General features: G+C 46.9%; 1 protein-coding gene and 1 non-coding gene across 2 annotated transcripts; both read right to left on the reverse strand.

Annotated features, from left to right (window-relative positions):
• Window positions 1-27,514: 27,514 nt before the first annotated feature.
• On the reverse strand, window positions 27,515-30,689 carry LOC133628522 (large ribosomal subunit protein uL14). Its single transcript, XM_062016802.1, has 5 exons — window positions 30,486-30,689; window positions 30,126-30,209; window positions 29,510-29,638; window positions 27,834-27,947; window positions 27,515-27,646 (listed from the first exon to the last, which is right to left on the reverse strand). Exons 1-5 carry the CDS (start codon window positions 30,496-30,498, stop codon window positions 27,564-27,566), a joined length of 423 nt encoding a protein of 140 aa, XP_061872786.1. The 5' UTR covers window positions 30,499-30,689; the 3' UTR covers window positions 27,515-27,563.
• LOC133628685 (small nucleolar RNA SNORA21) lies at window positions 29,223-29,354 on the reverse strand. The gene has a single exon (XR_009820794.1). It is a non-coding gene; the product is annotated as a small nucleolar RNA SNORA21 (small nucleolar RNA).
• Window positions 30,690-71,907: the final 41,218 nt, after the last annotated feature.

Consider the following 71,907-nt stretch of genomic DNA (forward strand, 5'->3'; position numbering starts at 1 on the left):
TCTACTTCCCATCAGCAGTGATGTCCAGCCACCTCCCGAGAAGCAGGGCTTCGGTACGCCTAGCGATTGCTTTGGGAAGGCCAGAAATGAATCTTGCCTCCCCTTCCTGCTCCTCTCCCCCATTATCTGATTCAATTCTTTCTGGACTGCTGTGTCGCCACAAAACTTGCCTTTCAAGACCCAAGACAGTATTTCGGGCAGTGGCATGGTTTGCAGGGTATGTTTCCAACCAACCCGTAGTTGCTTCCACCATGATGAGTATATAATGCTTGCCTTGGTGTGTTCGTGGTAGCGGTCCAACATAGTCAGGCCTCACCATATTGAAAATCCAGCCATCGGCTATCGTCCATTCTCCCACGTGTGGTGGTTTGACCCTGGCTGGATGCCAGGTGTCCACCTCACCACTCCATCACGCCCCTCCTCAGCAAGCCAGGGAGGGGAGAAAATGAGACTCTTGTGGGTTGAGATAAAAGCAGTTTAATAAAGAAATAGCAAAGCTGCATGCACGAGAAGTGAAGCAAAAGCACATAAAAATGTTATTCTCTACTTCCCATCAGCAGCAATGTCTGACCACCTCCCGAGAAGCAGGGCTTCGGTAGACATAATGGTTGCTTTTGGAAGGCCAGAAATGAATCTTGCCTCCCCTTCCTGCTCCTCTCCCCCAGTTTATATTACTGAGCTGACGTTATATGGTATGGAATATCTCCTTGGTCAGCCTGGGTCAGCTGTCCTGGCCATGGTCCCTCCCAAGATCATGCCCACCCACAGCTATTGGTGAAGGTGGGGGAAGGAATGCTGGAGGGACAGCCCTGATGCTGTGCGAGCAGTAGTCATAATATTGATATCAACAGTAAGCACAGCACTGCAAGAGCTGCTATGGAAAATCACTACCATCCCAGACCCACTACACTGTCTCTTCCACATTTTCTCCTAGAACTTAATAATGGCACTCAATTTATGGGAAAACCTGACATGTTTAATTCCTCCCACTGTGTTACTTACCCTCATTTCTTCAAGGTGCTTATAATGGATTCTAACAATAATACTTGGAATGTTCTAATTACCATGTTTGTATTATTTTCCCTTGTTTTCACCTCGGCTTGGATTGTAATTTTCTTTTTGAGAGTTGTGAGGAGAGGTATACAGAATATGGGCAGGTGTCCAGGGAGCTTCTTACCTGTAAAGATTTGGAGAACACATGAACCCATTCCTAACTCAGCTGTGCCAGAACCAGTTGCTGTTCCAACTTCAGCAGTGGATGTTGCAGTTGCAGCTGTGAACACTCATACCTACACTGCTGACACTGTTGCTGTTACCACTGTGGACACTCATACCCAGACTGTGAATATTGTTGTTGTGTCCACTCAGACTGCTGCTACAACTGTAGATGCTCAAACCCAGACTGTTGCTGTTACAACTGCGGCCACTCAAACTGAGACAACTGATACAATTGCTGTTGAATCAGAGTATCAATTTGTGCCAGTATCAGTTGCCCCTATACAGAAAAAGAAATACACAAAAAAAACCAGTTCGCAGCACTAAGGATGACGATGAACAAGGGATATCACAGAGGGAAGAAGAGTTGGAGCCTGAGATAATCAGCTGGTCCTTGTCCCTGAGTGAACTGCGAGATGTGCGGAAAGACTACAGCCGTCGCCCAGGTGAGCACATTATCACCTGGATGCTCCGATGCTGGGAAAATGGAGCCTACAGTTTGGACTTAGAGGGCAAGGAAGCCAGGCAATTGGGCTCCTTGTCCCGGGATGGGGGCACTGATAAGGCTATGGGAAGACCGTCACAAACCCTCAGCCTCTGGAGGCGACTTTTGTTGGGTGTGAAGGAGAGATACCCCTTCAAGGAAGATATTACAAGCCCCCCAAGCAAGTGGACCACCATGGAGAAAGGCATTCAATATTTGAGGGAGATAGCTGTGCTGGAGATTATTTATAATGACTATGCACCCACAGACCCAGATGAAGTTCAATGCATACGAGTTATGTGGCGAAAGTTCCTACAAAGTGCACCACCAAACTATGCCAGTTCGTTGGCAGTTGTCTCCTGGAAAGAAGATGAGAGGCAAACGGTGGAGCAACTAGCTGCTCAACTTCGGCAATATGAAGAAAATGTGTCTTGTCCCCTACAGGCTGTTGTGTCAGCTGTAGAGAAAATGTCACAGAAGATTGACCAATTCGTGTCTCGCTCTCCACCTGCCAGTACTCCAGCTGTTAAGAATAAGCGTCCCCGTGCTCAAGAGCAGGAATGTAAGGAGTATACACCCCAGGATGTTTCACAGTCCCATCCACAGGACCAAGGAGAGAATATGAGCAAGTGGGATAGGCCACCTTCCCCATCTACTCCAAGATCACCCACTCCCAGAGCACAGGCACAGGAGTTGCGGAAAGGAAGGGTTAAAAGAAGTAACTCTCCTTGGAGGAATGCCGCTCCAGTTTCCAGTGAGCAACCCCCTAGACAAGATAGGAGGGCTAATTTCAATTTTGATTCCCCGGGTTTGAGCATCTACAGTTGTAGCAGCAGTCTGAGTGGACACAACACCTCTGGTGTTTCCTGGGAAACAGTAAATGATGACTGCGATGACCAGTATTAGGGGGGCTCTGCCTCCAGCCAGGTGGAGGAAAGGGATAATCGGGTTTATTGGACTGTGTGGATTCGTTGGCCTGGCACATCAGATCCACAAGAATACAAGGCTTTAGTGGACAACGGTACACAATGTACTCTTATGCCATCAAATTTTAAAGGGACAGAATCCATTTGTATTTCTGGAGTGACAGGGGGATCTCAACAGCTATCTATATTAGAAGCTGAAGTGAGTCTGACTGGCACAAATTGGCACAAGCATCCCATTGTGACAGGCCCCAAAGCTCCATGCATCTTAGGTATAGATTATCTTAAGAGAGGGTACTTTAAGGACCCAAAAGGATACAGGTGGGCCTTTGGTGTGGCTGCAGTGGAGGCAGAAGAGACTGAACAATTATCCAGCATGCCTGGCCTTTCAGAGGACCCTTCTGTTGTGGGGTTGCTGAAGGTTGAGGAGCAACAGGTACCAATTGCGACAACAACAGTGCACCGTCGGCAATACCGCACCAACAGAGACTCTGTGATTCCCATTCATAAGTTGATTCACCAATTGAAGAGCCAAGGGGTGATCAGCAAAACTCACTCACCCTTTAACAGCCCTATATGGCTGGTACAAAAGTCTACTGGAGAGTGGAGACTGACAGTAGACTATCGTGGCCTGAATGAAGTCACGCCACCACTGAGCGCGGCTGTGCCAGGCACGTTGGAACTCCAATACGAATTGCAGTCCAAGGCAACCAAATGGTATGCCACCATTGATATTGCCAATGTAGTCTTCTCAATCCCTTTAGCAAAAGAGTGCAGGCCTCAGTTTGCTTTCACTTGGAGAGGGGTGCAGTATACTTGGAATCGGCTGCCCCAGGGTTAGAAACACAGCCCCACCATTTGCCATGGACTGATCCAGGCCACACTGGAGGAGGGTGAGGCCCCAGAACGTCTGTAATACATTGATGACATTGGGGTGTGGGGTGACTCAGCAGTGGAAGTCCTTGATAAAGGAAAGAAAATAATTCAAATTCTTCTAAAGACTGGCTTTGCCATTAAACACAGTAAAGTTAAAGGACCTGCACAGGAGATCCAGTTTTTAGGAGTAAAATGGCAGGATGGACGTCGTCATATTCCAATAGAGGTGATAAACAAGATTGCAGCCATGTCTCCACCAATTAACAAAAAGGAAACAAAGCTTTCCTAGGTGTTGTGGGTTTTTGGAGAATGCATATTCCAAATTATAGTATGATTGTGAGCCCTCTCTACCGTGTGACATGGAAGAAGAATGATTTTGAATGGGGTCCTGAGCAGCAACAAAGTTTTGAACAAATTAAACAGGAGATCGTTCATGCGATGGCGCTTGGGCCAGTCCAGACAGGACCAGATGTTAAAAATGTGCTCTACACTGCAGCTGGGGAGAATGGCCCTACTTGGAGTCTTTGGCAGAGAGCACCTGGGGAGGGTCGAGGCCGACCCCTCGGGTTCTGGAGTCGGGGATACAGAGGATCCGAGGCCCGATATACTCCAACCGAGAAGGAGATACTGGCAGCATATGAAGGAGTTCAAGCTGCCTCAGAAGTGATTGGCACAGAAACGCAACGCTTCCTAGCACCCCAACTGCCAGTGCTGGGCTGGATGTTCAAGGGGAAGGCATTCCCTATGCATCATGCAACTGATGCTACATGGAGTAAGTGGATCGCACTGATCACACAACAAGCCTAGGGAAGCCTAGTCGCCCTGGGATTCTGGAGGTGATCACAAACTGGCCAGAGTGCGAAGATGCTGAAATATCACCAGAGAAGGTGACACATGTTGATGAGGCCCCATTGTATGATGAACTGTCAGAAGATGAGAAGCGGTATGCCCTGTTTACCGATGGGTCCTGGTACCTTGTGGGAAGGCATCGGAGATGGAAGGCAGCTGTATGGAGTCCCCTACGCAAAATTTCAGAAACTGTAGAAGGAGAGGGTGAATTCAGTCAGTTTGCAGAGGTAAAAGCCATCCAGTTGGCTTTAGACATTGCTGAACAGGAAAAATGGCCAAGGATCTACCTCTACACTGACTCGTGGATGGTGGCAAATGCTCTATGGGAGTGGTTACAGCAATCGAGGCAAAACAACTGGCAATGACGAGGCAAACCCATCTGGGCTGCCCCAGTATGGCAGGACACTGCTGCTTGAGTGGAGAAGCTAGTTGTGAAGGTGCGCCATGTAGATACCCACATACCTAAGAACAGGGCCACAGAAGAACATCTGCATAACCAGCAAGTTGACAAGGCTGCTAAGATTTCTCAGATAGATCTGGATTGGCAACATAAGGGGGAGTTATTTTTAGCTCAATGGGCCCATGATACCTCAGGTCATCAAGGCAGAGATGCTACCTATAAATGGGCTCGCGATCGAGGGGTGGACCTAACCTTGGACACTATTGCACAGGTTATCCATGAGTGTGAGACGTGCTACAATTAAACAAGCCAAACAGTGGAAGCCCATATGGTATGGAGGATGATGGCAGAAATATAAATACAGAGAGGCCTGGCAGATTGATTACATCACACTGCCACAGACTCGCCAAGGCAAACGCCATGTGCTCACAATGGTGGAGGCAAGCACAGAATGGTTGGAAACATATCCTGTGGTTCATGCCACCGCCCGGAACACTATTCAGGGCCTTGAAAGGAAAGTCCTCTGGCAACACGGCACCCCAGAAAGAATCGAGTCAGACAATGGGACACACTTCAGAAACAACCTCATAGATGCCTGGCCTAAAGAGCATGGCATTGAATGGGTTTATCATATTCCCTATCACGCACCAGCCTCAGGAAAAGTTGAGAGATACAATGGGTTATTGAAAACCACACTGAAAGCAATGGCAGGTGGAACTTTCAAGCATTGGGATACACACTTGGAAAAGGCCACCTGGTTAGTCAACTCTAGAGGATCTGTCAATCGAGCTGGCCCTGCCCAATCAGAACCCTTACATATTGTAGAAGGGAACAAAGTTCCTGTGGTACATATAAAAGACATGTTAGGGAAGGCAGTCTAGGTGTGTCTTGCCTCAGATAAAGGCAAACCCATCTGTGGGATTATTTTTGCTCAGGGACCTGGGTGTACTTGGTGGGAGATGTGCAAGGATGGGAAGACCCAATGTGTGCCTCAAGGGAATTTGATTCTAGGTGAGAATAACCCGTGAATTAAATTGTATAATGATAGCTGTTGAATGTCATGATTCCTATAGTTGCTCTATGTTATGTATGTGTAGATCATTATAATGTGTAAACCTAGACATGACGTGTAGATGGTATAGAATAAGGGGTGGAATGTCCTGGTTTAAGCTAGGATAGAGTTAATTCCCGTGAGGAACCAGGAAAGGGCACAGCCTGAACAGCTGACCCAGGCTGGCCAGCAGGTATTCGATACCATCCTAACATCATGCTCAGTGTATAGGTGGGGGCTGGCCGGAATAAGCTCTTCCGGGGTCGCGGGCTCTTGGTCGCCGGTCCGGAGCGGTCGCTTATGTTGGGTCCGGGGTGGTGAGCAACTGCATCACTCACCAGTTTTCTTTGTAATATCCCCTTGTCTTTGTTATAGTTGTTCCTCTTCAATTTTCCCCAGTAAATTGTTCTTATTTCAACTTATGCGGGCTCCTTTACCTTTCTTTTTCTCCCTCTCCGATCCCCTCTGCATTCTGACGGGAGGGGGAGGGGGAGGAGTCGTGGTTTTTTTTCCCCCTTTGCCCCGGCTGGGCAAAACCACGACAAACTGTCAAGTTACAGAAAAATACCATGACTATTATTTATATACAGAGATCATAGAATCAGAATGGTGGGGGTTGAAAAGGACCTTTAGAGATCATCTAGTCCAATCCCCCTACAGAAGCAGGTCCACCTAGATCAGGTCGCACAGGAATGTGTCCAGGCAGATTCTGAAGACCTTCAAGGAAGGAGACTCCACACTCTCCCTGGGCAGCCTGTGCCAGGGCTCCCTCACCCTCACAGTGAAATAGTTTTTCCTTATGTTTAAGTGGAACATTTTGTGTTCCACCTTCATCCGATCACCCTTTGTCCTGTTGCTAGATACGATAGAAAAAAGGGATGTCCTAACCTCCTGACACCCACTATTTATGTACTTATAAATATTAATAACACCTGTCCCCTCATCCATATCATTGGTGAAGATGTTGAACAAGACTGGCCCCAGAACTGATCCCTGAGGAACTCCACTGGCCACAGGCCTCCAACTCAATTCTGTGCCATCGGTCACCACCCTCTGGGCTCTGTCATTCAGCCAGCTCTCGATCCACCTCACTGTCCACTCATCCAAGCTACACTCTCTAAGCTTTCTGATGAGGATGTTATAGGAGACAGTGTCAAAAGCCTTGGTGAAGTCAAGGTAGATGCCATTCGCTGCTCTCCCCTCATCTAGCCAGCCAGTTATGCCTTCATAGAAGGCTCTCAGGTTGCTTAAGTTGGATTTCCCCTTGGTGAAGCCATGTTGACTCCCCCTGATAACCATCTTTTCCTTCATATGTTTAGTGATAATATTCAGGATGAGTTGTTCCATCACCTTTCCAGGGATGGAGGTGAGGCTGACCGGCCTGTAGTTTCCTGGGTCGTCCTTCCTGCCCTTTTTGAAGACTGGAGTGACATTGGCCTTTCTCCAGTCCTCAGGCACCTTACCTGTCCTCCATGATTGTTCAAAAATGATGGAGAGCGGCTTAGCAATCACATCAGCCAGCTCCCTCAGCACTCTAGTATGCATTCCATCAGGACCTATTGACTTATGAGTGTTAAGCTTGCTGAACAAGTCTTTAACCTTTTCCTCATCTACCAAGGGAAGGTCCGCTGTTTTCCAGACCATCCTACTATCCTTGTAGGACTGGGCTTCCCAAGGGCCGGCTTTGGCTGTAAAGACCGAAGCAAAGAAGGCATTCAGTAGTTCAGCCTTCTCTGCATCCTGTGTCAATAGCTAGTTCCTTTCGTAAAAGCTAAGTTTCAAGGAAGGAAACTCAAGTAGAATGTTAAGTGTTACTAAGAAAAAAGGCCAAACAGTAATTCAAGATGTTAAACCCTATAAAATCCAGAGACATTTATTATCCCCAAATACAGTATGACCAAAAATGGCTATAACGTACGAAAAGCAAAACCAAATAACGAGATGGACTTGGGACTCAAAATTCCACTTGGCTTAGTTCAAAGTGTTAACATAGAGTAATACAAATCTAACATGGCTAAGAGTATTTCACCTTTTTCAAGGTCTTATTTCTGAAATTCACTTACGATAACAGCAACATTGTTTGATTCAGATGGAGCCATGGAGCTTTGGTACACTATCCTACTATGAACAGATGTCTGGTCATAGGAAGAAGTTGTTGTTACTGTGCTAATACTCTGGGATGAGCGGGTCAGACTGGAAGAGGTGATGGCAGAGGTTGTGTAGGTGGACCCCTGTACTGTATTGGATATTGGCAAAGAGGTATTCAAAGGATCACTGGAAAAAGTAAAAGTTAATGGTCATCTTGGCAAATATCTCAAACAACTTCATGAAAATATAATCTTCTATATAGTTGTCTAGAACTACCTTAAACATGCGGTTGAATCTACATTACTTATGCTAGAAAATCTAATAATGAAAAAACCCCATAATTTTACTTGGGTCTCCAGTAGTCAGTGTTTCAATACCATCAACTGCTATGCACCATTCACCATCCTCCTGCCTGCTCCACTAAAACAAGAGTTTACACACAAGCACTTTTTAGTCATGTCTTTTCTACCTTCTCAAAGGATAAATTAATGATCTCATAATCTCTCTTTTTAAAATAACTAGTCATAAAGTTTGCTATATGACAAGAAACACTGTTACAGCAGTAGTCCAATGAAATTAACTATACAATGAGAAAAAAAAAACCCCATGCAGGAGTGTTTCACTTTCTAAACAGCTTAAATAATTTCTAGAACTAGAAATTTATGTGAAAGTTCATTTTTCGAGTATTTCTGAATTAACTTCAGGAAGCTTTTTACTGAAGTCAATTTTTGAACAAGTAAGGAAGGAAAAAAATGTTACTGGTACACTGGCATTTATCATTGGCTATTTTAACATTTCAGTAAGAGCTTTTGTGTACTGAAAGCTTGGCTTCTTTTCTCATCCCACAGGATCATCAGATCTGTAACCTGGTGCCAATCTACTAACACACACATACAGTACAAGGGTAATCTCTCCTGGATCAAAAGCAGAAAAATTTGTGTTGTGAGGAACAAACCCTCAAATAAATTTGAAAATCAGGACAATCAAACACGAGACAGCAATTCTAGAAAGGGTAGCTTATTATAGTTATTTACATACATGTCATCTCCAGCTTCATATCGCCCCATCCAAGGAGATTTTGATTGTCATTAGAAATTAAATTTCTCCATCAAGATGTCATCTACAGAAAAGAGTCTTGCAAGTCATCATATTTGCCCCTCTCATTACATGCTAACTGTGCCTTGATGTTTTTGGCATAAATTTGGCCCCCTAAAGAAGATGTGTAAGAATGTACAAAGGAAACTCACATGCACTTCACATGTTTTGAGTACAAGCTATTGTTGGTTGCCTGGCTGGTTGATGCAAACTCTGGGAGTGCAGGCTCTGATCCAAAAACCAGAGCTCCAAACTGAACATTTAACCCTGTCACATCCGCTGATCCAGGCATCTGCACTGCAGAGGCAGGAATCTAATAGGAGGAAAAACAAGTAATAATTATTTTGCATGAACTATCTGCATTTAAAATACCAGGAACTGACACTCTTTCCTCCCTTAACTTCAGTTACTGCCTCAGTCATCACTGCTAATTAGATCTGCGACAATCCACCAGTCTACATCACATAAATTAACTACATTCTTGTAACCTTAAATTAATTCACTGCTTCTGTGTCCTGATCTGAAAAAGTGCCCTCGTGGCCAAGAAGGCCAATGGCATTCTGAGATGCATCAAGAAGAGTGTGGGCAGTAGGTTGAGGGAGATTCTGCTCCCCCTCTACTCTGCCCTGGTGAGGCCTCATCTGGAGTCCTGTGTCCAGTTTTAGGAACTACTATAGAAATTCCACCACAGGACCACTAAGATGCTGAGGGGACTGGAGCATCTTTCTTATGAGGAAAGATTTGGGACTGTTCAGCCTAGAGAAATGGAGACTGTAGGGGGATCTCATTAATGCACCTTTTAAATACTTTTGAGTATGTTAAGAGGATGAGACAACATTTTTTTTCTGTAGTGTCCAGTGACAGGACAAAGGGTAATGGACAAAAGCTGGAACACAAAAAGTTCCATTTAAACTTCAAGAAAACCTTCTGTGGAGTCTCCTTCTCGGAAGGTTTTCAAAACCTGCCTGGACATGTTCCTTAGTAACCTGATCTAGGTGGACCTTCTTGGGCAGGGGATTGGACTAGATCATCTTTAGAGGTTACTTTCAATGCCTATCATTCTCTGATTCTATGTGGAAGAGTAAGATACACTAAAATATAAAAGTGTCATCTGCGTCCATCCCTCTTCAGCCAACATTCGTCTTGTTGCTACTAAGTCACTAAAAAAGAAACACTCAGCAACAGGGATTTCCACATAGGGCAATCAAGATGTGCTTGAAAAATACAACACTACTGTATATTGGATCTAAAATATATCCAGTTTAGAATTTCCTGCTTTATAAACAAAAACAATACCATGGTTTTTGCTCTCCTCTTCCCCAAGCAACTTATATGGAAAAAGATGGTTATCAGGGGGAGTCAACACGGATTCATCCTGTCTGACCAACCTGATAGCCTTCTATGAGGGCATAACTGGCTGGCTAGATGAGGGGAGAGCAGCAGGTGTCATCTACCTTGACTTCAGCAAGGCTTTTAACATAACACCCCATCACACTTGTTCTCCAGACCCTTCTCCAGCTCTGTTGCCCATCTCTGGACATGCTCCAGCACCTCAATGTCTCTCTTGTAGTGAGGGGCCCAAAACTGAACACAACACTCAAGGTGCAGCCTCACCAGTGCTGATTACAGGCTGACAGTCCTGCTGACCACACTATTTCTGATAGAAACTTTTTGTAACTTTTTATGTTTACTAAGGACAAGCCACTACTCAATTAGCCACCTGGGATACTGGAGTTACTCTTCGTTTTGGTGGTTTTATCTGTTTCTACTGGGTTTGGTGGGCAGTCACTGCCTGGTTATCCATAGATATAGTGGGGAGTTGCAACATTTTGCTAACAGCTCTAGAGGTGTCTACTGGCAATGGCTCTTGGAGTTTTACCTGGGAGGAGGAGGACTCCATCCCAGAAGGAGGAACAGGAACTGCCTGTGTTTGCTGATGCTGTTTACTGGCTCAGAACTGGGGATGGTTCAGACTGGTATTTAATGTCTGGTCATCATTGGAAAAAAAGAAATATCAAAATTAAAGCAATAAACTCTGCTCTTCACACTTCTACTTTTTAGAAAAGTATCTGAGTGACTTGACATACTGAACAGCTATAATTTTAATGCATGAACAAGTCTCTTCCAGATATCACGCAAGTTTCACGTTGAACGTTACACTGCAATAATAAGGCCAATATATGACTTTCTCTACTTCAAACAAACAGTTGTAGGCAAGCATTATTAAGCTTTCTTCAAAAATATGAAAACAAATCTACCTATATAGCCAGATAATATTATCACACATCAGTCCTCAAAAATGGTTTCAGATTATTTTAATCAAATACTGCAAGTTTAACTGCAATTAAATGTGTCAATAAAATGTGATTACCTCCAAGGAGTCTGGAGTTGCAATTTAGAGGTACTGTGAGTTAAGATTTCTTGTCCTTATAAAAGGTAAAATTTTCAACACAAACACCAAGTCATCTACCATCTCAATCTGGCTGAAAGTCCACTAAACACTAGACCTTGACAGTTATTTTTTTCTTTCCAAATGGCGTGGTTTAGGCCCATCAGGGAACAAAGACCACGATTAGCCTCGAGTACAGAAGAGGCTGAGAATTGCTCAAGGGCAGGGAGAGCTTAATTGCCGCTTAAGGTTCAGGACAAAACAGACCAGGCCACTCGGTTTGGGGAAGAAAACAGAAAAATAATTTAATGCAACATCAACTAAAACATACCCCCAAAAACCCAAAACATAACCAAAACGAAACAACACAGAGTAATACATCAATGAAGAGTCCAACCAGCCTTTTTAAGAACACCTTCTTGCCACACCTCCCCTCTTCCCAGGATCAGAGCCCTGATCCCGGGGTTTTTACCCTGTCCCCCCCTGAACGGTTCGGGGGGGCAGGCAGTGGGGGTTTCAGTTAGTCTGTTCCCGATAGCTTCTGCCATTTGTCCCTCCTCAGGACGGGTGAACTCCACACCAGTCCTCCCTGCAAGTCCGTGGGGTAACTCACACGCATGGCAGACCTGCACGGGCTGCTCCGACGCGCACTTATTCCAAAGGCTGCAGCTCCTCTTTGCCTCTTGTGTGGGGCTGCTCTGCGGCGTGCAGGCTCTCCAACACGGCCTGGGCCATGGCCGTCTCCCCACACAGTCCCTCGCCCGTCCGGGCTCACTCACATGGAGCTGCTGGTAACTCTCGGTCCTGCCATGGATCTCCATAGGTTGCAGGGGCACAGCTTGCATTCTCGCCACGGCTTGCAGAGTCGTCTCTGGTCTATTGCTTCTTCCTTCCTCCTTCTCTGGCTGAAGGGTCTGCGTGGTCGCCTCCATCTTGTATCACTCTTACACCTCCTGCCTCGCATTCCGAATTATCGTCCCCTAAATAGTGATCGCAGAGGCGCCAGATTGGCCCAGCCGGGCCGGAGGTGGGTGTGAACCTAGGAGTCGGGGGAGAGTCCGCAAACTCTTTACCGGGTCTTCACCGCAACCCGCTCCCCCTGTTACTAAGCCAAAAGCTGCTCCTTGCTAAACCAGAACAAAGAGATTCACAACATTTGCAATGAGAAGAGATTTTTTTATTCAGTTGGTTAAGTGCACTAGAAAGCAACTTAAAATGTATGTAATTTTTTTTCCAGAATTGCTGTGTGTCCAAGATTATAACTGCTACCACATTGGCTGCTTATCTATCTGGAAAAATATATACATAAACATGTGAGAGATATAAGAGCTGTGGGTGTGTCATGTTTTGACATGACAGCCTTTTCTGGTAAGGGGAAAGATGGTTCCTGTAAGAAGCTGCTCAAAACTCTCCCCAGCTCTGAGCCAAACCCACTTCTGGGGCTGAGTCATTTAAACGTCTCCACGATCACTTTTTAAGAAGAAGCTGGAAGAGGAGTTTTCTTCCTATTTCTTTCTTCTTCTGTCCCTTCTTCTTTTCCAGCTGGTGGTGGTGCAAGGAGTGGGAAGAGAGAGAGAAGCAATCATGTGGACCCCAAGGTCAGTGAGGGAAGAGAGGAGGAGGTGTGCTGGAGCAGAGACTCCCCTGCATTCTACAGAGAGAACTGGTGAAGCTGAGATTTTTTTGTATTTCGTTAAAGACCCTGCACTGAGGGTAAAGACTCATTTTGCTAAAGAAGACCCTGAGCTAGGGGCAGTGATTCTCTTCATTAAAGACCCCGTGCCAGAGGCAGTGACTATGCCCAGAAGAGGCAGAGGGACCCTGTATCTGCAGAAGTTGCAATCGTGGAGAAGAATCCACACCAGAGGAGTTCGTTAAGGACTGTGTCCCATGGGAGGGATCCCATATTGGAGCAGGGGAGGAATGCCAGGGGTCATCCTCATCTGAGCAGAGAGAAGCAGCAGAGCCCATCTGTGAGAGACTGACCACATCCCTATTCCCTACCCCCCCCCCAAGCTGTTGAGGGGGGAGGAGGTAGAGATATGGGGAGCAGTGAACTGGGCCCGGGAAGAAAGGAGGGATAGGGGAGGGAGATGTGCTGGTTGTCATTTTGTCAGTCATCCTACTCCCTTTTTACTTCTGTTCTGTTTCTTGTAGGTAGTAGAATAAACTTTCCTACTTTCCTCTCTAAGTTGAGTACTGGAGTCTGTTTTGTCCTGAACCGTAATTGGCAGCGAGCCCACCCTGCCCCTTTCTCCCACCTGATCAGGAGGAGGAAGTGGATGAGGTCTTCCACAAAAATCTGAAAGCTGCCTCACAATCACAGTCCCTGGTCCTCAGGGAGGACTTCAATCAGCCTGATATATTCTGGCAAAGTCACTCAGCCAAGCACACACAGTCCAGGAGATTCCTACAGAATGTTGATGACAGCTTCCTATCACAAGTGGTCGAAGAACCAACGAGGAGGGATCTTGGGCTGACAAATAAGGAGGATCTGGTTAGCTATATGAAGGTTTGAAGGAGCCTTGGCTGCAGTGACCATGAGATTGTGGAGTTTAAGATCCTGTGTGGAAGAAGCAGGACACCAAGCCAGGTTGTGACCCTGGACTTTAAGCGAGGTGACTATGGCCTCTTTAAAGCCCTGCTTGGAAGAATCTCATGGAACAGGATTCTAAATGGTAGGAGTGCCCAAGAGACCCGTTCAATCTTCAAGCACTACATGCTCCAAGTCTAAGACTGTGTGTCCCCACAAGTAGAAAATCTGGAAAAGGAGGCAAGAGGCCTGTGTGGATGAAGAAAGAACTACTGGACCTAGTCAAGGAGAAGAGAGCATTACATGTAAAGTGGAAAAATGGCCTGGTTGCTTGGGAAGAGTATAGGAACATTGTCAGAGTATGCAGGAACAAAAGCAGTAAGGCCAAAGCACTTTGGAATTAAACTTGGCAAAGAAAGTAAAGGAAAGCAAGAAGGGATTTTTCAAATACATCAGCAGCAAAAGGAAGATTACAGAGAATGTGAACCCGCTGCTAAACTGATGTCAGAGGCTGTCCTGATGACAGAGGATGCAGAAAAGGCTGAATTACTGAATGCCTTCTTTGCCTCAGTCTTCACTGCCAAGGCCGGCCCATGGGAGGGTGAAATAGTCTGGAGAATGGAAGACTTTCCCTTGGAGGATGATGATGGGGTTACAGACCTCTTGGGCAATCTATGTGACTGACAGGATGGACCCAAGAGTGCTGAGGGAGCTGGCTGATGTTATTGCTAAGCCGCTCTCCATCATTTCTGAAAGATCATGGAGGACAGGTGAGGTGCCTGTGGACTGGAGAAATACCAATGTCACTCCAGTCTTAAGGGAAGAAGGAGGACTCGGGAAACTATAGGCCAGTCAGTCACATGTCCATCCCTGGAAAGGTGATGGAACAACTCATCCTGGACACCATCTCTAAACACGTTAAGGAACAGATGATTATCAGGGAGGCTCAACATGGCTTCACCAAGGGGAAATCCAGCTTAAGCAACCTGAGAGCCTTCTATGAGGGCATAGCTGGCTGGCTAGATGAGGGGAGAGCAGCGGATGTCATTTACCTTGACTTCAGCAAAGCTTTTGACACTGTCTCCCATTATATCCTCATAGAAAAGCTCAGGTAGTGTGGCTTGGATGAGTAGACGGTGAGGTTGTGATCCATCCAGAGAACCAAGAGAGTGGTGATCAATGGAACAGAATCGAGCTGGAGTTCCACAGGGATCGGTTCTGGGGCTAGTCTTGTTCAACATCTTCATACCACCCTAGAGGATGTGGCAAAAAAGATGACTTCCGAGACAATCTCTTATTCTGAAAATAAACTTGAAATAAGGAATATTCCCATCAATAACTAAAAACGTCTTAAAATATAAGTTTTCTTTTCCATATTTCTTGTTACCTCAACTGCTTAACTTTAATAGAGTAACTGAAAAAAAGAAATATCATAGAATCATAGAATGGTAGGGGTTGAAAGGGACCTTTAGAGATATATTTGACATATAAATTGAATAAATAATACACCTTTGGATAAAAACTGTCAAGTTACAGAAAAATACCATGACTATTATTTATATACAGAGATCATAGAATCAGAATGGTGGGGGTTGGAAAGGACCTTTAGAGATCATCTAGTCCAATCCCCCTACAGAAGCAGGTCCACCTAGATCAGGTCGCACAGGAATGTATCCAGGCAGATTCTGAAGACCTCCAAGGAAGGAGACACCACACCCTCCCTGGGCAGCCTGTTCCACTGCTCCCTCACCCTCATAGTGAAATAGTTTTTTCTTATATTTAAATACAACTTATGTGATGGTCACAAATGACAATTATTTTGCAGTCATGAAGACACCTCTTTCCTGATAAAGATTGAGAACCAAAATGTTGTAATACTTCAAATAACACATAATGATGACACAATAGCAATGAAACAATTCAGCACTAACTTCAGCATATCACTAGTTCTTTTTAATATTATGAATAGAATTTGCACAAACATCTGCAATCACTGATTAATCCCAAACATTGGAAGAACTTACTCCTATGTCTCCAATAACAGTGAGAGGTTACTCAGTCTTCCCACGGGATCTCCCAGTTTCATGCACATCAGACAGAGCCTGAACAAAACACAACCACACCATCTCCTCCAACATCTATAATCCTACTTTCCCATCAGTGTAAGCACAGGGAAGGTTATCCCAGCAAAAAACAATCTTCATTTAAACTATATAAACACAAGGAAAGACAACATCAGCAGTAAAGTTTTATGCCACCATCATCTTTGATCAAATACAAAAGCAAAAGAACCACTGCTTTAATCATCTCCATTTACTTAACCAGGAACCCTCTGAGACACGTTCATCCAGAAAAAAAGCCCCCTGAACACATCATCGTGCTAATGCCATCACTGCATTAGTGTTTCTGTTTTTTTGGATGCCATTAGAAATCAACGTCTTGGTCAAAGAAGGGTCGAATGGCACTAACCTAGTAAGGCAAACAGGCCTCTCACAAAGTGGGGTGAAAAGTGGGGGTTTATACCTTGGAATTCAAAATTATTTGGCAGGTCTTGAGCAAAGTAACATTTGTTGTGGGTTCGCTCTGTGGAACAATATCGAGTTGCCTGAATCATCTCATGTTCACATTTTATCTCCCCTAACCAGGGGATTTCTACATGCTGCAGAATAACTAATAATCATACCTGAGCACAGTAAAATTACTACAATGCTTCCAGTTTCTAGATTAATCCATGCATTTCAACAGAAGGATTGCTTCCTATGTTATTTCTTCGTTAAAGTAATCTCTAAAGGTCTCTTCTAACCCCTACCACTCTATGATTCTATTTGTACTGCTTATATTTATCTCCCATCAGTCAGAGCAAGGCCTGCTTCTGTAGAAGACAAACCTTTTTCGGGTGCCAGAACTGTAACAATGAAAGCTCAGATCTTCAACATTCCTCACCATCTTTAGAAGACAGAATCTGTTCGGAAAAATACTTGAGAAGTTTTCCTGACATCCAATTTAAACATTTATCTATTGTTTCTACTTATGAACATGTTTCTATGTATTTTCTTTTTTAAAATACTGAACACAACCCTTCACTATTTTATTAGTTTACCCAAGTGTGCTGGTTTCAACTGCAACAGAGTTAATTTTCCTTATAGTAGCAAGTATGGGGCTATAAAAACCCAAAAACTATTTCACTGTGAGGGTGAGGGAGCAGTGGAGCAGGCTGCCCAGAGGGGTTGTGGAATTTCCTTCCTTGGAGGTCATCAGGACCCGCCTGCGCATTTTCCTGTATGACCTGGGGTCCTGGTTTAGACCCATCAGGGAACAAAGACCCCAATTAGCCCCAAGTAGGGAAGAGGCTGAGAATTGCTCAAGGGCAGGGAGAGCTTAATTGCCGCTTAAGGTTCAGGACAAAACAGACCAGGCCACTCGGTTTGGGGAAGAAAACAGAAAAATAATTTAATGCAACATCAACTAAAACATACCCCCAAAAACCCAAAACATAACCAAAACGAAACAACACAGAGTAATACATCAATGAAGAGTCCAACCAGTCTTTTTAAGAACACCTTCTTGCCACACCTCCCCTCTTCCCGGGATCAGAGCCCTGATCCTGGAGTTTTTACCTTGCCCCCCACCTGAAAGGTTCGGGGGGCAGGCAGTGGGGGGTTTCAGTTAGTCTGTTCCCAATAGCTTCTGCCGTTTGTCCCTCCTCAGGACGGGTGAACTCCACACCAGTCCTCCCTGCAAGTCTGTGGGGTAACTCACACGCATGGCAGCCATGCACGGGCTGCTCCGACGCGCACTTATTCCAAAGGCTGCAGCTCCTCTCTGCCTCTTGTGTGGGGCTGCTCTGCAACATGCAGGCTCTCCAACACGGCCTGGCCCATGGCCTTCTCCCCACACAGTCCCTCGCCCGTCCGGGCTCACTCACATGGAGCTGCTGGTAACTCTCAGTCCTGCCATGGATCTCCATAGGTTGCAGGGGCACGGCTTGTATTCTCGCCACGGCTTGCAGAGGGATCTGTGGTCTATTGCTTCTCCTTCCTTCCTCCTTCTCTGGCTGAAGGGTCTGCGTGGTCACCTCCATCTTGTATCACTCTTACACCTCCTGCCTCGCATTTCAAATTCCCGTCCCCTAAATAGTGATCGCAGAAGTGCCAGATTGGCCCAGCAGGGCCGGAGGTGGGTGTGAACCCAGGAGCTGGGGAAGAGTCCGCAAACTCTTTACCGGGTCTTCACTGCAACCCGCTCCCCCTGTTACTAAGCCAAAAGCTGCTCCTTGCTAAATCAGAACATCTGGTCTGGGTGAACCTGCTTGTGCAGGAGGGAGTTGGACTGGGTGATCTCTGAGGGTCCTTTCCAATCTCTAACATTCTATGTTGCTGCTACCGGCAACATCACCAGGCTGCCCGCACGGACCACTCAGCCCACCCCCGCTGAGGGGACAAGGTCACTACATACACAGTATGGATGATGCTTTATTCCAACTAATTGTTTACACCAAGTGCTTTTTTACACCAAGTGCTTGTTTACATCAAGTGCTTTTATCTGCTAACACAAGCACTCCACCCCATGCCCATGTACCCTCCACCTCTCACGTTACAACCCGAGATCTTCCAGATGCCTACAACATCTCCCCCTCCCTAAGCTCAATGACTCCAGCATCCTGTGGCATGGGCTGATAACGTGTCTGCCCAGCACATGTGCTAGCTGAGCCAATTGCGGGAAGATCTAAACAGGTGCTGGTCGTGTTCCACTCGTGCCCAATCTCGCCAATAGTTGAGTGACCTCAGCTGGATCTGCGTCACGGCGAGTGCTCCAAAGAACACGTCAATCTGCAAAAGAGACTCAGTAGACTGTTAGACTCATATCTCTGGTCGTATTCATTTTGCCGGGACCCACTGCTGGGTTCCCTCCTTTTCTACACAAGAATACCCTTGGCCCAGACATCTAAGTTTCCACCCTGATTCCCATTCCCCAGTGTCGATTTGCCGTAATTTGACTGCTGGTAATTTATCTACTGCTACCGGTTCTTGCTCCCTAAAGTGTGCTTGTGCCAGTATGGGTCCTGACCCTCGAACAAAGTGGTTAAAGACGTACAGACAGTGCATTAAAATATCGTGTTGCCTATCAGGGGTAATTCTATTTCTCATGAGGATGTTATGGGAGACAGTGTCAAAAGCCTTGCTGAAATCAAGATAGATGACATCCACTTCTCTCCCCTCATCTAGCTAGCTGGTTATGCACTCATAGAAGGCTGTCAGGTTGGTCAAACAGGATTTCCCCTTGGTGAATCCATGTTGACTCCCCCTGATAACCATCTTTTCCTTCATATGTTTAGTGACGACATTCAGGATGAGTTGTTCCATCACCTTTCCAGGGATGGAGGTGAGGCTGACCAGTCTGTAGTTTCCTGGGTCATCCTTCCTGCCCTTTTAGAAGGCTGAGGTGACATTGGCCTTTCTCCAGTCCTCAGGCACCTTGCCTGTCCTCCGTGATTGTTCAAAAATGATGAAGAGAGCAATCACATCAGCCAGCTCCCTCAGCACTCTTGGATGCATCCCATCAGGACCCATTGACTTATGAGCCTTAAGCTTGGCCAACAAGTTTTTAACCTCTTCCTCTTCCACCCAGGGCAAGTCCTCTGCTGTCCTGGCCATCCTATTATCCTTGCTGGACTGGGCTTCCTGAAGGTCAGCCTTGGCCGTAAAACCTGAAGCAAAGAAGGCATTCAGTAGTTCAGCCTTCTCTGCATCCTCAGACACCAGGGCACCCTCTGTGTTTAGCAGTGGGCCCACATACTCCCTCATCTTCCTTCTGCCGCTGATGTACTTGAAAAATGCCTTATTACTGTCCTTAACTTCCCTGACTAAATTTAATTCTAGAAGGGCTCTAGCCTTCTTAGTTGCCCCTCTGCATGCTCCCTGAGTATACTCCTGTCTTTGCCCCTGACGTCTGGGCAAAGGGAAGATCAAAATAGAAAGCTTTTACAGAAGGAATTAATGAGACAAGGGAAAGAAATGAAACAGATGCTGGATTATTTAGATAAACTAGAAGAACCCAAAAAACCAGCCAATCATAGAATCATAGAATGGTAGGGGTTGGAAGGGACCTTTAGAGATCATCTAGTCCAACCCCCCTGCAGAAGCAGAGTCACCTAGATCAGGTCGCATAGGAACATGTCCAGGCGGGTCTCAATCAACTGCTGATTTGGATTGACACATTACTCAAACCAGAGGTTAAAGTTTCACCCCCATAGGTGGTCAGAGACTCCCTGGCCAGATGACTATGATCTGGCTAAGACATGGCAAGGTCTTATTCACAATGTGATAATAGAAGGTGAATTTATTCCACAAGCCTTCCCAGTGATACCAGTAGGTAACAACCCTGCATAAGGGCAGTGGGTGCCTTTGGATTGGAAGTTGGTCAGGGAAGGGCAAAAGGCAGTGATGCAATGTCGTTTGATCAACCCATACATTCAAACATTATTAGACCATATCTTCTCTGGTGGATTAATGACCCCATTTGACTGCCAGAAGCTAGCGGAAACCTTCTTGAAGCCCACTCGGGTATTACTATGGGAATCTGAATGGGAGAAAAGAGTGGATGTAGTAGTAGTAGAAAATCTAGAGTTATAGCAGGGGGATCCACGACGGGTTGTCATAGCTGATATAATGTTGGACAAAGGACAATTTGCTGACCCCCAAGTTCAGGCTTGTCTACATGAAGCCATTTTGTGACAAACACAAATGCAGGCATTTAAGGCTGTCCCTGACATGGGAGTGCCAGTTCCCCCCTATACAACCATTATACAGAAGTCCAATGAACCTTTTATGATGTTCTTGGATCGTTTAAGAGTAGCACTGGATCACGTTCCAGGTATGTCGGTTGCAGTAAAATCTGAATTGGGACTGCACTTAGCAGTCACTAATGCTAAACCTGATTGCAAAAGGATCCTGCAGACTCTCCCGCACACTGCAACCTTAGTAGATATGATAGAGGCCTGCTCTCAAGTAGGATCGTCAGAATACAAAGCAGCACATCTGGTTGAAGCTATGGCAGCAGTGTTAAAACCATTAGTTCAACAAGGCAGAGGACATCAGGGGCCAAAATGATTCAATTGCAGAAAAATGAGACGTGGATCCAGACCATTGGTATGGACAAACAGCTCAAACAGCCTAAGGGAAAAGGATTAATGAGTGCAAAAAGGGCGACCCTGATAACACAAAAACACCCTTCATCAGCAGTAACTGCCTGGATAGCCTCAGGTCAGCCACTAAAGGAAGCGCAGGAGTGGATTTGGAAACAACACTAGATGTAGCTATCAACAATACAGATATAACGGTTGGGGGGTTGGACTAGATGATCTCTAAAGGTCCCTTCCAACCCCTACCATTCTATGATTCTATGATCCAATTCAATGTTCCTGGACCCTTGGGTTATGGTCTTCAGCCTCTCGACAAGGTATTTTCGTGCACCCTGATGTAATTGACGCTGATTATCAAGGAAACATTGGAATAATTGTTAAAGTATGGCAGACACCAGTTTATATACCTAAAGGAAATAGGGTAGCTCAGTTAGTTCCCTTCATGGTGTCATGGTTTAGCAAGGAGCTGTTTTTACTTGGTAACAGGGGGAGCGGATTGCAATGAAGACCCAGTAAAGAGTTTTTGGACTCTCCCCTGGCTCCTGGGTTCAGACCCACCTCTGGCCCGGTTGGGCCAATCTGGCACCTCTGTGATCACTATTTAAGGATGGGAATTTGAAGTGCTGGTAGGAGGTGTAAGAGTGATACAAAATGGAGGCGACCACGCGGACCCCACAGTCAAAGAAGGAGAAATGGAGGAGCACCAGACCAGAGACCCCTCTGCAAGCCGTGATGAGAACGCAGCGGTGCTCCTGCAACCCATGGAGGGCAGTGACAGGACTGAGAGCCACCAGCAGGCACATGAGAGGCAGAAAGGAGATGCAGCTTTTGGGATAAATGTATATCAGAGCAGCCTGTGCAGGGCTGCCGTGTGTGTGAGGTACCCCACAGAGGAGCAGAGAGGACTGGTGCGGAGCTCATCTGCCCTGAGGAGAGACAAACGGCAGAAGCTATCAGGCATAGACTGACTGAAACCCCCACTCCCTGCCCCCCCCCGGGCCGTTTAGGGGGGAGGAGGTAAAAACACCAGGATCAGGGCTCTGAGCCCGGGAAGAGGGGAGGAGTGGGGAGAAGGTGGCCTTAAAGGGCTGGTAGGACTCTTCTTTGTTGTACCACTCCATGTTTTTTTTGTGTTGGTTATGTTTTGGGGCTTTATGGTTATGTTTGAGTTGGTGTTGCATTAAATTATTTTCTGTTTTCTTCCCCAAGCCGAGTAACCTGGTCTGTTTTGTCCTGAACCTAAAGGGGCAATTAAGCTCTCCCTGCCCTTTGGCAATCCTCAGGTCTTTGGTACTTGAGGCTAATCACGGTCTTTTATCCCCTGATGGGCCTAAACCATGACGCATGGATAAAGTTCCACTCACAGGTGTTTGAGAGCATGGTGGTTTTGGATCCACCAATGTACCTGAGGTAAGACTTACAACGCCACTTTCACAGGCAAAGTCCACTCAGATGGTTCTATTCCAACATTCAAACGGTGAACAAGTGGTTGGGTACAATGTGTTGTTGGATATGGGAGCAGACATAACTGTTGTTCCGTTATCCTATTGGCTGGAAAGCTGGCCTTTACAGAGTTTATAGACCCCTGTTGTAGGAGGAACACAGATGACAAAAATTAGCAGAGACCCAATTTCGGTATGAGTACAGGGTGAAGAAAATAGATGTGTGCAAATTAGACCCTATGTAATGAACACTTCAGTTTGGCTGTTAGGTAGAGACGCCTTAAGCCAAATGGGCTATTGCTTGTCAAATGAAAATTTTTAGTGGCGATCAATCCTGAAGTTAACCTGGCTCACAGATAAATCAGTTTGGGTTGATCAATTGCTGCTAAGCAAAGAAAAGTTCACCCAGATTCATGAATTAGTAAATGAACAGTTAGAGAAAGGACATATTAAGTCATCTGCTAGTCCTTGGAAAACACCAATTTTCACTATCCCTAAAAAGTCGGGGAAATGGTGACTATTACATGATTTAAGAGCTGTTAATGCAATAATGCAGGATATGGGTGCTTTGCAACCAGGATTACTCTCTCCTGCTATGATTCCGAAAGAATGGCATCTATAAGTTATCAATTTAAAGGATTGTTTTTTCACAATGCCTCTACATGAGGATGACAGTGAGAAGTTTGCCTTTACAGTACCATCTATTAACAAATAAGAGCTGGCAAAACGGTATCAATGGACTGTTTTACCTCAGGGAATGAAGAACTCTCCAACTATTTGTCAAACTTATGTTGCCTGGGCGCTGGCACCACTACACAAAAAATATCCTTCTATCTTATTTTACCATTATATGGACGATAGACTAATTGCAGGAAAAGATCTGGATCAGCATCAAATACTGGAAGAAGTGAAGCAACAATTGGGCATCTCCAGGTTAGTGATCACGCCAGAGAAGGTACAAATGCACGCCTCTTGAAAATATTTAGGTAATATTATCACCAGAGCGCGTATTTATCCTCAGAAGGTGGCAATTAGAAATTGCTAATTTAACAGACGTTCAAAAGCTAATAGGAGATATCTAATGGGTACGAACCACATGTGGTATCACGAATGAGGATCTTGCGCCACTAATGCCTTTGTTAAAAGGATCAGTAGAGGCTGACAGTGCGCGAAAACTGTCTCGGCAGCAAATACAATTGATAGAAAAAATAGGAGACAAAATAGTCAATAACTACAGTCACTGATATGATCCTGACTTGTCTATTAACATTGCTGTGATAAGTCAGAATCAGCATGCAATGGCAGTCTTGATGCAATGGGATTCAGTAGCAAAAGAACCATTGAGGATCTTGGAGTGGATATTTTTGCTATATAATTTGCAAAAAACAATTACCATGAGAATGGAGGCAAATGTGAATAGATAAGGCCAGAAAACGTCTGCTGGAAATAACAGGAACTGAGGCAGACGTCATTTTCGTCCCTCTAACAGATGAATTATTGAACTGGGCGCTGCAACAGACGAATTACCATGTGCCTTATTGTCATACCCGGGGACTATAAATAATCATTATCCAGCCCATAAATTGTTTTTCATTAAATTTCAAATGGAAGACCAGCCAAGATCAACAGTAGCCGTTAAAGGCCTAACTGTATTCACTGATGCAAGTAAGATACAAGCCAAAGCAGGAGTGGTTTGGTGGTGTAGTGGGTCTGGGGTGGTGGTGATGGCAATCGGATGTCACAGCCTATGCTCCCTTTGGACGCTTTAAAAAAATACTTGTAACCATTGATACCTTTTCAGCGATGGTTTGGGCCACAGCTTTAATGAACGACAGTGCTCGAGCTGTTATAAGACATTGGAGGAGTTGTTTCACAGTCCTTGGTGTTCCACAGGAGAGAAAAACCGATAATGTCTCAGGATATAAAGCCAGTAGAACATGAAAGTTTCTGAATTTATGGGGTGTCAAACATAATACTGGGATCCCAGGTAACTCTACTGGACAAGTCATACTCTAAAGGGGCTGATGAAAAAACAAAAGAGGGGGAAGAGGGGGTGAGCCCTCAAGATAGACTAATGAAGGTCATTTATAATATGAATCATTTAAGAATCATGGCAAACTGGAATGAACCACAGGCATTAACACATTTTGCCCAAATGAGTTGGGATCTGGATTTTGCTAATAAACCTAAAGTTTGGCATAAGAACCCCACTACTGGAGAGTGGCAAGGACCTGCAGATCTGTTAATGTGGGGAAGAGGTTACACTTGTGTTGTTACAGATCAAGTTCCCTGGTGGATTCCAGCAAAATGGATCATGCTATATGAACCAAAAGGACTTAATGACTGTAAGAACAATGGAAAAAATAACCCTGAGGAAAAAAACCAATTGATCCACCCTCAGTCCATCACCCCATCAAAATGTAAAATCTGTCAACTGTGGTGCGACATCTGTTGTTGCAAGTTCCTCCAGCAATCTGTATCTTATTAACGAGAATTGAAGGATTGCCAATGGAAACATGAAAGCAAAAGCAGTGTGTTTTCATAGATGAAGAAGATATCTCCAACAGTCTAAGAAGTATGCTAAAAAAGAATATGAAACTGCAATTGAAAAGTGAAAAACATCAGTTGAGGCACAGAAAATTAATCCTTTCCTGCCAGCATGAGTTCCTTCCAGCAACACATATTAGATTATATTTATTTTGAATTTATAAAATGGACTTTTATGTTATATTTTTCAGCAATGTAGCTGTTCTTTAATAAAGGTGATACAGCTGGAAAACCACTTCCAATTATCAGAAACAGGTGCTGCAGGTTAATCAATTGAGCCCTGGGTAATCATGTGGGAGGAGACAGCATACATAAAGAAGTGGACCGCAAGTAAGGGGTGGCTTGGAGTTAACTTTGCTGGTTATGCTACGTTGCTTAGGTGTGTCTTTGTATGTGCATTTACTAGCTTCTCTACATCTTTGGATGAGCATTACTTGCACCATTACAACAGATTAGGGGGAATGTGAAGCTGCTGCTAACCAAAGAAGGTGCCCTGGTGACAGAGGATGCAGAGAAGGCCAAACTACTGAATGCCTTCTTTGCTTCAATCTTTACAGCCCAGTCCAGCAAGGATGGTAGGATGGCCTGGACAGCAGAGGACTTGCTCTGGGTAGAAGAGGAAGAAGTTAAAGAATTGTTGGCCAAGCTTAAGGCTCATAAGTCAATGGGTCCTGATGGGATGCATCCAAGAGCGCTGAGGGAGCTGGCTGATGTGGTTGCTAAGCTGCTCTCCATTTTTAAACAATCATGGAGGACAGGCAAGGTGCCTGAGGACTGGAAAAAAGGCCAATGTCACTCCAGTCTTCAAAAAGGGCAGGAAGGACGACCCAGGAAACTACAGGTCAGACAGCCTCACCTCCATCCCTGGAAAGGTGATGGAACAACTCATCCTGAATGTTGTCACTGAACATATGAAGGAAAAGATGGTTATCAGGGGGAGTCAACATGGATTCACCAAGGGGAAATCCTATCTGACCAACCTGGCAGCCTTCTATGAGTGCATAACCAGCTGGCTAGATGAGGGGAGAGCAGCAGATATCATCTACCTTGACTTCAGCAAGGCTTTTGACACTGTCTCCCATAACATCCTCATCAGAAAGCTCAGACAGTGTGGACTGGATGAGTGGACAGTGAGGTGGATCAAGAGCTGGCTGAATGACAGAGCCCAGAGGGTGGTGATCAATGGCACAGAGTCAAGTTGGAGGCCTGTGGCCAGTGGAGTTCCTCAGGGATCGGTTCTGGGGCCAGTCTTGTTCAACATCTTCATCAATGACCTGGATGAGGGGACAGAGTGTACCCTCAGGAAGTTCACTGATGACACCAAACTGGGAGGACTGGCTGATTCCCCAGAGGCTGTGCTGCCATTCAGTGGGATCTTGACCGGCTTGAGAGTTGGGCACAGAGGAACCTTGTGAGGTTCAACAAGGACAAGTGCAGAGTCCTGCATCTGGGAAGGAACAACCCCCTGCACCAGTACAGGCTGGGGATTGACCTGCTGGATAGCAGCTCTGCAGTTACCTGGGAGTCCTGATTGATAATAAACTAAACATGAGCCAGCAATGTGCCCTTGTGGCCAAGGCAGCCACTAGATGATCTCTAAAGGTCCCTTCCAACCCCCACCATTCTATGAGTGCATCCACTCTCTTCCTATGAAAGACTGTGGGAGCTGGAGCTCTTCAGCTAGGAGACTGAGGGGGTGATCACATTAATGTTGATAATTATGTGAAGGGTGGGTGTCAGGAGGATGGAGTCAGACTGTTCTCAATGATGTCCAATGATAGGACAAGGGGTAACAGGTACAAGCTGGAACATAAGAGGTTCCAAAGAAATACAAGGAAAAACTTCTTCCCGGTGAGGGAGCACTGCAACATGCTGTCCAATGGTCTGTGCAGTGTCCTCCTCTAGAGACATTCAAACCCCACCTGGATTAGTTCCTGTGTGACCTACTCTGGTGGTTCTGCTCTGGCAGGGGGTTTGGACTAGATGATCTTTCAAGGTCTCTTCTAACCCTTAAGATTCTGTGAAAGTCTGCAGGACCTGGGGCTGTTCATCCTGGAGAAGACTGGGGAGGGACCCTATTAACAAAAGTACTTAAAGGGTGGATATCAGGAGGACGGGACCAGCGTTTGTTCTGTGGTGGTCAGTGACAGGAGAAGGGGTAACTGGCACAAACTGGAACACACAAAGTTCCACTTAAATACAAGGGAACACTTGTTTGGTGCTGTGGTGAGGGACCCTGGCAAAGGCTGCCCAGGGAGTGTTTGGAGGCTCCTTCTCTGGAGGTTTCCAAACCTGCCTGGACGTGTTCCTGTGCCCCCTGATCAAGGGGAATCTGCTTTAGCAGGGGGTTGGACAAGATTATCTCTACAAGTCCCTTCCAACCCCCACCATTCTGTGATTCTATTTCCCAGAACTATCTCCCTTGTTCCAACACCAACCTGCTCAGCAGATGAAGGCACCTTGGCAAAAAAGACAAGATGCTTATTTGGTACAAGGGCTTTTATTTTAATCTCTGTGAAGTTGGTCACGTTCAGGCGATGCTCCCTGCATTGGAAGCTATTCTGGGCCACAGATCCGCACACTCCTTTGCCACAGGGCCTGTGATTGCAGAGCCTGGAGAAGAGGACAGAGCATTAGAGGCCCATGTAGGTGCAGAGATAGCTCAGGGCAGCGTTTTACATCAGCACTGGCACAGAGGAACCTGTACCCTTTTGCCCAGGAGAGCACAGTCCTGGCTGTGCCAATGTGCCACCCCTCTCTGCATCCCCCCTTTGGCCCAGCCCAAGAGTCTTGTCCATACCTTTCATTTCACCTTTATTATTTACTATCACTCCTGCATTGTCTTCAAAATAGAGGAACACCCCATCTTTTCTCCGGTAGGATTTCCGCTGCCGAATGACCACTGCTGGGTGGACTACAAGGAGAAACGAGTGCCTCAGCATCACAAACATCCTATACTGCACACAGCCCAGCAACAGGCACCCAGACACCCTGCTGCCGCGTCTAACATGCATGGATTTGGGGTTGGGTTATTTTGCATGAGGGCATAACTGGCTGGCTAGATGAGGGGAGAGCAGCGGATGGCATCTACCTTGACTTCAGCAAGGCTTTTGACACTGTTCAACATCATCAACCACCTGGATGAGGGGACAGAGTGTACCCTCAGCACGTTCCCTGATGACACCAAACTGGGAGGACTGGCTGATTAACCAGAGACTGTGCTGCCATTCAACAAGACCTGGACAGGCTGGAGGGTTGGGCACAGAGAAATCTAATAAAATTCAATAAGGGCAAGTGTAGTCTTGCACCTGGGGAGGAACAACCCCATGCACCAGGACAGGCTGGAGGTTGAACTGCTGGAGAGCAGCTCTGCAGAGAGAGACCTGGGAGTGCTGGTTGATAATAAACTAAGCATGAGCCAGCAATGTGCCCTCCTGGCCAAGAAGGCCAATGGCATCCTGGGATGCATCAAGAAGAGTGTGGCCAGCAGGTCGAGGGAGGTTCTGCTCCCTCTCTACTCTGCCCTGGTGAGGCCTCATCTGGAGTCCTGTGTCCAGTTCTGGGCTCCTCAGCTCAAGAGGGACAGAGAACTGCTGGAAAGAGTCCAGCGCAGAGCCACCAAGATCATCAGGGGACTGGAGCATCTTCCTTATGAGGAAAGGCTGTGGGAACAGGGGCTGTTTAGCCTGGAGAAGACCTCATTAACACTTATAAGTACCTGAAGGGTGGATGTCAGGAGGATTGGGGTGACACTTTTTTCTGTGGTGTCCAGTGACAAGATAAGGGGCAATGGACATAAGCTGGAACACAAGAAGTTACACTTAAATATAAAGAAAAAGGTCTTCAGTGTTCCGGTGAAGGACCCTGGCCCAGGCTGCCCAGGGAGCGTGTGGAGGCTCCTTCTCGGGAGGTTTCCAAACCCCCCTGGACATGTTCCTGTGCCCCCTGATGGAGGGTAACCTGCTTTTGCAGGGGGTTGGGCTGGATGAGTTCTAGAGGTCCCTTTAACTCCTACCATTCTATGATTCTCTGTCACATTTGCAGTGCTTCACGAAGAAAAGCTAAGTTGTAGTCAATAGTACACTTAAATCTGACTGTGTAATGCTTACAGCTGTATCTACACCTTTATTTCTCAATACATCATCAATCCACAGGCAACATTCAGCAAGAACTCCATCTTCCCCCTGCAGGATGTCACACCACTGTTTGAAATAAACAGCACAGGCTACCACTTCATCCCAAAGTGATGCCTTTGCTCTGCCCTTCCATGACAATTCACCGAATCACTGTGCACAGACCCAGCAAGTACTTTTTGAAGGGGGAAGGTGACGCTCTGGAGATTTGGTGCCCACCTTTCGCATCAGTCTGAGGGATGTGTCATCCTCCCCTTGGCCTGTCCCTTGAAGGAGGGATGCTACAGGCTCCCAACAGCTGCCCATTGGTGCAGCGGGACTCATCACTGCTCTCCACACTCACCCTTCTTCCTCAGCTCTGGCTTGCCCTTCTTGACAGTAGCCATCACCATGTCACCCACGCCAGCTGCTGGCAGCCTGTTCAGGCGCCCCTTGATACCCTTCACAGAGATGATGTACAGGTTCTTGGCACCTGCAGAGAGAAGCACAGCATTAACTGGGCTGGCTGGACAGATGCTTCCTGGATAGGGGTAACAGGCACAGGCAAGTCTCCCTGGAACATGAGGAAAAACTTGTTTGGTGTTGAAGTGAAGGACCCTGGCACAGGCTACCCACAGAGGGTGTGGAGTCTCCTTCTCAGGAGGTTTCCAAACACTCCTGGACACATTCCTGTGCCCCCTGATCAAGGGGGACCTGCTTTAGCAGGTAGGGGTTGGACCGGATGACCTCTAAAGGTCCTGGATCCCTGCCATTCTGGATTTTGTGATTACCCTATCAAATCACTGATTGAGGCAAATAGCACAGGTTGCTGTCTCCTTCCACGACATCTCACTGAGCCACAAGAACAGACCCAACAAGAGCTTTTCAGAAAGAAAAGTGGTGTTTACAAACTCATCCCACTGCCTACTCGCCCCCTCTACATTACAAGGCACGTCCCGGCTCACACACCAGCAGCTCACCTGTGTTGTCCGCACAGTTGATCACAGCTCCCACCGGGAGACCAAGGGAGATGCGGAACTTGGCACCGGAGGAACCGCCGCGTCCTGCGGGTCGAGAAGAAGATTAATATGCTGGCGACGGGGCACAAAGGAGCTAGAGACAGCGGGACGCCGGCCCTGCCGGCGCCTCCCCGGGAGCGAGGCCGTGACATCAGCTGTGGCCTCTCTACCAGCCGCGGCCGGACACCGCTCCCCGGGCCCCAGCTCCGCCAGACCCCATCTGAGCAGCGACACAGGCCCCCTTCGTCCCAGGACACCGCGAGACGCCGGATGGAGCCAGATGCCGCCAACCTACCCCCCAGATCCCAGCAGCCCGCTCACCTCGCTTCGACATCTTAGCATCGGAAGAGAAAAGCGCGCAGGGCACACCGGGAAACGTCGTTGCCCCGCCCGGCCGTCCCCTAGAGGCAATGGAGAGCAGCACCGCGCGGTACCGTGAGCAGCAGGAGGGGGCGGGAACCGCTGCCGCTGCGTCCCGGCGGAAGCCTTTAACCTCGCTTCACACCAGAAACAATTTAGGACGAAAACCCACTTTTTCAGTTTTTTGGTTTGGGGGATGGGTAGATGAAGGAAGGAGAGATAAAAAAAAGGGGGCACCCGGATTTGAACCGGGGACCTCTTGATCTGCAGTCAAATGCTCTGCCACTGAGCTATACCCCCACCTATGATAATAGAGACCGCGCATTTGTTAAGTCTGCCCATGCGCGCCGCCTCGCCACGTAGAACATGGAGGGAGGCGGCGCGCTGTGCGCGAGCGCAACGTGGAAAACCCGCGTGGCAATCTCGGTGTGTTTGCACAACGTAGGAGGGCAGTACGGGGGGAGGGTGTACGCTCCGCCCCCGCGCACCCCCAGTGCCCCTCCCACTTCCCCCTCCACTCACCGCCCCCCCTTCTCCCAATCTCTTCCGCCTATTTAGGGTCGCGGCGGCGGGACTAAAGGAGGAAGTGGTGATAGTAGTGATTAGGAGGTAGTTTTAGCCCGCTTCAGAAAGGGGTAGCCATGAATCCGAACTGTGCTCGCTGCGGCAAGATTGTTTACCCCACTGAGAAGGTGAACTGCCTGGATAAGGTGAGGGATGCGTTTGTAACAGGGGTTTTCCCCATAGGAGAGGTGGGAAAGAACCTAGGATGTCTTTTGTGGGGCTGTTCCTGGATGTGGGGTATCTCCATGTTGGTCACCTGTATCTCAGGGTGCTGAGAAAATCAGGCCTCGCCCTTTTTTTTTTTTTTTTTAGCCCAAGGGACTAGAGGTGGCAGCTCCATGTACTGGGGGGGGGGGGAGATGGATGTACTTTTTCCTTAAATATAAGGGATTTTTATTTTTTTCCCTTATATATAGTGAAAAAGTAACAGTAGCCCCAGCATCATGGGAAGCTGCAGCCAAGTGCCTGCAAGGGTCAAGGAAAAGCAACAGTTAATGCTTCCCCAGAAGCCGGGAGCCTCATCTGTTTTGCATTAGCCAAGCGTTTTTTGTAATCTTCCATCCCAATTAATACTTCCCTGTTCCAAAATTCCATCTTTATAGTTTGTGCTCTGCTTTACTGTAGCATGTAAGTGCTTTGAGGGTTTCTTTTTCGAGTTGTCGTGGTTTTGCCCAGCCGGAGCAAAGGGGAAGAAAACCGCGACTCCTCCCCCTCCCCCTCTCGACGGAATGCGGAGGGGATCGGAGACGGAGAAAAAAAGTAAAAGAGCCCGCGTAAGTTGAAATAAGAACAGTTTACTGGGGGAAAATTGAAGAGTAACAACTATAACAAAGACAAGGGGATATTACAAAGAAAACTGGTGAGTGATGCAGTTGCTCACCACCCGGGACCCGACGTGAGCGACTGCTCCGGACCGGCGACCGAGAGTCCGCGCCCCCCGGAAGAGCTTCTTCCAGACAGCCCCCACCTATACACTGGGCATGACGTTAGGATGGTATCGAATACCTGCTGGCCAGCCTGGGTCAACTGTTCAGGCTGTGCCCTTTCCTGGTTCCTCACGGGAATTAACTCAAACCAGGACACGAGTGTTTTCACATCAAAAGCTTAGCTCTGGGGAAGCTCTGCCTTTGCTGGGGCTGGCAGGAAGGGCCACCATGGCGGTGTCCCCATCCCCTGTGCTGCCTGGCACCTATGGGATTTGTTTCTGAACTAACCTCTCCTCAAGAGCAGACCTGCTCTCCTCTCCCTCCTCTTCCAGACTTCTGGGATGACCAGTTTAGGGACTGAAAAAAATAACTTGAAGAATGCTTGGATCTTGACAGCAGCATTCCTGAGCTTCAGCAGATCCTGATGTTTGCATTTTTTAACAGATGATGTTTCCCCCTTAAGCTGGGAACAGCTTGGAGCTGAACTATCAGCCCTATGTTCTATGGGCTGTCTTGCTGGGTCAGAGCAGTGAAGTGGCTCTGTCTCCTGGTGCTTGTGCTGCCCTCCAGTAGCTGCAGGGTATCCAAATTATGGATAACTGGAAGGGAAGAGAGGGGGGATGACCTGTTGCTTCCTCCTGTGCAGACAGTGTCTTGTTCTTGAGCTACTTCTGAACTGGAAGTTGTGTGTTGCTGTGGGTGATGTGCCTGGCTTTTGCTGGGAAAGTGACATCTCCCGTGCTGCCTGGTTCTGGAGTGGCTGTTGCAGGATTTGGTGGCTGCAGCTACAACTGCTGAACCCATGTAAAGCTGATGTCAAATGACTTTTTCTAGAAAAGTAGAAGTTAGAATTAGTTGTTACAGTGCATTAAACCTGATCAAGTATTTGCCTTCAACCCAAGGAGTTTCTCCTTATGCTGTCCCCTAAACCCTCAAGTCATGCTTGCTTCCAGGTGCGGAGCAACAGTTTTGCTTGGTGGAGGCAGGATGAACATGAGCCAGCAATGTGTCCTTGTGGCCAAGAAGGCCAATGGCATCCTGGGGTGTATTAGCAGGGATGTGGGCAGTAGGTCAAGAGAGGTTCTCCTCCCCCTCTACTCTGCCCTCATGAGACCACATGTGGAATATTGTGTCCAGTTCTGGGCTCCTCGGTCTCAGAAAGACAGCTGCTGGATAGAGTTCAGCACAGGGCCACAGAGATGATGGAGTGGAGCATCTCCCTTCTGCTGAAAGACTGAGGGAGCTGGGGCTCTTCAGCTTGGAGAAGAGGAGACTGGGGGGTGACCTCATTAATGTTTACAAATACATAAAGGGTGGGTGTCAGGAGAATGGAGCCAGGCTGTTCTCAGTGATGTCCAATGATAGGACAAGGGGCAATAGGTATAAGCTGAAACATAAGAGGTTCCAAAGAAACACAATGAAGAATTTCTTCCCTGTTGAGGTGAGGGAGCACTGGAAGGGTCTGCCCAGATGGGCTGTGGAGTCTCCTTCTCTGGAGACATTCAAAACCCAACTGGATGAGTTCCTCTCTGGTCCTGCTCTGGCAGGGAGGTTGGACTAGATCTTTTAATGTCCCTTCCATCCCTTAGGATTCTGTGAGGCATGTTGTGTGGCTGCAGCATGAGCTATAAATGAGTACACCAACCTGTACTGTCCCCAGATCTAGCCTGGTGTGAGTAGCACAGTTGCTCAAAGTGCTCCATCTCTTAGAGCTTCCTGTCTGGGCTGTGGCTGGTGTGTTCCTCGTAGAGCCTGGCCTGCTGGGATGTGCAGTTGTGCCTGGGAATGTCTCCAGATGTTCAGAGCACTTCAAGCTTGGAATGGAAAGCACAGGCATTAATGCTCCTCTAAGAGCCTATTTGAAACTTTCTCTGCAGCTGTGCTGGAGAGTGAGCAGTAGCATTACTGGAAGCCTACATAATTGCTGTTCCCCTGTGTCAATTCTGTGTTGTGGCTCTCTTAGTACTGGTTTAGATTTGTGCATCTGACATTAATGCTGTTTGTGGTAGGACAAAGTGGTGACAAGACTTGCAAATGGGGTAGTGTTTTCTCAGTTGCCTGCTCAGTCCTCTGTATGAGCCACAGGACAGAAACACTTCTGAACAATGCAAACTGAGGCAAGAATACACGTTAACTGCTCTCTGGCTGGAGTTGAAGGCTGCCTGAGTGCATTGCTTCTTGTATGCTTATTGTGGAGGCTGCCACAGGTGAGGGGACAGCTGGCCTTGCCAGATACTCCTTGGCTCTCAGGAGCCTAGGTATTCTTCAGAGAAAGAGGCTCTGAAGTCATGTTGGCTCATCTCTATATATTTATGGTGGCATCTTTGGTATTTATTGCACAGCTATTTGTGTTATGAATGGCTGACAAGCTTGGATAGGTCTATTAATTACCTCCAATGTGGCTGTAAGTCTTGAAGCCTGAAGAACTCAGGACTCAGCTGTTGATCTGCCTGTCTTCAAAGGATCAGAAAGCTGGGGAGGAGGGGAAATAACCCTGTGCAGGATGGATGTGGAGGAGGATTTTGATAGAGCAGCATGTGGTGCAGCAAGAAGCCCCTCTTGATGTTAGCAGCAAGCTCTGGAGGAACTCATAACCAGAGGGAGAGAACAAATATGTTCAACTGAAACAAGGCAAGTTATCCTTCTGGGATGAGTCATAGTCTTGTAGAGCCTAGCAGTGTTTGTGCACTGGGGTGTGGTACCTGTGGGTAGGTGGCACAAGGGCTCAGGCTTGGTTCTTGCTGTCTCCTTGCAGGAACACAGACCAAGTTGCAGTGGTGGAAATGGCAAAGCTCAAGAGTGGAAATCATAGCAACAACTGCCAGCTGTTGTCCCTGGGTTTGCTTGCAGTGTGTTAAATGTATGCCTGGCTCCAAGTCCTGGGTGTCACACTGCAGGCTTGTTGACTGTAATCTGGTGGATATTATGAGCTGCTATTGGGGCTTTTGGCTTGTTCTTTCCCTGATATTGCAGGGGTCCTTGCTGAAGGAAGGAGGGGGAAGGGGGGGGGGGGGGGTGTTAGCAGAGGAGGGAGGGCAACCCTAAGGCAGGACTGCTTTACCTCCGTTGATCACTCCCTGTGATCAGCCTTCAGAGCCAGAGCGGACTGTCCCCAGGCAGTCAGTGGAGCAGCCAAACAGAGGCTGAGGGGGTTCATTTTACTTGGGCTGGGCTACATGGGACGAGTGGCATGACCCCTTCACTGATCCAGTGTCCCTTGCGAGGGAGGAGGGGCCAGCTGAGGCCACAGCCACAGTGGGAGATTTAAACGCAAAATCGAGCACAGGGGCGCAGCTGGTGAGTCATCCAGGGGAGAGGAGTTGCTGTGAGCTATTGGTGGGGTGAGCAGCTATGGTAGCAACCCAGGTGAAACGTATTTTTCAAAGAGATGTGGTGACCCAGACAGAGGTCCCTTGTAAACATGTAGGTGGCCAGGTCTCTGGCTGCAGGGAGTGCTGGGGTCTGGCACTCTTAGCAGGTGATGTAAAAGTCAACATCTGTATTTGATGTGACCAGGTGAATGACCTCCTTAGCCTGGTGGTTGAACTGAAGGAGGAGGTGGAAGGACTCGGGAGCATCAGGGAGTATGAGAGAGATAGATTGGTGGGCAGAGAATCTACAGTCTCTGAGGTGTAAGCTACAAGCTGAGCCTTCACAAGAAGTACAGGATCCCCTACTGTCTTGTAGCCAGGTTAACAGAGGGGACCTAAGAGATGGAGGGGAATGGATACAGGTCCTTTCTTGGGGAGGCAGGTGAATCTCTTCCCAGCCACCTGCTCCTCCCCAGTTGCCCTTGTGTAACAGGGCCTTTGGAAATTGAGAACCAGGCAATGGAGGATGAAGATGTAGGGCTACTTGAATCTCCAAATGGTGGGGGTTAAAAGGGCCCTCCAGAGCTCCTGTAGCCCAACCCCCTGCTAAAGCAGGTTCCCCTCGATCAGGGGGCACAGGAATGTGTCCAGGTGGGTTTGGAAACCTTCTGAGAAGGAGCCTCCACACCCTGCCTGGGCCAGGGTCCCTCACCTCAACCAAAGGAGTTTTTCCTCCTTTTTTTTCTGAACTGAAGGAGGAGATGGAAAGGCTCAGGAGTGTTGGGGAGTGCAAGAGAGAGAGATTGATGGACTGGGAATCTACAATCTCTGAGGTGTAAGCAGCAAGGTAAAGCTTCACAAGAAGTACAGCATCCCCTACTGTCTTGTAGCTGGGTTAACAGGGGACCTAAGAGATGGAGGGGAATGGGTACAGGTTCCTTCCCAGCCTCCCATGCCTCCTCAGTTGCCTTTGTGTAACAAGTATGGGGCTTTGGAAGTTGAGGGCCAGGCAATGGAAGATGAAAAGGAGTCGCCCAGGGTGAGTCAGTCACAATCATGCCTTAGGACTACCTCAATTAAAAAGAAAAGGAAGGTTGTAGTAGTAGGTGATTGCCTTCTGAAGGGAACTGAAGGCCCCATATGTTGACCGGGCCCATCCCACAGAGAGGTCTGCTGCCTCCTTGGGGCCTGGGTTAGAGATGTTGCCAGGAGCCTTCCTGGTCTGGTGCAGCCAACTGACTACTACCTGCTGTTGGTAATGCAGGTTGGTACTGATGAGGTTACGGAGAGGCATTCAAAAGCTATTAAAAAGGGCTTCAGGGCACTGGGGAGAATGCTAGATGGCTTGGGAACACAAGTAGTGTTCTCCTCCATCCCTCTCATGGTAGGGGGGAACACTGAATTAATAAGGAAAACCCATCTGATTAACAGGTGGCTCAGAGACTGGTGCCACCAACACAACTTTGGGTTTTTTGACCATGGTGACATTTTTATGATGCCAGGTCTGGTGACAGGTAGAGTTCACCTGTCTCAAAGGGGGAGAAGGATCCTTGCAAACAAGTTAGTGGGGCTCATAGGAAGGGCTTTAAACTAATTTTGAAGGGGGAAGGGGATAAAACCAGGCCCACTGGAGTTGAGCCTAAGAGTGGCAAGCCAGTGCCAGGGGTGAATCCTAAGTAATTGGCTTCCTTCTTGAAATGCCTGTAGACCAATGCACACAGCATGGGGAATAAACAGGAGGAGCTGGAAGACTGTGTATGGGCAAGAAGTTATGATCTAGAGGCAATTGCAGAGACATGGTGGGACAGATAATCCTAAATGTTCAGCTTTCTTCTTGAAATGCCTGGGATAGGATATTAGAGGATCAAGGGGCCCAAGATAGTTGGTCTCTGTTCAAAGATCGCTTTCCAGGCTCAGGACCAGAGCATCCCAGCAGGTAGGAAATCAAGCAAGGGAGCCAGGAGACCCACATGGTTAAACAGGGAACTGTTGGGCAAACTCAAGTGGAAGAAGCAAGTCTATAGATCATGGAAGGAAGGGATGATCATCTGGGATGAATATAAGACTGTCATCAAAGGATGGAGGGAGGCAACTAGGAAAGCTAAAGCCTCATTGGAGTTGTGCCTTGCAAGGGAGGTCAAGGACAAGAAGGGGCTTCTTCAAATACATTGCAGACAAAACTAATGCTAGAGGCAATGTAGGCCTGATGTTGAATGAGGAGGGTGCCCTGGTGACAGAGGATACAGAGAAGGCAGAGTTACCGAGTGCCTTCTTTGCCTCTGTCTATACTGCTGGAGACTGTCCTCAGGAGCCCCAGACTCCAGAGGAAGTCAGGTTAAATGAGGATTTTTGTTTGGTTAATGAGGACTGGATTAAGGATCAGTTGAGCAGTCTGGATGGACATAAATCCATGAGCCCTGATGGGATGCACCTGCATCAGGGGACTGGAGCATCTCTCTGATGAGGAAAGGCTGCAGGATATGGGGCTGTTTAGCCTTGAGAAGACCTCATTAACACTTGTAAGTACCTAAAGGGTGGGTGTCAGGACGGTGTGGTGACACTTTTCTGTGGTGTCCAGTGACAAGACAAGGGATAATGAACATAAGCTAGAACACAAGTAGTTCCAGTTAAATATAAGGGAAAAGGTGCTCTGGAGACATTCAAAACCTATTTGGATGAATTCCTGTGTGACCTACTCTAAGTGGTTCTGTTCCATCTGTGCTTTCTCTGTTGCAGTGCTCCAGCTTAGCTCATGCCTGTGTGCTTTCCTTCCTGCAGTGCCTGGACATGTCCCTGAGAAGTCACACCAGACCCCTCAGGTCACAAGGGCTGTGGCTGCTGGAGGAAGCAGGAAGCCTGGTCACCTGGTGACTGTCAGGACATCAGCCTTGGTCTGCATGGGGTTGATCAGCTTTGCAGAATAACTTCTTAGCTGCTCTGAGCTGTTCCCATCTGGCTTTATTCAGCATAGAAAGTCACTTGGGCCAATTAAATGCCCAGTGGAAAGAATTTCTTGGGGTAGCTCTAAACTTAAAACACTTTAGAGTTCATTAGGTATTGCAACCCATAATGTAGGATCATGATCTGAGTTTCAGGGAGTATGTCTTTAGCCTTGAGTATGAGTATGTCTTACTGGTGAAAAGCAGAGCTGGGCTGCTGTACAGCTGTAGTCAGGTGACAGACCTCAGCATGTGGGGTCAATTTGAGGCTGCTGGTGCAAGAGCTGTGGGGGAGAGGATGCCAGAACTACCTTCACCATGCTAGCAGCTTCTTTTCCCTATTGCTGTCTCCTCAGCCCTGCCCTGTGTTAGTTGCAGCCCTGGCAAGAGCAGTCATAGCTCTTGACACTCCCACTAGGAGGAGAGGAGGGGAGGACAAGGAGTGCTTGGGGTGATCTTGTACTCTCTGGGGCACAGGTTTTGTGAGATTTGGGATTAGTCACTGAAGTTAAAAGGATATCTGTGGTGAAGACTGAACTGTCTGTCAGGCTGTCTGCTTCTCATGAGAACCCTTTCTCTGTCTTCAGTTCCTTGGCTTGGCATCTGTTGTGTAGCCTTACCTGACCTGCTTTTCTGGCTATCTCTTGGCTAACATTAGCAAAAAACCTCCACTGAATTGGGGACTTTGAAGCCTGCAAACCACAGCTGTTAAGTCTGTCAGGTGTTGCCGCTACTGGCAACATGACCAGGCCACCTGCATGGATCACTCAGCCCACCCCCACTGAGGGGACAAGATCACTGCATACTCAGTATGGATGATGCTTTATTCCAACTAATTGTTTACACCATGTGCTTTTATCTGCTAACACAAGCACCTCCTTTCACTCCCCTCTGTGCCCACCTCTTCTGTACCCTCCACCTCTCGTGTTACAACCCGATATTTTCTGGATGCCTACAACAGTCAGGCTTCCTGCTTACAGGGCTTTAGATTCAGCCTTTCTGAGTAAGAGACTTTTCCTGTCGTGTATTTGGACTGAGACTATAAATTCCTGGTTAAGCAAGATGCTGCTGTGATGCAAGTCACAAATGTTGCTGCCCTGTTGAGATAAGATGCATTGAGAGAGTTGGGGGGCTTTACTTGTCCTAAACTAGTAAGAATGCCATCTGTCCTCTAGGTTTTGTGGGGCTCATGGATGCCATCACTGACATCTCTGGGCTAGAGCAGTTGCTGATTTTGTCATGTGATTCTAGTGGGATGTGGCCCTGCTTTGCAAGACACTTGTGTGTTAATGATTCTCTTGTCTCTTTCCAGTTCTGGCACAAAGCATGTTTCCACTGTGAGACCTGCAAGATGACCCTAAACATGAAAAATTACAAGGGCTACGAGAAGAAGCCGTATTGCAACGCGTAAGTCTCTGCTCTTGTTGCCACTGAGAAAGCTTTGGGCCTGGGAGATGCTGCTGTAGGATTTGCTGGACCCTCTTCCCTCTTAAGCATATCAGTGCTCACACCCTGAAATGGGGATGTGGGGGAACCCTGTCCTCTGCAGAAACTCTTTCCCTCCTGCTCTGCATCAGTTTCTGGGAGTGCATCTGAAGCCCTGGCTGAAGGGGTCACACAGGCCAATTAATGCTGGTAGTAAAATGCCAGCTAATGGCCGTTCTCCAGTTCCAACTTGGGCAGACAAAAAGTGAATAAAATTCAAATACAAGCAGGTATTTGTATGAAGTTGATCTTAATCTGTATCCCCTTGAAGTGGAAATAAAAAGCTGTTTATACCACCCCAACTGAATTACATGTGGTTGGGGAATCGGAGATATGCCCCCTTGTGCAGGGAGAATGGGGTGTTACCAAGGAAGATGGATGTCACTGCAGCCTGTGCTCTGATGGGCTCCTGGACAAGTGCATTCACCCTAAACCTACTGGCACTTGCCTTGGATATTGGGAAGGTAAATGCATCTGAATGTAAATACAGCTTGAATGCAAACATCTCCCTCTCCTGAGCAGAGTGGGGAAGATGAAAGCAGAGCAGGGTAGAATGACAGCAGCTGCCTGCTCTGCTCCTCAGCTTGCTTTCCTGTATCTTTCAGGCTGCTTCTGGGTGGTGGATATTCACTGGCTCTATTTTTTTGGTTTGGGTTTGTTTTTGGCCTCTTATCAAGGAGGACCCTTAATTGTGCACAGCTTTCTGAGCTCTGAGGTTGCATAATGAATGGTAGTCCTTGCTCAGCCCACAGGGCTTTGTTTCTTAATGTCTATAAAGCAGCTTTGCAATAAGGATTTTTTTTTTTGTAGCTGCTTCTTGTATATTAACAGTTCTAGATAACATTGATACTAAGTACTTGTGTAGCATGGTCCATTCACAGAGTACTTGAGAAACATTAATCCTGACTATGTCCTCATAAGGTGGGTATTACCCTATTAATGTCCAAGAGTAGAAGAAGGGAGATGCTGTATGACCATCAGTCATGTGGTGCCTTAGCAAAAACCTTCCACTTCTGTAGCTCTAGGTTGATGGTTGCTGATATCAGGTATTGATGGTGACTTGTCTAAGGTCCAAAACCTCTATTGAACTGAGCTGAGACTTGCAGCGTTTCAAGTCTTGGCTGGTAATGGTTGTGTCCTGGGATCTCACCTGACATGCAGGGTGACAATTGAATAAAAAGCAGCAAATAACTCTTGGGCATCTCATTCTATGGGGATCAACAGTGCTATTGGAGCTTCAGCTTCTGAGTGAAACTAGGAACATACTGGAGTAGTATGGGGGGGGGGGAGAAACCCATGGTCTGCAGCAGAGTAAGCTGTTGATTAGAGGGATACTTATTCCTGGATTATGCAGGTCTCAGCTTACCATGGTGGTGGTCCAACCAACCTGGGATCTGTGAGCTTGAGACCTTGATGTGCAGAGAGGTGCAGAAAACACTTGAGCTCTCCTTAGTGTCCTGAGCCTGGCTGGTTAACTCTGCCTCCTCTGTACCCATCAGTATTGGGAACTTGTGGCAGATGGGATGGTCACCACATTCCTCACTGTTCCTTTTTGGTTTCAGCTGGGCACTGGGGTGACTGGTTCTTCACTGGAAACAGCAATCAAGCAATCAAGGCTGGCCTTCTCTCTTCAAACTAAAAGAGGTAGAAGTGGAGGAAGGGCAATATTGATGTGATGCTTGAGGCTTCCCCAAATGAAGGTTGGGGGAGAGCCTGTCTGCAAAGGACAGGCAAGACTGCATGTGTGTTCAAGGGGACAAGCTGCTCCCAAATATGCATTATAGATAGGCTTTAATTTCTTAACTTGTTGTGCTGAGGAGCTACCCAGAGCTCTGGCAGGGCTGAGGGATTAGGGCTGTGTCCCAAATGGGGGTGGCACCTGCAGCAGCAGGGCTCTTCCCTCCCCTCCCCCCTTCCTTACAGCCCCAGTGATTGGCAGCTCTGTGCTTTGCCTCAGTGGTGGCTTAGTGTGCAGCACAAATCTGTGCCTTGAAAATTCTAAGAGTTCAAAGCTGTATATTTGGTCTGGGGAGTTGGCATCTTCAGAGACTTCACTGGGCAGCACTGCTGCTTGAAATGCAGCGAAGAGCTGGTGTATGCCTGGATGTGAAGCTGTGGGGTGGGGAGGAGTAGCAGAATCTTGGGTGAGAGGTTCCTTTTTGCCTTGGCTACAAAGTTGTTCTAGTCTCCCTTAATGACATTTAGATGAGACCTGAGACCAGACTTAGTCTTGGAGCTGTGGGCTTGCCCAAATTCATGCTGATGAACAAGCAGTTGCCCTGTTGGATGCATCTATTCAGAAAGCCCTGCTCTTGGCTGCACACATGTATCCCCTGTGCTGGTATCCTTCATGCCCCCCCCTTCCCCGGGGCTGTTGCTTTGTGGGACATTTTCCCTGGGGAATCAAGGTCTGGTGCTGATATTCCTCTTTGAGTAAGGTTGAGCAGCTCCTGGCTCTGCAGCTGCCCTGCCCAGCTTACCTAGACTTGGGAACTGCTGTTAACTGGGGCACAGTGACTCTGAACAAGAGCTGTAAAACCTGGTGATGACCTGAAGAACCTCCCTGGTAGATTGCTCACCACTAAAATGAAGCAGTCCAATGCCTCTGGGCTAACTCTTTGCTTAGAAAAAGCTAGTGAGAGAGCGGCTCTGAGCTTCGCAAGGAGTCAGTAATGTGTTCTTGGCATTCCTCTGCTCCATCTGGTAGCAGCCTACTACATTACTAAAGTGATCTTCCAAGTTTGGGAGATGGGCAGGAAGGAAAAGAGGAATAACTGTTGCTGGGATGGAGTCCAGATGTTTCAAAGAATCATAGAAGGGTAGGGGTTGCAAGGGACCTTTAGAGATCATCCAGTCCAACCCCTCTGCAGAAGCAGGATGAGTTGTTCCATCACCTTTCCAGGTGTGGAGGTGAGGCTGACTGGCCTGTAGTTTCCCAGGTTGTGCTTCCAGCCCTTTTTGAAGGCTGGAGTGACATTGGCCTTTCTCCAGTCCTCAGGCAACTCACCTGTCCTCCATGATTCATCAAAAATGGAGAGCGGCTTAGCAACCACATCAGCCAGCTCCCTCAGCACTCTAGGATGCATCCCATCAGGACCCATTGATTTATGAGCATTAAGCTTGGCCAACAAGTCTTTAACCTCTTCCTCATCTACCCAGGGCAAGTCCTCTGCTGTCCAGGCCATCCTACTAGCTGGATTGGGCTTCCTGAGGGTCGGCCTTGGCTGTAAAGATTAAAGCAAAGAAGGCATTCAGTACTTTAGCCTTCTCTACAACCTTGGTCACCAGGGCACCCTCTGTGTTCAGCAGAGGGTCCACATTCTCCCTCACCATCCTTCTGCTGCTGTTGTACCTTAAAAACCCCTTCTTGTTTTCCTTAACTTTCCTGGGGTAGATTTAATTCTAGAAGGGCTCTAGCTTTCATAGTTGCACCCCTGCAAGCTCTGGCAATGTTCCTATACTCTTCCCAAGAAGCCAGCCCCTGTTTCCACCTCTCATAGATGTTTGGTTTTTTTCTTTGTGAGTTGTCCCAGTAGATCTTTGTTCATCCATGGAGGCCTCCTGCCTCCTTTTCCTGCTTTCCTATTTGTGGGGACACACTGATCCTGGGCTTGGAGGAAGTGGTGCTTGAAGATTGACCAGCTCTCTTTGAGCATTTCTACCTTCTAGGATCTCATCCCATGAGATCCATCCAAGCAGGTCTTTGAAGAGGCCAAAGTTGGCTCACCTGAAATCCAGGGTCATGGTCCTGCTTTGTGTTCTGCCTCTTCCACACAGGATCTTGAACTGTATCATCTCATGGTTGCTGCAGCTGAGGTTGTCCCCAACCAGACCCTCCTTATTTGTCAGCACCAGGTCCAGCAGGTCCTCCTCATTGGTTCCTTGATCACCTGTGACAGGAAGTTCTCATTAGCATTCTGTAGGAACCTCCTGGACTGTGTGTGCTTGGCTGTGTGGCTTTGCCAGCAAATATCAGGGTGGTTGAAGTCCCCCATGAGGACCAGGGACTGTGATCGTGAGGCAGCTCTCAGCTCTTCATAGAAGGCCTCATCCACTTCCTCCTCCTGATCAGGTGGCCTGTAGCAAACTCCTACAATATCACCTGCCTTGCCCTGCCCATTAATTTTTACTGATAGGCACTCTTCCTGCTCCTCATCCCCACCCAGGCACAGTTCCATACACATTAATTGCTCTCTCACATAGAGAGCAACTCCACCTCCACGTCTTGTTAGTCTGTCTTTCCTGAACAATACATAACCCTCCATGGCTGTGCTCCAGTCATGGCAGCTGTCCCACCACGTTTCTGTGACCGCAATGAGGTTGTAGCCCCGCATTCACACCCACATCTCCAGTTCCCCCTGCTTATTCCCCAGGCTGTGTGCATTGGTGTGCATTTGACTTACACAGGTTTCGCTGGATGGATGTAGGAGGATCCTCCCCATTTTGTCTCTCCCTCAGGGTGGTCAGCCTTCTGCATCAAAACATGGTGTGTGGATGAGGGGCACTTACCATTGCATTCCCTGCCCTGTTTCTCTGCTAGAGAGTATAGCTTGTTCTGTGTTACTTCTCCTCCCACTCCCCAAGTCCTTTAGTTTAAAGCCCTCTTTATCAAGTTGGCTAACCTATTCCCAAGTATTCTAGTGCCCTTATGGGAGAGATTAATTCCATCCTGTCCTATCAAGTAATAGTCCCCAAAATAGGATCTGTTGTCATAAAATCTGAAACCTTCCTGCTGGCACCAGCCTCCTAGCCAGGAGTTAACTTGACTGATTTTTTTTTTTCATTGGTGTCTTCCCCTTTATCTCTAGTGAACAGGATGCAGGAGGAGAAAACCTGTGCCCCCCTACCTTTCATTTGCTCCCCTAAGGTTTTAAAATCCTTTTTGATTCTGGAGATATTGTGCCTTATGACATCATTCATCCCCACATGGAACAGAAGTAAGGGATAGTTGCCCATGTGCCTGATGAGCTGTGGCACTCTCAGCCACATCACAGATCTTGGCTCCTGGCAGGCAGCACACCTCTCATGACTCCTTATCTGATCCACAGATGGGTCTCTCAGTGCCTCTTAGCAATGAGTCACCCACAACAATCACCTGTTGCTTCTTTCTATGGTGCCCATTACCTGTTGCTGGTGCAGCAGCTGATGGTAAGTTGTTTACTGGGATTTCCCCTTTTGGAACTTGCTCATGGAAGTTCCCCATTGCCAGTGCCTCATATTTATTTGTAGTTGGCACTCTGGAAGGAGGGCTTTGAAGATGAGCCCCTTTTTTTTTTTTTAATAGATATTAGAATCACTGGAGGCTTGCACCTGATTGTGGAAACCTCTGTCGATCTCCACCTCTGCCCCTCTGATACTACAGAGTCTACTCGCAGTTTCCTGCAGCTCTTTCACCAGGCACTGCAGTTCCTGAACTTGAGGGCACCTATGACACATGATTACCTTAGAAGCATTGGTCCCTAAACGTTCCCTGCACTCTACCTGGACTGAAGTGTCCATGCTAACTGGCTCTGTCCGGGTGGATGCATCGTTCCTTCACCAGGGTTTTGTCCACCTGAGCCTTGGCTTTAGCTCTCAGGTGCGTGCCCACCATTTTGCTAGCTTGAAGCAGGAGCACTTCTCTGACTTCCGTCTCTCTGTGTGGGCTGTGGAATTGTTCCCTGTGCAAACGGCTGTGCCACACCCTGTTTGCCCATCCTGGTCACTGGGCTTCTCTTCTCGGTTGCTTGTGCTCCCTAGGAACATTTACATCCCCTGTAGTTGCTGTGGCTCCCCCTCACAGCAAGATTGCCCTCATTGTGAGAGCTGGTGGCTCCTCGTGGCTCTCCTCGCTTCTCCTCCCCTCCCCGTGCTCCAGGAATCCCTGGATTACCTCAATTGGTCTCTCAGCTGCAAATAAATGAGCCTTGCCTCTGCCACGCGTCCAGCCGATATCCCATGCTTTATTTGCTTTACATCAAGAAAAGTGTAGCCAGGAGGTTGAGGGAGGTTCTTCTCCCCCTCTACTCTGCCCTGGTGAGGCCTCATCTGGAGGACTGTGTCCAGTTCTGGGCTCCTCAGCTCAAGAGGGACAGAGAACTGCTGGAGAGAGTCCAGCACAGGGCCACCAAGATGATCAGGGGACTGGAACATCTTTCATACGAGGGAAGGCTGTGGGAACTGGGGCTGTTTAGTCTGGAGAAGAGGAGACTGAGGGGAGATCTTATTAACATTTACAAATATCTAAAGGGTGAGTGTCAGGAGGTTGGGGCATCCCTTTTTTCTATGGTATCTAGCAACAGGACAAAGGGTAATGGGATGAAGCTGGAACACAAAAAGTTCTGCTTAAATATAAGAACAACTATTTTACTGTGAGGGTGAGGCAGCAGTAGAACAGGCTGCCCAGGGAGGATGTGGAGTCTCCTTCCTTGGAGGTCTTGAAGATCTGCCTGGATGTGTTCCTGTGTGACCTGATTTAGGTTGACCTGCTTCGACAGGGGGGTCGGACTAGATGATTTCTAAAGGTCCCTTCCAACCCCTACTGTTCTATGATTTGTGCTGAGTTTCTGGATGAGAAGAACTGCCTCTCTGTTTTGGTGTGCACATTTTGCATGCCATGGCACGCTGAACAGACTCTGCTTTTCTGTCTTGGTGTAAATGAAAGCTGGCCTCCCCATATGTTGATGGATCTGCAATCTCAAAAAACTTATCTACAGAGGAATGCAGATAAGCCAGGCACTTATTTATTATGCAGCGCTGGGAAAACAGGGGGATAGCTTCTCCATTTGTTAGTTACCATTTTCAGGGTTTTTATACAGCTCAAACAAAAGAATCACATTTGCCAACACAAGCATGCATAAAATATCCATCTAGCAATTTAGCCCTTCACCTTGATTTGTTCCCAACAAACACAAACTTTCAAAAATCACGGTGATTGGTCAAAAATTATATCAGTCCCTTTGCTTTAGTAACAACTAAGGTAACAGTCAAGGTAACCTAACAAATACATTCACCAGAGTCTTGTAGCTAAGATAACAGGTCCCCATCAGGTGTGGTATGTAACTCTTGCAGTTTGATCCTTATGTGATTCAAATAAATACTTAATCAATAGGTGTTTGAGCTATTTGCAAGTGCTTAGCTAATTGATTGAACTATTACTAGATGCTTAACAAGTGCTTGACTACTTATTGTGATAAGTTGTTAACTAAAATAATTGTGAATCTGCAACATTTCCCCCCTTTGAAAGTATTGATAATCATATTCCAATACTTTCACTCTTATATTTCTGTTGTCTCCATAACAAAACCATGATTGTCATATGGTGGTGGATCACCTTTGAATTGATCATTGTCTCTTGACAATGCTGTCAAGATTTTATTCCTTCATCACGTTCTTTGTATTATTTCTCTTTTGATGCAACAATATGCCAAATAGATTGCCAGAAACATTATAATCAATAGCAGAAGTTTTTCAATTAGTGACTTTATCCAGGATTTTAGGTCCAGGCTCTCAAAAACTTATCTATCCCGGTTGTGTTCATGTCTTACCTAATTTCCTGGTATTGGAATTACCTATTCTGAGTCTATTTCTGTTTGGACTGGAGTCTGGGCCTGAAAATTCAATACAAATTGATTTGACCATCCAATTTTGATCCATGTTTCCACTACCATAGACTGAAAAACCAACAAAAACAACTCTGAAACATAACTAAGTTTTTAACTTCAATATCTCAACATCTCCTACAACTCTCCCATTTCCATGGGCTTGATGGTGTCCTCTTCACTCGAGTGTAGTGGATCCAGGTATCTGATTCGGCAATCTTGATTGCAGTGAAGGTGGTCAGCAACACCTGGTATGGTCCCTTCCACCTTCCTTGCAGAACCAGGTCTTTATATGGACAATCTCTAGGCAGGATGTTGTGTACTGGATTATTCCAAAGTCAGAGGTCGATTCCACACTACTGCACTTCAGAGCCTGTTCACGATTTTTCCAAAAGGAAGCAAATAGTTATACACATCTTGTTTTCCCATCACATGCATGTTTGGATTTGGTTCAGGAACCTCATAGGGTTTTCCATACATACTTACTGACATTCCACTTCGAAGTTTCACTCTTATTTTGTAGCAATGCGAGTGGAAGTGCCTGAGGCCACTTCAATTTAGCCTCCTGACAAATTTTTCTAATTTGTCTTTAGGATCTAATTCATTCTTTCCACTTTTCTGCTTGATTTCTATCTCCAAGGGGCATGTAAATCCCAGGAAATTCCTAGGACTTTGCTTACCTCTTGTACCACATTGGCCACGAAATGTGGTCCTTTGTCTGAAGATGTTCCAAATGGAACTCCAAACCTTGGAATAATTTCTTGCAGGAGCCATTTATCTGTTTCCATAGCCTGATTGGTGCGACAGGGAAAGACTCCTGGCCATGCTGAAAATGTGTCAACCCCAACCAACACATATTTATATCCATTGCATTTAGGTAATTCTGTAAAATCAATTTGCCAATAATCTCCTGATTCCACTCCAGTTTTTATTTTGCCCATCTGTACCCTTTTTTGTCCTATTGGATTGTTCTTTAAACAAATTTCACATTTTGCTGTTACTGATTTGGCCATTTCCAACATTTGTATTGATATTACACTTCTTCTCAGAAGCTGAGTCATAGCTTCTGCACCCCAATGACCCTCCCTATGCTTTGTTTGCAAAATCTCTCTCATGATTAAGGGAGGCTATACTGCCTGACCTGTACTTGTCGTCCACCATCCTTCTGAATTTTTCTCTGCATTTAGTAACTTAGCCAATTTCTCATCCTCCCCTGAATATTTTGGTGGCTCCTTAGGAAGCGCTACTGTTCTGGTGGGGATGATTGCCATTTGTGAGACTGTGTGTTGTGCTATTTTACTATCTTTGAGGTCCCTGTCTGATGTGCTTTACAGTGCATGATTGCCACTTGAACTGGTTCCTGCACTGCCACTAGCAGCTGCAAGATTTCCTTTTGATGCTTAATGTTTGTTCCCTGGGAGGACAGTAGTCCTCTTTCTTTCCACAGGGTGCCATGGACATGGACTATTCCAAAGGCATATTTTGAATCAGTCCAAATACTAACTCATTTTCCTTTACTTAATTCCAAAACGTGTCAATGCAATCAGTTCTGCCCTCTGTGCAGAAGTTGTACTTGGCAGTGCATTTGCTTCTATTACTGTGTTTTTGGTTGTTAACGCATATCCTGCATGGTGAGTTCCATTCACGATGAAGCTGCTGCCACCTGTGAACAGTTCCCATTCAGGGCTTTCAGGAGGATCATCCTTCAGGTCCTCTCTGCTGGAACATGTATGTTCAATGGTTATAACACAGTCGTGTTCCAGTTGTTGCTCTTCCTGTGAAGTACTCAGAAACACTGCAGGATTTAGAAGGTTAGTTGTTTTCAACACTACATTATCCTGCTCAGTGAGAATTACCTGATATTTCATCATTTGGCTCGGGGATAACCAATGTCCCCCCTTTTGCTCCAAGACTGTGGTTACCATATGTGGGACACAGACTGTAATAGTCCTTCCCAAGGTCAGCTTTCTTGCTTCTTGGATCAGTGTGACAGTGGCAGCTACTGCTCGCAGGCAAGAAGGTCATCCCCTGCTCACCAGGTCCAGTTGTTTGGAAAAATATCCCACTGGTCTCTTCCAGCTTCCTAGTTTCTGCATCAGAACTCCTAGAGCCAAATGCTATTGTTCATGAACAAATAACTGAAAGTCTTTAGTTACATCTGGCAAGCCTAAGGCTGGGACTATCATCAGAGCTATTTTAAGCTTCCGGAGAACTTCCTGCTGTTCTTTGCCCCATGTAAAAGGGGTAGATTTTTGGGCTTCATATAATGGTTTGGCTATAAGACCATAATCCATGATCCAGAGCCTGCACCATCCCATCATTCCCAAAAATGCCTGCAACTCATGCACAGTGTGTGGTTCCAGAATAGCACAATTCGCTTCCTTTCCATTTGTCCCCAGCCTCTGTTCTCCTTTTGAAATTGTGAGGCCCAAATAGATCACTGTTTGGCTGCTATTTGAGCTTTTTCTTTTGATACCTTGTACCTGTTTAATACCAAAAAGTTTAAAAGTTCAATGGTTACCTGTACGCAGGCTGATCTTCCGTTGTGGCAATTAGGATGTCATCCACATATTGGAGAAGCAAATGGTCTGGTCTCGGTGTCTCTGTCTTTTCATTAGTCCAAAGTTCCAATTCTTTTGCTAGTTGTCTTCCAAAGATAGTCGGGCTGTTCTTGAATCCCTGGGGTAGCCGTGTCCATGTTAACTGTACCTTGCATCCTGTTTGGGGGCTTTCCCACTCAAAAGCAAATAGTTTACGACTTTCCTTTTCCAAAGGGATACAAAAAAAAGCATATTTTAAATCATGCACTGTAAACCACTGATAATTTTCTCTTGGGGCTGTGAGTAAGGTATATGGATTTGTTACAACTGGATGTATATCTTTCACAATCTGATTTTTGGGTCTTAAGTCCTGAACTAACCTATACTCTCCATTTAGTTTCCATACTGGTAAAATAGGTGTGTTATCCTCTGACTCACATTCTTCTAGAATTTGATATTTCAGTAATTTGTCAATTAGTACTTTTAATCCTTGCTTCAGGTTTTATTGGGTATTGTCTCACCCTGACTGATTTTGCTTTTTCTTTTATTTTAATTTTTACTGGTTGTGCCAATTTTGATTTTCCTGGAATCTCTGTTTCCCACACTATTGGGATCACTGCATTCTCTACTTCTGGAGGTAATTCTAGCACCTTTGTTTTTTCTTTTATCATCAATATTTGTCCTGTCTTTGATTTAGGTATTTTTAGTAACAAGTCTCTGTTTTCAAAGACAATTTGTGCATTTAATTTAGACAACAAGTCCCTCCCCATCAGGAGTATGGGACATTCTGAAACATACAAAAATTCATATGTTAAAACTTTATTGCCAAATTGTAAATTTAAGGGTTGCAAAAATGGCCGATTTTCCTCTTTCCCTGTGGCTCCCACAATATTTGCAGTTTTAGTTTCTATTGCTCCTCTACATGTATTTAAAACTGAATGCATTACTCCCATGTTTATATTGGGTTCTATTCTCTGGGTTTTGGTTTGGGTTTTTTTTCTTTTTTTTTTTTCCTCTTTCTTTCTCACATTATCTGGGTGCTCCTTATAGGAGTCAGTTGATTTTTTTCTTTTTGATTTTTTTTTTTTTTTTCTCAGAGAATTAAATCAGAAGGTGAGAAATTTCATGTATACTTCATGTGTAAGGCACTTTCACGTGTACTGGTTCACTCTGCCCAACCCCTTGCCTTAATGGGGCAATTATATGCTGTTTGACTTTAGAATTTAAGGGGATCTTTAAGGTGGTTATTAAATGAGTACAGCATTGAGTTCTCTTGGACACCAATGAGGAAGGTTCTGTGTCAGAGTCCTCATTTTTCCACATCACTACTATCTGGATAGGGCTGGGAGCCCTCCCTTGAACCAGCACTCCAGGATGTATCCTTGTCAGGTTGCTGGGTCCCTGTTCAGGTTCATGTTGGGGAGCGGGTAAGTGAGAGAGGGTGTATATATAGGAACAGCTCTCCCCCCTTAAGGGTCAAATGTTTAAGACACATTTTTACTGCAGTGCATGGGGAGCAACGGTTTTGAACCTTTTTTTTCTACTGTGAGTGACATTACCCAATTTGTTCAATCAGATTCTTTCTACCATTCAGATTTTTCTCTTAAATAAAAGAACAGATCTACATCTGGGACTTTATCTCACTTTTCCTTGCTCTTATAAAACAACATTAATTGCAAGATCATATTATAACTTAGTATTCCATTCAGGGGGCACAATTCCTCATCATCCAGAGCATACATTGGCCATGTATGATTGCAATGTTCAATAAACTAGTTTTTACACAAATCATTATGTATTACTTTCTAGTGAGCCCAAAGGCAGCCCAAAGGAGAGGTTTTTGGCAAAGGGCCCTTATTGTTAGAATTTCCTCCCCTAAACAGGTTTGACCACTTAGATGCCATAGCCAAAAATTATGGTGTCCTTCAAACACAGAGACTTAAAGGCAGAGTTCAATATTTCTACACATGTTTACAGTACTCTATAAGTTGATCTTTATGAAAATCACCCTTAAATTCCTTCCTCCCAACAAGCACCCAAGAGGTGAATTCTCAGGTACTTTGTTTGCCATTTCAAAATCCTTTTAGTTACAAATACTTTCTCAACAGTTGTTTCGTTCTTTCGCTTCGCTTATCTCTGGCTGCACCCCTCGCCGGATCACAGAACCACGGATCAAAGCTCCACACTCGCTTCGTGCGCAATTGCACGTCTCAATCACACACACACAGACAGCTCACAACACCATATACAATAATATGCATATATATACAAAAAGCAATTTACAAAGCAATGTACAAACCACAATCAATAGATACCTTTACCATATACTTTTGTGGGCCCAATTATACCAATTACCAATGTCCAACTTACGGGCTGCAATACCAATGCCAACCCTGTGATCGCTTTCGCGTTCGCCTTACAGGCAGTGCCTAGGCTCCCAATACCAACACGAGGATCCTCTAGCCCAACCAAGCGGAACTTTCGCTCCGTCTTACTGGCAGGCTGCTTTGGGCTTTCCCTGGGCCCAACCAAGAGGGGTCTCCAACACCGCGACTTACAGGCTAATTCACCAGGTTCCACCCCCAACCAATTAGAAGTGCCTTACCACTCCAGGGGACGTTGGGAGGAGCTGTAAGGGTCACAGGTGATGGTTCTTCCCGAGAATTCCTCGGTGCCAGCTGGAGTTCCGTCAGCATCTCTCACTCGCAAGGTCCCATTTGGGTTGCCAAAACTGTTGACCGATCTGCAATCGAAAAACAATTTGTTAGCTACCATTTTTAGGGTTTTTATACAGCTCAAACAAAAGAATCTCATTTGCCAACACAAGCATGCATAAAATGTCCATCTATCAATTTAGCCCTTCACCTTGATTGGTTCCCAACAAACACAAACTTTCAAAAATCACAGTGATTGGTCAAAAATGATATCAGTTCCTTTGTTTTAGTAACAACTAAGGTAACAGCCAAGGTAACCTAACAAATACATTCACCAGAGTCTTGTAGCTAAGGTAACAGGTCCCCATCAGGTGTGGTATGTAACTCTTACAGTTTGATCCTTATGTGATTCAAATAAATACTTAATCAATAGGTGTTTGAGCTATTTGCAAGTGCTTAGCTAATTGATTGAACTATTACTAGATGCTTAACAAGTGCTTGACTACTTATTGTGATGATAAGTTGTTAACTAAAATAATTGTGAATCTGCAACATATATGCTGCTATGGAGGGGGAAGGACCCCCAGTATAGATGGCTTTGAGGAGCTGGGAGATATGGGGTACTTCTGCTTCACTGTTGTTGTGTTTATGGGAATGCCTTGCTGATGATTCTTCTGGGAGGGGAAGGGGTTATGGTATATGAGAAAGATCTCCTGAGTAATGCCGTGATTTACTGGTTGGAAGGCTGCAAATGTTAGTGAATCCTCTTTGGGGTGGAGCCTCTGTATTATGAAGTGTTTGGAGATGACTTGGTCCCAATGCTCTCTGTACCAGGGTGTCATGGTTTAGGCCCATTAGGGAACAAAGGCCACGATTAGTCTCAAGTACCGAAGAGGCTGAGGATTGCTCGAGGGCAGGGAGAGCTTAATTGTCGCTTAAGGTTCAGGACAAAACAGACCAGGGCTACTCGGTTTGGGGAAGAAAACAGAAAATAATTTAATGCAAAACCAACTAAAACATAACCCCAAAAACCCAAAACATAACCAAAATGAAACAACCCAGAGTAATACATCAATGAAGAGTCCAACCAGCCTTTTTAAGAACACCTTCTTGCCACACCTCCCCTCTTCCCGGGATCAGAGCCCTGATCCCGGTGTTTTTACCTTGCCCCCCCCGAACGGTTCGGGAGGCAGGCAGTGGGGGTTTCAGTTAGTCGGTTTGATGTAGAGCTTTATACTAACATGTGCTAATAAACGTTATACTAACTTATCGCAATAGTATAAAGCTTATTTCTCAGACAGGACAAAATTCACACAAGCTGTAAAAGGTCACGCTTATCTCCTCACACAATACCTCCGGGGTCCTCCAACTTCCTTGAGGACAGAAACCGGTTCTGCGAGGGGACAAGTGATATCTGAAGATCAGGGGTGAGGAAGCCTCAGGACTTATCAGCCTTTATCTCCCAAGGCCCCAAAGACCATCACCAGCCATCACCGGGAGACATCACGCAAATAAAAGGAAGAAAAGACCTAATTTACATGTGAAAATCGGGACAGGTTGTGTCTTTGTCTAGGCGGATAATCTCATTATATGATTTTGTAACTTTGTAACAAATATAAGCCAAGCAAGTTGCCGAGTCGGGGGCGCACGTTTGTGGTGGAGCGATCCCCCGTGCGCCCGGCGCCGAATAAACATACCTTCTTTATAACTCTTTGAGTTATAGAGTTTGATTCCGCAAGTCATTTTGGCACCCCAGATGGGACGCGCTCTGCTCGGCTGCAGGAGCGACTGAGGAACGGACGTCCTAGCCGCGGCCCGAGTCTTTTTCTTCGGAGGAACTCCGCTCTCAGCCGCTCACTGCAGGAGCAGACAACGACCATCTATCCTGCGGACAAGGTATGTGAAAGAGGGAAAGGGACCGCGGTCGGGGCGATCGGTAAGTCGCGCAGAGACGTCTGGCGCACGACAGAGTCCCCATGTACGCGTAAGTTGGGAAGAATCTCGGCATTGGGGGGGGGTTACCTGGTTTTTGTAACTCAGAGGCCCCAACTGGCATTGGGGGGGGGTTACTTGGTTTTCGTAACTCAGAGGCCCCAGTCGGCATTGGGGGGGGGTTACTTGGTTTTCGTAACTCAGAGGCCCCAACTGGCATTGGGGGGGGGTTACCTGTTTTTTGTAACTCAGAGGCCCCAACTGGCATTGGGGGGGGGTTACCTGGTTTTCGTAACTCAGAGGCCCCAACTGGCATTGGGGGGGGGTTACTTGGTTTTCGTAACTCGGAGGCCCCAACTGGCATTGGGGGGGGGGTTACTTGGTATTCGTAACTCAGAGGCCCCAGCCGACATTAGGGGGGGGTTACTTGGTATTTGTAACTCAGAGGCCCCAGCCGACATTGGGGGGGGGTTACTTGGTATTTGTAACTCAGAGGCCCCAGCCGACATTGGGGGGGGGTTACTTGGTATTTGTAACTCAGAGGCCCCAGCCGACATTGGGGGGGGGTTACTTGGTATTTGTAACTCAGAGGCCCCAGTCGAGATTCATATGGTTACAGGGCGAATTCGCATGACATCTTGGTTTTAGTTTGCAGCTGCAGAAGGGATAACAACTGGTATAATAATAATAGTATTGTGGCGTTGGAAGTACCCGGGCTTATTTGTATTTAAGATAAACGGATATTGTAAAGTTGTGATGTGTGTGTGCATTGAGTGTTGAATGAATGAGACGCAGTCTGACTGCGAAGCGAGTGTGGAGTCCTTATCCGCGGTTCCGTATCTCCGCGAGGAGACCGGCCGGAGACGGACGAAGCGTGTCAAGTAATTGTAGTGTTTGTTAACTTGTCTACATATGTTTTATGTGAACTAAGGGAGCCAAGAAATATTTTAAATAGTACTGTTTTACACTATCAAGGTAGAAGATAAGGAACGTGAACGAGTTTGCCGGTGGTTTCATCTCCCCGGTGTTAATGCATTAACGAAAACTTTATAGTGCCCTGGGGGGGGTGGGGAGAAGATCTCGCCCCAAACGGGAGGATCCGGAGTATATAAATATCAGGGAATATACTTAACTTTTGTGTGTAAATTATACGGCGGAGAAGCAAGAACTCCATCCACTGTCCCCATTCGAAATTCCCTGTTTGAAACGCCCCTTTTGGAACATACTGGGTGGGTAAAACTGAAGCGTACTTTTTGCTAGAAAATATAACTAATAGCATTGGAAGGGGTGGTGACTACGATAAGCATTGGTGCTGGTGTCCAGAGTGTGAAGAACACATAGCTGAGATTACAACCGTGTTTTGTGACTGGGGGTTAGGGTTACCTATTTTGAGAAACATTTCGGAGAAAGAGTTACAAAGAGTAATTTGAGAATATAGAAAAATAATGGGAAGCACTCAGAGTGTGAGAGCCGAGAAAAGCCCATTAGGATGCATATTGGCACATTGGAAAGATCTTGTGGGGACTAGGGGTACAAAAAGTAAAAAAACACTTATAAAATACTGCAACCAATGGTGGCCGCTCTATAAATTAGACGATGGGGAGAAGTGGCCTCAAAATGGAACTCTGGATTATAATACCCTCCTACAGTTAATGTTATTTATAAAGAGGGAAAGAAAATGGGATGAGGCTTCTTATGTGGACATGTTTTTCGCTCTGAGAAATCACCCAGAATGGCAGCAGGATTGTGGGTTAGCTTCTCCCCAAGATCCCCTGATACTGGCCCTAGAACAAGGAAACAAGGGAAAACTGAAAAGGTGCTGTTCATCCTGCAGTGTCGGACAACGTTGCACCAATAGAGATAAGGTGTATCAAGCAAATGATTTAGAAAGCCTGGAAGGCTATATACCTCCCTCCATGCCCCCTCCTGATGAAAGAAGGGCAGAAGTAATAAAACAGAAGGTAAGGATGGAATATATGGGTCCTCAGGGGACAGGGCATATGGGCATGCCTACTGGCAGTCAGGGCCCTCTCCCCACAATGAATATAAATATGAATGACAGAGGATATTTACCTGGCCCTGGGATGGGTCCTCAGGGGACAGGGAATATGGGCATGCCTACTGGCAGTCAGGGCCCTCTCCCCACAGTGAATATAAATATGAATGACACAGGAACTTTACCTGGCCCTGGGATGGGTCCTCAGGGGACAGGGAATATGGGCATGCCTACTGGCAGTCAGGGCCCTCTCCCCACAGTGAATATAAATATGAATGACACACGAACTTTACCTGGCCCTGGGATGGGTCCTAGCCCTTCTGTAGGATCTGATAGGGCTATAAATATGGAAACATCACCGATACCAGACAAAGGAACAGTGAAAAATGAGCCACAGGACCCTGGTTTCAGCCCCATTACATCAAGGACTCGGAGTAAAGTGGGTCCAATAATTCAAGCTCCGCTGAGACAGGCGATGAGCCCAATGGGGCCTGCAAAAATAAAGGTTCCCTTTACCACTAATGACTTAGATTCTTGGAAGGAAACAGTAAGAGATTACCGAGAGGACCCTATAGGCATTACTAAAAGGTTTGATATGATTCTTAAAACTTTAGATCCAGACTGGAGAGACATAGATGCTATGTTGGATGCACTAACCGAAACAGAAAGGCTGTTGGTACTGAAAACTGCAAAAACACAAGTACAGGCACAAATTACAGGAGGGACACTGGTGGGACGGACAGTTGATCAGTGTATACCTTTGACAGACCCAGGGTGGGATCCAAATGATCGTGACGATTACCAGCAGTTACAACAATATCAACAGTGGATAAAGTATGGGTTGGAAAATGCGATTCCTAAAACTATAAATTGGTCAATGCTATATGCCGTAAGACAAGGCCCTTCTGAAACCCCTTCAGAATTTTTAGACAGAATAAGACTTGCTATGCGTAAATACACTCCTCTGGACCCGTCGGCAGAAGTAGGCCAGCAACAGCTAATATCCTTGTTCATAGGGCAGTCGTGTGACGATATCCGAAGAAAACTGCAAAAATTAAGAGAGGCAGATGCGCGGGATATAGAAAGGTTAATTGAAGAAGCATGGAAGGTCTTTGGGAATAGGGAAAGTGACAAGGACAGGAGAATGGAACAAAGAATTATAGCAACCGTGGCAGCTCTGGAACAGAGACCACAAAGAAGGGAGCTGCTGAGACTGGATAGGGATCAGTGTGCGTACTGTAAGAAAAAGGGACACTGGAAAAAGGAATGCCCCAAGGGGTTCAAGGGGAGCTACGATAGACAAAGAGGGAGACCTGCAATAGCCCACTTAAAGGAGGATGATTGACGGGGACCTGGGGAGTCTACCCTGGCGGACCCACTGGTTTCACTAAAGCTGGGGAAAAATGAAAAACAAGTGGAATTCCTAATAGATACAGGTGCGACGTTTTCAGTCTTAAATCAAGAACTGTTGCCGCTAAGTAATGATTATGTTATGGTGATGGGAGCCACTGGCCAATGTGAAAAGTCATACTTTTTTGAACCCTTAAAGTACAAATTGGGAAAGCAAGTAGGAATTCACAGGTTTTTGTATATGCCTAATGCCCCAAAAGCTCTTTTGGGAAGAGATTTACTGGAGCAGTTGCAAGCCACGATTAAATTTGAAAATGGTCACATTAGCTTGGAGGTGAATGATCAAAATTATATACAAATCATGAGCCTGTTACTAACTAATATTAATACAGAAGGAAACATTAACGAAGACATCATAAACCAAGTATATCCGGGAGTATGGGCCACAGATGTACCCGGAAGGGCAAAGAATGCCCTACCAGTGGAGGTAAAACTTAAAGAAGGAAAACAGCCGGTAAGGGTTAAACAGTATCCCTTGAGGAGGGAGGACAGGGAGGGAATTAAACCAATAATAGAAAAATTCTTACAGTTAGGACTATTAATAGAGTGCGAGTCCAGCTTTAACACTCCCATATTACCAGTTCGCAAGCCAGATGGGTCTTATCGAATAGTCCAAGATTTGCGGGCAGTGAATAGAATAACTGAGGACCTCTACCCTGTGGTAGCAAATCCTTACACCCTGCTAACAGTATTAACACCCAACTTAACCTGGTTCACTGTTCTAGATTTAAAGGATGCCTTCTTTTGCCTCCCTCTCCATGAAGCCAGCCAGAAAGTATTTGCGTTCGAGTGGGAAAGCCCTAAAAGTGGGCGTAAAACTCAGCTTACTTGGACGGTGCTGCCTCAAGGATTCAAAAATAGTCCCACCATATTTGGCAACCAGCTAGCCAAAGATCTCGAATCATGGGAAGCCCCATCTGAAGAAGGGAAACTCCTGCAGTATGTGGACGATATATTGATCGCTACCAAAACAAAGGATGCCTGTCTAACCTGGACGGTGAGTCTTTTAAATTTTTTGGGGCTCCAGGGGTATCGAGTATCCAAGAAAAAGGCCCAGACAATCCAACAGAAAGTGATCTATTTGGGCCATGAAATTAGTGCCGGACAAAGGACATTGGGACAAGCTAGGAAAGAAGCTATCTGTCAGACACCCAGGCCACAAACAGTAAAAGAACTGCGAACCTTTTTGGGAATGACTGGGTGGTGTAGGTTGTGGATCTATAATTATGGACTACTGGTTAAGCCTTTATATGCAATGGTAAACACAGAGCAAAAATCTCTACAATGGAATAAAGAAGCTGTACGGACCTTTAATCAGCTAAAGAAGGCTCTGATGTCTGCCCCAGCCTTAGGACTTCCAGATGTGAGTAAACCATTTTTTCTCTTCTCACATGAAAGACAAGGGATTGCCCTGGGAATATTGGCTCAGGATTTGGGCCCATATCGCCGGGCAGTTGCTTATTTTTCCAAACAGCTGGATGCAACAGCAAAAGGCTGGCCTGGATGTTTGCGAGCAGTTGCAGCTGTTGTGATAAACATTCAAGAGGCCCGGAAATTTACTCTGGGCCAGAAGATGACAGTGCTGGTGTCTCACACGGTATCGGCAGTTTTAGAAGCAAAAGGGGGTCATTGGCTCTCTCCCCAAAGGTTCCTAAAATATCAAGCCATAATAGTGGAACAGGATGATGTGGAAATTGTGGTTACTAACATTATCAACCCAGCTTCATTTCTTAGTGGAAATTCAGGAGAACCAGTGCAGCATGATTGTTTACAAACCATCGAAGCAGTATATTCAAGTCACCCGGACTTGAAGGAAACCCCTCTGGACAACGTGGAAAGCTGGTTTACAGATGGAAGCAGCTATGTCCTGCAAGGGAGAAGATACGCCGGATATGCAGTCACGACCAGTCAAGAGGTAATAGAATCAAGATCACTACCTACAGGAACCTCCGCACAAAAGGCAGAAATAATTGCCCTTACTCGTGCTTTGGAGTTAGCACGAGGCAGGGCCATTAACATTTACACGGACTCCAAGTATGCCTTTGGAGTTGTCCATGCTCATGGAGCAATTTGGAAGGAAAGAGGCCTTTTAACTTCTCAAGGGAAGCACATCAAATACGCGGAAGAAATTTTGAAACTACTTAATGCCATACAACTCCCTGAGAAAGTGGCTGTTATGCACATGAGGGCACACCAAAAAGTAAGCTCAGAATTGGAAAGAGGAAATGAGCTGGCGGACAGGGAGGCGAAACAGGCTGCAAAAGGAGAGGTAAGGTTTGAGGGAGCTTTAATTCCAGATGGACAAATCTCCCTTGAAGGTAAGCCAAACTATACCAAAGAGGATAGGAAATTGATCACAGATCTAGAGGGCACATATAATGAGGAAGGATGGGCCGTTACCTCACAAGGAAAACTAGTCATTCCCACTCACTTATTATGGCCTTTAGTGAGGGAGGAACACAAAAAGGGACACTGGGGGGCTGAGGCTTTGCACAGACATCTGATCAGGCAAATTATAGCCAGGAATTTATATAGTACTGTAAAACAAGTAACTAGCCAATGTGATCTTTGCCTCCAAACTAATCCAAAGAACGTTCCTAAACCAGAGATAGGTCAAATTGGCAGAGAGAAGGGACCTGTTAGTGCTAACTGACACCTTTTCAGGTTGGCCAAAGGCATTTCCCACAAGAACAGCAAAAGCGTGAGAAGTGACAAGAGTTATGAAGTAAATTAACTTCATGGTTACCTAACTTGGCTGGGTTGAAAGAACTTTTGTGGTAATAAGTCTGATAATTGTTATCATTGTGCTATTTGTCATCTGTATCAGATGTTTCTTTTGTTGTCAGCACCGGAGATGCATGCTCTTAAGTGGAAAGAACACCAGCTAAGACAAGCCTGATTCAAATAAGTACTTTAGTAAAATCCTTAATAAGGAATCACTGTATCAATAGTAAAAGAATTTACTAATTTTATAGAAAAAGGGGGGATTGATGTAGAGCTTTATACTAACATGTGCTAATAAACGTTATACTAACTTATCGCAATAGTATAAAGCTTATTTCTCAGACAGGACAAAATTCACACAAGCTGTAAAAGGTCACGCTTATCTCCTCACACAATACCTCCGGGGTCCTCCAACTTCCTTGAGGACAGAAACCGGTTCTGCGAGGGGACAAGTGATATCTGAAGATCAGGGGTGAGGAAGCCTCAGGACTTATCAGCCTTTATCTCCCAAGGCCCCAAAGACCATCACCAGCCATCACCGGGAGACATCACGCAAATAAAAGGAAGAAAAGACCTAATTTACATGTGAAAATCGGGACAGGTTGTGTCTTTGTCTAGGCGGATAATCTCATTATATGATTTTGTAACTTTGTAACAAATATAAGCCAAGCAAGTTGCCGAGTCGGGGGCGCACGTTTGTGGTGGAGCGATCCCCCGTGCGCCCGGCGCCGAATAAACATACCTTCTTTATAACTCTTTGAGTTATAGAGTTTGATTCCGCAAGTCAGGTTTCCGAGAGCTTCTGCCATTTGTCCCTCCTCAGGACGGGTGAACTCCCCACCAGTCCTCCCTGCAAGTCCGTGGGGTAACTCACAAGCATGGCAGACCTGCACGGGCTGCTCCGATGCGCACTTATTCCAAAGGCTGCAGCTCCTCTCTGCCTCTCGTGTGGGGCTGCTCTGTGACGTGCAGGCTCTCCAACACGGCCTGGGCCATGGCCGTCTCCCCACACAGTCCCTCGCCCGTCCGGGCTCACTCACATGGAGTTGCTGGTGGCTCTCAGTCTTGCCACGGATCTCCATAGGTTTCAGGGGCACAGCTTGTATTCTCACCACGGCTTGCAGAAGGGTCTCCGGTCTACTGCTTCTCCTTCCTTCCTCCTTCTCTGGCTGAAGGGTCCGCGTGGTCGCCTCCATCTTGTATCACTCTCACGCCTCCCGACTCGCATTTCAAATTCCCGTCCCCTAAATAGTGATCGCAGAGGCGCCAGATTGGCCCAGGTGGGGTCTGAATCTAGGAGCCGGGGGAGGGTCTTCACTGCAACCCGCTCCCCCTGTTACTAAGCCAAAAGCTGCTCCTTGCTAAACCAGAACACAGGGCTTGATGGGGTGACCTCTCACAGCTGACCTTATTCCTCCTGGAAATCCAAAATCCCTCTGTCTGACTACTTTCCTTCCACCTCATCTGTGGCTATTACCTTTTTTAATATGGCTGGAGATGTGATACCCCTGTACATACAAAGCACTTGCAGGTGAAGCCTCTGCAGAGGTGGGTGAGGGGAAATGTCACCATGAGTCTTCCAGGTAACTCCTCTCCCTCCCTGGCTCACCCTGTATTGCCATGTTGCTCCTTCCCACTAGCCCCAGGTGTTCTCCAGCCACCTGGTAGGTGTTTCCTGACTGCTCTTGGGGTTGAGGAGAATATGTACTTCTGCTTCAGGTGTTTGGTGCCTGCTAAAGACTAATCCATCTCATCCTAGCAAGGCAGATGGTGAGGTTGTTCTCCAAGAAACAACAATCCCTTGCAATCAGGGTGTGCTGCATTGCTGGATGAGGGTCCTGCTTCCCTGCTCCTCCTGCCCTAGGCTGGCAGGCAGCAGTGCTGCTCACACTGCATGGGTGGGAGTTTGGGGGTTCAGGCAGAGCTCTGGGGCATCCTCAGAGCTGGGAGTCTGCAGCAAAGGCTGCCCAGCGTTGACCTTGCTGGGGAGAGCAGGTTGTAGATGAGTGTAGACTTTCCTAAATTTGCTTACCCATGCCTGGGGCCAAAAAACCTTGTGGAAAACCCAGCTCCATTGAGATGGTGCTCTGTTTCCATAAACAGCATCATGAGGGGGGATAATGAGATGGGCATTGCTCTGTTTTGGGGGGTCAGCGATGGGAGGGGATGGGGAGCAGCATGAGCAGAGCTTCTTCCAAAAGTGACTTCTGCCTTCACTTGAAACCTTTCCATTATGGATTACAGCAGGTTTGTGAAAGCAGGTTGCCTTTTACTGAGGCAGCATGCAGCTCTGCAACCCCCTCCATAACTGCTGGCAGAGCTGTTGGGGACAGGGGTGAGATGGATGGGAGCAGAGCTGCCTGTGCAAAACGCTGCTCCCCACTGCTGTTCTACGACAAGACAGAGGATGGGTTTGGCTTCTTCTGCCTCCTCCAGCCCGTGCTTGCCTGGCACCAATATGCTGGGTGGGCAGTGGAAGGGTCTTTGAGAAACAATGTCCTACAAAGTTGTTCTCTGGGTTACACTATGTGAAGCCAATTTTGGGATGGCTGTGAACAGATGCTGGGAGAAGGCAGCAGCTGCACATGTGGAGGGCTGGACCAGCCATTTTGGCAGCCTCTTTCTGAAAATGCTGGGAGTCTTTCTCTGCAGCCTGCTCTTTTACAGTAGGGTGCTTGCAAGCCTTCTGCAAAGCAGCATGATGCTGTTCTAATTAATAATAAAAAAACCCACAACAGTTTGTTTTTCCAAGCTTGTCCCCAAGAATCAGCAACTCTTTGAAAGGCAGGATGGGAGCCTTTTGGCAAAGCAGAGCCTATTACTATTTTTATTTAACTCTTCCTAAAACCCTGATACAGCTGTGCAGAGGTGATTGTTACCTCTTGAAGCTGCAGATTTGTGGGTGAGGAAGGGATGATGTATTTGTGTCCAGTGGTAAAAGTCTGGTAAAAGTGGTAAAAGTCTGTGCTACTGCTTGCTGGACAAGTGTGCCAAGAGCACTTGCTTAAAGCAGCCTGTACTTGAATGTAAGCAACACTTTGAGGCTCTTTTAAACACTCAGTCATCTCATAGTCTGTAGTATAAACTTCAGCCTTGCTGGAGGAACAGATATGGTTTGAGTCATGCATAAGATGCAGTATGGGTCCTGTAACTCCCAGACCTGCATCAGTTGGCTCATTGTAGAACAGCTGGATGATGATATGCTGCACTTCAATGAGTTTTTACAGATGTGTCTCACCAGGCTCTTCACTGGAGAAGTTTAACTCTGTTTCCAGCTTGTAAAAAGCTCCAAAGGTAGAAGTTCAAGTGCTAGCACTTAAGTTGGCTTCCAGGGAAGGCAGTTCTTGGGGGCAAGAAGTGGGATGTGATAAGGTGCAAGTACTTGGAGATTCACATTCATCTGGAAGTGAGATTGATGGCAAACACTTTATGCTACTGCTCTGGGAAGGTGAAAATACTTCCCAGGTGGTGGTAACTTCTTGATCACAAGGAAGCTGGGACCAAGGTGTTGGTTATGGGGCTGTTTCTGGTCAGTGTATGGGGAGGAGGGATCTGTTTGCTTTAACATCCCTGCTAAGGGAGCTTCCTGCTTTTGTCTTGCCTTTGGTTGTGCAGCTATTGCTTGTGGCTCCTCAAGTGGGCTTTCTACTGTGTCTGTGTGAGAGTGTCTGATGCTGGGGGGAGAGGGGGAGAGCTGCTCAGGGAAGGGCTGATATGCACAGAGTAGATAAACCCTTCTCCCATGGGAGCCCTGCAACTCACTGTTAACAGCAGGGTAAACTTTCATCATCTTCAGCGTTGCTGCACTCAACTTTTAATGTGGGAGCTAGACAGGCTCTATCTGGCCAGAGGAGACTCAACTGACCTGATTTAGCAATACAACAAAACACCCCTTGTCTCTGGTGGCTGTGGCTAGATTGGCACAGCCTCATTGTGGTATCTTGCCAAGGACAAGTGCACAGGATCTCACTGCAGGCCATAAAGCTCCTTGTTTTGGAGAAGGAGCTGCATCCACTGGGTTTTTGAGGGGGGCAGGAGCTGCTCCCTCCTCTGTGGGTGGCACCTGCCAGGCTGGAGGTGCTGTTGTGATGCAGAAAGCAAATGAAATGCCTCTGAGCTTTTTGTCTGTGAGGGGCAGATGCCCTGTGCTGAGCTGGGGCTTACAACCTCTGGCAAGCAGAGCTGTCTGTATCACTGTACTCCTCTTCTTAGTCAGCCCTTCAATTACTTTCTCAGGGTGTGAAATCTGCAGTGAGTTTTCTGAGCCTCTCTCAACAGGTGTAATCACCTGTGGATTAAAGGAGGTATTTTTTTTCTGCCAGCCCCCAAGCAGGGCTGTGATGCTGGCATGTGTCCTGCTGCCCCACATATTCATGTGCCACTTGGTTAATCTGACAGCAGCCCTCTGTGGTGGAGGATCAGGTTGGGGAGGGAGCCTACGTGTCCTATTCATTAAACTCTTTAATCAGGCAGAGGATGGATGCCACCAGTGTCTGCAAGGAAAGATCCCCAAGTGTGAGGCCAATCCACTGGCAGTCTAGTGGCTTTGTTCTTGAGACCAGGAGGCTTCTCTCCATCAATTTTTTGAATAATTCATGTCTGCCTGGCTGATGGAGCAGCAGTGGGGATGCTGAGGGCTTGCCATGTACTTGCCCTGGCTGAGCTCTGTACCCCTCTTGCTTCACAGCCACTGGTTAAGCTGCCACAGCATCACCAAAGCTGTGGAGCACTAGGCAGTCCCTGAGACCCACTGAAACCTGCTTCACCCTCCCTGCTTCAGTGATGCTCCTGCCAAAAGGTTGTAACATCAGGCAGAAATACCTGGGGCACCTCCCTACAGGTAGTTCACATGGGTGGTGGTTTTTCCCTGGCTCTTCTTTGTTCTTGAAAGGTTACCAGTTTTGCCTGAATAGCTATTACTTAGCAGCAGACTTTACACAAATGCCACATCTGAGGGTGCAAGGGACTAATTATTTCCGTGCAGTTTGTCAGAAGGGGAATGATTTGAAGCAGCTTCTCCCTGTTTGTATTCTTGGGCTGCTTGTGCCTGAAGCCTGTGCAGTCAGGAGGGATTTTTCTAATGAACCTTCAGGGCTCCATCTTCCCTTAATGTGACTCTAGGTTCTCTACCTGTTGCACTAACTTAGGAAACAAGTGTTTCTGCAGGAAGAGGGAGTGAAGGGCATCAGGGCAGGTGTGCATGTGTTATGGGGGCATACAAGAGTGACCCTGGCAGGGGACTTGCTGGCAATAGCCAGATGAGCTCTTGCAGTGTGATCCCTTGTGTAGCTGATGCCAGAACTCTTCTTCCTCTGTGGACTTTGGGCTCACTGCTGTGGTGGGCACCAAAATTTCTGCTGGTTCCAGTTTTGGAAGCCTTTTGCTCTGGCCCTTGGTGAGGATGGCAGTTTGGTAATTGCATGGGTGGAACTGGTATGTGTTGCTCACCTTTCTTCTGAAAGGGAGGCAGGTTGAGCAATAAACACTCTTCCCCCATCCATGCCTCCCCAGCCAAGACCTATTTATGGTGATTGACTGGGAGAGGGCTGCATAGACCCACAGCTCCTCTTCCTGGATTTTGACTGTGAGAAGAGGGAGAACCAGGTCTGCTCTGCCATGAGACCATGCCGTGTGAGGAGGGATGAGCCCAGATTCGCAGATCCCACAGATGCCCAGTTCCCACACACACTGCCTCCCTCCTGTGCTCCTAACCCAAGGCAATTCAATTGCTGCCTTCTCATTAAGATTTAATGTATTGCTGACTGTTGCTGTGGCTGATTCTCATGCATGGTTTCCCCCTCTCTGGTGTGTGGCAGAGATCTGGGTGTCTCTGTACTGGTTGGGCGGGGGAATTGTCACCACTCCTGCATTGGCAACCCCTGTCCTTAAATTCCCTGAGGACTGAGAGGCAGTTTCTTTATCGGGCAGATCCCAGGAGCTGGGGAGAAAAGCAATGCCTAATCTTAGGGGAAGATGCTCGCTCTCTGTGTGTTTCATCCCATGCTGAGCACAGACAGATTCCTCCTGCCTGAGAGGCAGGAGACTAGGGGCTCAAGGCTGAGGCAAAAAGCTGCTTCAATTTCTTGGGAGGTTTCCTCAGTCTAACAAGTGGAAACCTTATCTCTATCTCAGTCTCTATGGTCTTGGGCTACCTCTTCCTTTCATAGAATGGTAGGGGTTGAAAGGGACCTTTAGAGATCATCTAGTCCAACCCCCCTGCAGAAGCAGAGTCACCTAGATCAAGTCACACAGACACATGTCCAGGTGGGTCTTGAAGACCTCCAAGGAAGGAGACTCCACAACCCCTCTGGGCAGCCTGTTCCACTGCTCCCTCACCTGAACAGTGAAATAGTTTTTTCTTATGTTTAAGTGGAACTTTTTGTGTTCCAACATCATCCCATTACCCCTTGTCCTGTTGCGAGCTACTATAGAAAAAAAAGATGTCCCAACCTCCTGACACTCACCCTTTAGATACTTGTAAATGTTAATAAGATCTACCCTCAGTCTCCTCTTCTCCAGACTAAACAGCCCCAGTTCCCGCAGCCTTTTCTCGTATGAAAGATGTTTCAGTCTCCTGGTGGTCTTGCAGTGGACTCTCCAGCAGTTCTCTGTCCCTCTTGAGCTGAGGAGCCCAAAACTGGGCACAGTACTCCAGATGAGACCTCACCAGGGCAGAGTAGAGGGGGAGAAGAACCTCCCTTGACCTGCTGGCTACACTCTTCTTGATGCATCCCAGGATGCCATTGGCCTTCTTGGCCACGAGGGCACATTACTGGCTCATGGTTTAGTTTATTATCAATCAGGACTCCCAGGTCTCTCTCTGCAGAGCTGCTCTCCAGCAGGTCAATCCCCAGCCTGTACTGGTGCAGGGGGTTGTTCCTTCCCAGATGCAGGACTCTGCACTTGTCCTTGTTGAACCTCATGAGGTTCCTCTCTGCCCAACTCTCAAGCCAGTCGAGATCCCGCTGAATGGCAGCACAGCCTTCTGGGGAATCAGCCAGTCCTCCCAGTTTGGTGTCATCAGCGAACTTGCTGAGGGTACACTCTGTCCCCTCATCCAGGTCATTGATGAAGATGTTGAACAAGACTGGCCCCAGAACCGATCCCTGAGGAACTCCACTGGCCACAGGCCTCCAACTTGACTCTGTGCCATTGATCACCACCCTCTGGGCTCTGTCATTCAGCCAGCTCTTGATCCACCTCACTGTCCACTCATCCAAGCCACACTGCCTGAGCTTTCTGATGAGGATGTTATGGGAGACAGTGTCAAAAGCCTTGCTGAAGTCAAGGTAGATGACATCCGCTGCTCTCCCCTCATCTAGCCAACCAGTTATGTACTCATAGAAGGATATCAGGTTAGTCAAACAGGATTTCCCCTTGGTGAAGCCATGTTGACTGCCCCTGATAACCATCTTATCCTTCATATGTTCAGTGATAACATTCAGGATGAGTTGTTCCATCACCTTTCCAGGGATGGAGGTGAGGCTGACCGGCCTGTAGTTTCCTGGGTCGTCCTTCCTGCCCTTTTTGAAGGCTGGGGTGACATTGACCTTTCTCCAGTCATCAGGCACCTTGCCTGTCCTCCATGATTGTTCAAAAATGATGGAGAGAGGCTTAGCAACCACATCAGCCATCTCCCTCAGCACTCTAGGATGCATTCCTTCAGGACCCATTGACTTATGAGCCTTAAGCTTGGCCAACAAGTCTTTAACCTCTTCCTCTTCCACCCAGGGCAAGTCCTCTGCTGTCCTGGCCATCCTGTTATCCTTGCCAGACTGGGCTTCCTGATGGTCAGCCTTGGCTGTAAAGACTGAAGCAAAGAAGGCATTCAGTACTTCGGCCTTCCCTGCATCCTCAGACACCAGGGCACCCTCAGCGTTTAACAGCGGGCCCACATTCCCCCTCACCATCCTTCTGCTGCTGATGTACGTGAAAAATGCCTTATTGCTGTCCTTAACTTCCCTGGCTAAATTTAGTTCTAGAAGGGCTCTAGCCTTCCTAGTTGCACCCCAGCATGCCCTGGCAATGTTCCTATACTCTTCCCAAGAAGCCAGCCTCTGTTTCCACCTCTCATAGATGGCTGCTTTCTGCCTGAGTTGTCCCAGCAGATCCTTGCTCATCCATGGAGGCCTGCTACCTCCTTTTCCTCCTTTCTTGTGCATTGGGACACGCTGATCCTGAGTTTGGAGGAAGTGATGCTTGAAGACTGACCAGCTCTCATTGGCACTTCTACCATCTAGAATCATATCCCATGAGTCCATCCAAGTAGATCTTTGAAGAGGCCAAAGTCAGCTCACCTGAAATCCAGTCATGCACTCTGTACTCTCTGTGATAGTGTTTATTGCCTTTGGAAAAGGGAAGAAAGCACTTTTTCTGATATACTGGTTGTTATTGGCTTATGGTATGGTTGTATCACTGGGTATGGAGCTAGGCCAGTACTTGTACATGACTTGGTTGGCATTTCTGCAACTTGGACATTTCTTCTCAGAATGTAGTAACAGTAATGACACTCAGTTCATGGGAAAAATGGAGGTATGTCATTTTCCCATTTTTTCCATCCTCCCTTACTCATTCAAGTTAACTGCAATAGCTTTTGACAATTCAGAATGCACTTGGGATGTCCCAGCCATTGTGGTTTTATTGTTCTGTCCTCTAGGTAGGGTGTTTTTCTTGAGTAGAGTTGCAAAATTTGTTTTTCAGACTGTTATGAGGTTGGGCAGCTATGGAGGGATTGATATATAGAATATGAACAGGTATTGGAAGAGTTTTTTACTTGTACAGATTAGGAATCTCATCCTAGCAACAACTGTGGCTATTCAAACCAAGGCAACTGATGCTGTTGCTGCCCTAACGCCAACAGCAGACACTGATTCTGAATCGGAGGATCAACCTGTGCCAGTGTCAGTTGCTCCTGTCCAGAAAAAGAAATACATTAAAAAATCAGTTTGCCTTGTGAGGGATGAAGATGAACCAGTGTCATCACGGGAGTGGGAGGAAGAGTCAGAGCCAGAGATAATCACCTGGTCCTTGTCCCTGAGCGAACTGCGAGAAATGCGAAAAGATTACAGCCGCCACCCAAGCAAGCACCTTGTCGCCTGGCTGCTCTGATGCTGAGAGAATGGGGCCCACAGCTTGGACTTGGAGGGCAGGAAAGCCAGGCAGCTGGGCTCTTTGTTCCGGGATGGCAGCATTGACAAGGCAATTGGAAGAAAGGTAGAAGTCCTCAGCCTCTGGAGAAGACTTTTGTCAGGTGTGGAGGAAAGATACTCCTTCAAAGAAGATATCATATGCCACCCAGGCAAGTGGACCACAGTGGACAAAGGTATCCAGTACCTGAGGGAGTTAGCTGTGCGGGAAATGATTTATAATGAGCAGTCACCAACAGACCCAGATGAGGTCCAGTGCACACAATCTATGTGGTGAAGATTTCTGCAAAGTGAACCATCATCTTATGCCAATTCATTGGTAGTCATCTTCTGGAAAGAAGGCGAGGGGAAAACAGTGGGGGAAATGGGTGTTCAACTTGGGCAATATGAAGGAAGTCTGTCTTCCGCCCTATAGGCTGTTGTTTCAGCTGAAGATAAAATGTCAAAAGAGTTCCACCAATTCAAAGAAGATATGTCCCGCCCTCCACCTGCCTGAGTCCATACTTCAGCTATTAGTAGATGTCCCTCTGTTCAAGAGAGGGAATATAGAGGGCAGACACCACAAGGTGCTTTGTGGTCTTACCTGCAGGACCAGGGAGAGAACATGAACAAGTGGCATAGACAACCTACTTCGGCCTTAAGAGCACGGGAGTTACGGGGAAAAACCGCTACAAGAAGCAATTTCTCCTGGAAAGATGCTGCTCCAGTTTCCAGTGAGCAATTCTCTAGACAGAATAGAAGGGTTCAGATCTATTCTAGTCCCCTCGAGGGGACTAGCTCTTTTCCACAAAAAGTATCCAATGACTGCCATGGCCAGTACTAGGGAGGCCCTGCGTCCATCCAGGTGAAGGAGAGGGACAACCGAGTTTATTGGACAGTGTGGATCCGATGGCCTGGCACATCAAACCCACAAGAGTACAAGGCTCTAGTGGACACCGGAGCACAATGCACTCTGATGCCATCAAGCTGTAAAGGGACAGAATCCATTTGTATTTCTGGAGTGACGGGGGGATCTCAACAGCTAATCTTGTTAGAAGCTGAAGTGAGTTTAACTGGGGATGAGTGGCACAAATACCCCATTGTAGCAGGCCCAGAAGCTCCGTGTATCCTGGGCATACTTGGAGTCTTTGGCAGAGAGCACCTGGGGAGACTCGAGGCCAAACCCTTGGGTTCAGGAGTTGGGGATACAGAGGATCTGAGGCCCGATACACTCCAACAGAGAAGGAGATACTGGCAGCATATGAAGGAGTTCAAGCTGCCTCAGAAGCGATTGGCACAGAAACACAACTTCTCCTAGTACCCCGACTGCCAGTGCTGGGCTGGATGTTTAAAGGGAGGGCCTCCTCCACACATCATGCAACTGATGCTACGTGGAGTAAGTGGACCGCAGTAATCACACAACGAGCTTGTGTAGGAAATTCTAACCGCCCTGGAATTCTGGAATTGATCACAAACTGGCTAGAGTGTGAAGACAGGAAAATATCACCAGAAAAGGAGGCGACACATGCTGAAGAGACCCCATCATACGAGGAACTTCCAGAAGACGAGAAGTGGTATGCCCTGTTCACCGATGGGTCCTGTCGTCTTGTGGGAAAGCATCGGAGGTGGAAGGCAGCTGTGTGGTGTCCCCTACGCAAAGTTTCAGAAGCTGCAGAAGGAGAGGGTGAATTGAGCCAGTTTGCAGAGGTAAAAGCCATCCAGTTGGCTTTAGACATTGCTGAACAGGAAAGATGGCCGAGGCTTTATCTCTACACTGACTTGTGGATATTGGCAAATGCTCTATGGGAGTGGTTACAGCAGCGGAGGCAAAACAACTGGCAATGACGGGGCAAACCCATCTGGGCTGCCCCAGTATGGCAGGACACTGCTGCTTGAGTGGAGAAGCTAGTTGTGAAGGTGCGCCATGTAGATGCCCACATACCTAAGAACAGGGCCACAGAAGAACATCTGCATAACCAGCAAGTGGACAAGGTTGCAAAGATTGAAGTAGCTCAGGTAGATTTAGATTGGCAACACAAGGGGGAGTTATTTTTAGTTCGGTGGGCCCATGACACCTCAGGTCATCAAGGAAGAGATGCCACCTATAAATGGGCTCGTGATCGAGGGGTGGATTTAGCCTTGGACACCATTGCACAGTGTGATAAATGAAGTATCCCCAAACAGGATTCCGGTTGAA

This window comes from Colius striatus, chromosome W, assembly GCF_028858725.1.
Source record: "Colius striatus isolate bColStr4 chromosome W, bColStr4.1.hap1, whole genome shotgun sequence".
In the NCBI taxonomy this organism is placed as follows: Eukaryota; Metazoa; Chordata; class Aves; order Coliiformes; family Coliidae; genus Colius; species Colius striatus.

Coding starts and splice junctions, on each gene's coding strand:
- LOC133628522 (XM_062016802.1), bottom strand. Junction 29,639..30,125: donor CAACTGTGCGGACAACACAG/GTGAGCTGCTGG, acceptor TTCTCTCTGCAG/GTGCCAAGAACCTGTACATC. Junction 27,948..29,509: donor GCCAGAGCTGAGGAAGAAGG/GTGAGTGTGGAG, acceptor TTCTCCTTGTAG/TCCACCCAGCAGTGGTCATT.